The 58,140-nt window shown below is 33.8% G+C and overlaps 2 protein-coding genes across 4 annotated transcripts; both read left to right on the top strand.

Annotated features, from left to right (window-relative positions):
• Nucleotides 1–11,928: 11,928 nt before the first annotated feature.
• LOC129926173 (uncharacterized) lies at nucleotides 11,929–17,158 on the top strand. The gene is made up of 3 exons (XM_056028518.1): nucleotides 11,929–12,004; nucleotides 12,932–13,019; nucleotides 14,130–17,158. The coding sequence occupies exons 2-3, from the start codon at nucleotides 12,944–12,946 to the stop codon at nucleotides 15,395–15,397; spliced, it is 1,344 nt and encodes a 447-aa protein (XP_055884493.1). The 5' UTR covers nucleotides 11,929–12,004; nucleotides 12,932–12,943; the 3' UTR covers nucleotides 15,398–17,158.
• Nucleotides 17,159–23,909: 6,751 nt separating this feature from the next.
• LOC106071012 (uncharacterized) lies at nucleotides 23,910–49,938 on the top strand. 3 transcript variants are annotated; one of them, XM_056028242.1, is made up of 6 exons: nucleotides 23,910–24,037; nucleotides 25,047–25,134; nucleotides 40,917–41,002; nucleotides 42,688–42,766; nucleotides 46,516–46,725; nucleotides 48,812–49,938. In XM_056028242.1, the coding sequence occupies exons 2-6, from the start codon at nucleotides 25,059–25,061 to the stop codon at nucleotides 49,198–49,200; spliced, it is 840 nt and encodes a 279-aa protein (XP_055884217.1). In that variant the 5' UTR covers nucleotides 23,910–24,037; nucleotides 25,047–25,058; the 3' UTR covers nucleotides 49,201–49,938. The 3 variants fall into 3 exon arrangements, with proteins under 3 accessions (XP_055884217.1, XP_055884218.1, XP_055884216.1); XM_056028243.1 differs by lacking the exons at nucleotides 40,917–41,002; nucleotides 42,688–42,766; nucleotides 46,516–46,725; nucleotides 48,812–49,938 and adding exons at nucleotides 27,203–27,288; nucleotides 30,008–30,089; nucleotides 30,576–30,785; nucleotides 31,817–32,693; XM_056028241.1 differs by lacking the exons at nucleotides 23,910–24,037; nucleotides 25,047–25,134 and adding exons at nucleotides 37,880–38,060; nucleotides 39,108–39,203.
• The last annotated feature ends 8,202 nt before the right edge of the window (nucleotides 49,939–58,140 follow it).

Raw genomic sequence — 58,140 nt, 5'->3', positions numbered from 1 at the left:
TCTCCCTTAGACTCTGTAAGTGTTCGTTCCAATCCTCACTAAAGTTGCAGATATTATCTAAATAGCAAAAAGTATCTCTTCTGTGGCCAAATATCTTTGCCATCATCATAAGTAAATAACAGACTATTGGCAACATATCAACCACTAACAATGCTACACTGTACATCACCGTACTAAACTCTACTGTCTCTATCTCTTCCTGGACTCGTACATTCACTTGACGACCTCATCAGGACCGACTTCATGGCCGACTAAAAGACTCGGACTCTTTACAGTCCTGTCTTAAACTGCCCCTCTGTCTCTCGTCCGTGAAAGACTTCGATCACATGACCTTAACACAGGTCATATTTGTGTGTACTAGCAGTACCGTCCCTTGTGCATCGACAACTGTTGACCTGTGATTTGCCCTATCGCGCCACCAATAGGGTTATATCATTATTTGAAGATTATTTCGCCCCCCCCCCCGTTCAATCACATGACCTTAACACAGGTCATATTTGTGTGTACTAGCAGTACCGTCCCTTGTGCATCGACAACTGTTGACCTGTGATTTGCCCTATCGCGCCACCAATAGGGTTATATCATTATTTGAAGATTATTTCGCCCCCCCCCCCCCCCGTTCTAGTATATTGGCCCAATAGGTGGAGTGGGGAGGAGGCGAAAGGGTTAAAAAAGAAGAATATGTTAAAAATTATAACAAACTATAGGCCTATATTTTCCGTTTTCCATAAATAGTTTTCTTAAGTTACATAAAATCCATTCCTCCTCTATAAAGCTGTTAATACTTCATAACATCAATTACTTTGCTCTTAATAAATAATACATTGTACATACAAAAAAAGAAAGTTAGTCTGAGTTAAAAAGAAACTTATTATCATCGCTAAATTGGTCTTACAATTATCACTTTAGAGCAACCTGTAAACGATAATAGACTTTTAAACTTTATATTTATCTATATAAATAAATGTATATGTTCATACATAGATGAATAACATACATAAATAATGCATTCATACATATATGCATTAAAATTACATTTATTTATCAGCCTATGCTTTCGTCCTTCCTTATAAGTTGGTTGTTTTTAAAATATTGTGTCTCTTTTATTTGGCACATCATAATGGGATTACAGCTGTAGTATCAACAGTTACCATTTCTACAACTGAGGCACCAGCCACCACAACCCTATCTACAACTGAGGCACCAACGACAACTACCACTTCTACAACTGAGACACCAGCCACCACAACCCTATCTACAACTGAGGCACCAACGACAACTACCACTTCTACAACTGAGGCACCAACGACAACTACCACTTCTACAACTGAGACACCAACAACAACTACCACTTCTAGAACTGAGGCACCAGCCACAACTACCACTTCTACAACTGAGGTACCAGCTACAAATACCACTTCTACAACTGAGGCACCAGACACAACTACCACTTCTACAACTGAGGCACAAGCTACAACTACCACTTCTACAACTGAGGCACCAGCCACAACTACCACCACTTCTTCTGAAGAAACGACATCAACAAGTTCACAAATGTCGACCTACTCCTCAAGCCAGACACCAACAACTTCTCCAACTACTACTATGAGTACTATCACCAACCTAAATTCTCGAATTGGGAATACACTTGAAACCACTACACAAGGTAGAGGTATGATGTTAAAAGCTTTGCCAATTCTTTTATCATTAAATCTTGTTACTTTTGTAATTTAAATTTAAACTCTATTGTTTTAAGTTTACACCTTTTTATTAAATTCTAACTTTATTGTTTAAGCTTTTTGTATTGGTTCATTAAATTGTATGTTTTTGGTGCTAACGAGTGGAGCCAGTTTTTTTAACCTAGGTGCTTGGGTTTTAATCTCGTTGGAAATTCGAATTTTCAGTTTGGGTATTTGTATTGCGCCCATAAGTATAACAGTAATAGGTATTTGTATCTGACATCTGTATCTCACGTAAGCTAGGGTAGTAAAAGCGGTTTATGGTTACACTTGCGACATGACTCAGTTCTTCACCGTCGGCCATAGAATCAGATTTTTACATCATTTGCCCAATAGATCAATAATAATCAATAAGATACTTGACATTTATTTATCTCAAGTCTTCTAACTTCTTTTTAAACATTGTTCAAATAAATCCTAAATTGATTGTTATAGATATTGAATTTAAATTTATTAAATCCCTGGTTAAATAGCCTAGATACACCAAAGTGTAATTTTTATCATTACAAATTTGGTCAACTGCTTTAAATAACACTTAGTTTTATCTATTATAAGTTATGTTAATTATCGTTTCAGAAAATAAGAAGAAGCTATTCCTGACAATACAGAGTTTTTATTTCCTAAATATTACTTTTTACGACAATAGTAATTACAACATAATTAATTTTGCAGAAAAATTATAGTTAGCAATAATGTATTCTTGCAATATTTTATGTATAGCTGTTTATGGTCTTGTTTACAAATCATACTTTAATATTCAAGTCTTTGAGATCACAAAAATGTCTACAAATGAAGAAGTTATTTCAATATGAACTGATAGTTTTATATTTTATTCGTGTAAATCAAGTGTTCATTTTGACTTGCTGTTACGTATGTTTCATTTTCATATGCAATAACATTTTTAAAAATAAAATTGTAGTACGGATTATTGCATGCAAACTTTATTAGCTTCGCTCTACATCCTGTAATTAGGCCGATTCGCCGAAAACTGATCAACAGTTTGACGTGTAGAAGAAAAAAATATAAAGAATTTTTTTTTTTTTAAATTTTAAATTTAACTTTTTAACAGAATAAATTAAATATTCTATTTCTGTCCAACCTCCAAATATTTTTATTTTAATTTCACGAATGTATCAAAACTTTGCTAAATATGATAGGTCGGATTCCTACCTCTAGTGTAGTCAAGGTCCTTTAAATTGAAAGGATAATATTTTTTTTATCATTATTTTATAGAAATGTAAATGACTTAAACACATCATAGATTTATAGTTTAGTATATTATTATTATATCTTATGGTTTTAATGTGTGTTTATTTTCAAACTTTTGTATGTGAAAAATTGATATTTATATCCATGACATTTGAAAATAAAAATCATTTTTATTTCATTTAGCAGCATAATGTAGGTTTTTCTTCTTTATACAAAGCTTCTTTAATCTTATTAAACCGGCTTTTATTTATTTTGTTTGACGTGTATTTAGTTATTATATGATCTTCCATAATGTTTTTTTAAGACTGTTTTTAATAAAATTCCAGAGGCCATCGACTGATTTGGTTAATGTCTTTTTCTGATAAGAATGTTTGTTGAAAGATTAATGCAGCTTGGTGTAGTTGTGTTATGTTGCATTTGTTCAGAGTAAGGTTGTTTTTTTTTGTTTTCATAGTGGCTACTGCTTTTATCTGACTGTGTATTCTAATGATATCAGAAGAAGTGATCTAATATAATGTTTAATCTAGTTGTTTTTTAATGATTTAATCTAAACTTAGGTTGTGTAAAGTTTCTATAAAAAGTTCATTTATGTCCTTAAGGTTTTTCCTTTTTTTCTATGGTTAGTGTTTTCTAATTTTCATCAGGTAGGTTGAAATCACCTAAAATAAAAAAATAAAAAAAACTGCATTTTTTTTCTTTAAGTGTAGTTAACTCATTGCAAAGTTCTTACATGTACTCTAAACTAGAATTTGTTGGTCTGTAAATACTGCCTATAATAAGGGATGTTGATGTGGTGTTAATTTTACAAAATTTTGATTTTATATTTTAGAGAAACCTGAAGTAGATTCCTTCTATCTGACCGTGTCGAAAGCCTTGGTGAGGTCCACAAATGCAGCGTACAGGGTTAGGTTCTGCTCTTTGCATTTTTCTTGTAATTGTCGCAGAACAAATATCATGTCAGATGTACCTCTACCGGCTCCGAAGCCACATTGGCTTTAAGATGACATCTCGTTCACTAAGGAGTGGGCTATTCTGTCGAGCAAGACTCGTTCAAGGATCTTTCCTGCCACTGACTGAGGTGTGATGCCTCAATAGTTGGAGCAGTTAGACTTTTCACCCATTTTGTATAGGGTCCTAGTAGTTCCAGTAGAACAGCGGACAAGTCTCTTAACCTCTCTATGAAGCTATTTCTCTTATTTCGGTCTTTCACGTTTTATTCTTTCTCAATTTCCGTTCTCCAATGAAGTTGAAATTTTGAATAATTATTATAAAATATAAATCATTACTAAAATTTAAGAATTAGTTAATCATTTAGTACTAATTAATAATTATGTTTGATGTAGCAGAACGGGAGCTAAATCATTCTTTTAGATTAATGTTATTTAGTTGGTGGTTCTTTCCCTTAGTTGAGCTATTTATTTTAATAGTACTTTTTTTGGTATATATAGTGTATCCTATAGTGCAGGCATGTCAAAGTCGTTAAGGTGTATGGGCCGCATAAAAAACTTACTATGGCCTGAGGGGCCGCAACAAAAAATCAGTTGCAAAACAACTTACTAGTTTTATGTAAATTAGAAACAATACAATAGAATACAATAATTAATGGCATACCCTTAGTTAGCTAAATTTGTATTAAAATTTAACAATAAAAAATTACTATGATTGCGCATTCTTTTCTTTGTCCTGATGCTTGACATCTTTTCTGGGATACAAGTTTATTAATATCGGGTGGAAGTTTGTTTGCTACTGACACTATCATCACTGACGACAAATTTTGATCAGATAGTCTCGAACGGTGAGATGATTTGTAGCTTTCGTTATAGAAAAGGTCAAAAAGTAAAGTTCCCCTTTCAGACCTTGTGGTCTATAGGGCAGATGATGTAAAGGTCAGCTGTTTCTGACTTCACCAGGATTCGAACCCCGGTCCCCGCTTCGGAATCCAAGCGCTTTACTGCTAAGCCACCGCACCCTGGTTAGTACCTGCTTTATTTTCGTTACAGTTAATTCACTATTTTCTCCTAATAAAATTTGGTTCCTAGTGCTGCCTATATTTATGTTAAGCGTATTTATCATTCATTGTTTCTCCACTTAGTTTCACATTGAATTTTTCTGCTTAATTTATGTCACGTAAGGGGAAACTCTTGCATTAAGTTTATGTTTAAATTGTATTTCTGCAGCGGAAGGTTATAGTTGTACGTAGACCACGAGTAATGACAAGTTTATTTATGACGGTTTTTCCGTAAGATCTAAAAATAAATTGGAAGTTACTAGAAAAGGGGAAAATGGTAGTATTTAATAGGCGATTGCATTCAGTTAAAGAAAGAGAGAGAGACAGACAGACGTCTAGAATAAAAAAGATTTTAATTGAATTGTACATGTATACACATTATGTAGTGTGTATATAATTAAAGGGATTTCTTGTTCCAGTTCTAAAAACTTTTTTTCTAGATTATTACATTCGAAATTCATTGTCTGATCAACAGTCAGGTTGTAACATCATCATTGTTGTCATCTGGCTCTCAAATATATATCATCACATCTGGCTCTCAAACATATACGATCACATCTGGCTCTCAAACATATATCATCACATCTGGCTCTCAAACATATTATAACATCTGGTTTTCAAAGATATATATTCACATCTGGCGCTTAAACATATATCATCACATCTGGCTCTCAAACAAATATCATCACAAGTGGCTCTCAAACATATATCATCACATCTGGCTCTCAAACATATATCATCACATCTGGCTCTCAAACAAATTTCATCACATCTGGCTCTCAAACATATATCATCACATCTGGCTCTCAAACATATATCATCACATATGACTCTCAAACATATATCATCACATCTGGCTCTCAAACATATACGATCTTATCTGGCTCTCAAACATATATCATCACATCTGGCTCTCAAACATATCATAACATCTGGCTCTCAAACATATATCATCACATCTGGCTCTCAAACATATATCATCACAAGTGGCTCTCAAACATATATCATCACAAGTGGCTCTCAAACATATATCATCACATCTGGCTCTCAAACATATATCATCACATCTGGCTCTCAAACAAATATCATCACATCTTTCTCTCAAACATATATCATCACATCTGGCTCTCAAACAAATATCATCACATCTTTCTCTCAAACATATATCATCACATCTGGCTCTCAAACACTTATCATCACATCTGGCTCTCAAACATATATCATCACATCTGGCTCTCAAACATATATCATCACATATGACTCTCAAACATATATCATCACATCTGGCTCTCAAACATATATCATCCCATCTGGCTCTCAAACAAATATCATCACATCTGGCTCTCAAACATATATCATCACATCTGGCTCTCAAACATATATCATCACATATGACTCTCAAACATATATCATCACATCTGGCTCTCAAACATATATCAACACATCTGGCTCTCAAACATATATCATCACATCTGTCTCAATTGTGTCAATTTCAATAGTAGTTTGAAAAAAATATTTATTATAAAAAGTTCTGATTTTTAAATAATTTTAGCAATCCTAGTGTAAAAATAAAAAAAAAATACTCTTTGTTTTTTCCTACCATCTTTCTAATCTTTCTTTTTTTTTTTTGTTGAAGTTTAAGTTAACCATAGTTTGCTATGGAAGTTGGTGGCGAATACATTTGAGTATTTTATGACGTCAAGATCCAAGCCATTAAAGTCCAATGCATGCCGGGAAATCTTGTTCAGATATAGACATAATGTAATAACTATTTAGGAATTAGACAAATATGAATTCTCAGTCGGAAATGATACAAAAGAAACAAAATATATACAAACATTTTTAAACCTTATTCAATTATATATTTAAAATCTAGACTTATTATAAGCATAAACAGACTCACGTTGACTTTTATCTTCCATACTATCAGTTCAATCAACGCCTACAAAAATTGAAAGAAGAATAACATTAATAAATCTTATCCTATAGTGTCATGACGTCAGTCGGCCTAACAATACAATAGTGTCTGCAACAATTTAAGTGTGTTTCATGTCCCTTTTTTTTGTATCGGTGGAGGTAGTATGTGATTGTTGATAGTTGTTCTTATTTTCTGATAAACTTTCTAAAAATATTGAAACCGGCCTTTTTTGCTGCCTGAGCGGACCACTTTAGAGGCCGATTCAGAGTTTATGTTTGTAAACAAAAGTGTCTTTGTAACCTGGTTTGTATTATTCTAGTGGCTTCTTTTTTTTTTTTAGTATTTATTATACTACCATTATTTTATCTTTAATTTTCAAACACTCATTAAATATTTAACTCTATCCAGAAGAAATGAAAAAAAAAATAATTGTGAAAATAATAAATATATAATATATAATGAATAAGAAATTTAAAAGCTCTCATCCGAATCTTACGAAAGACGATGCGTATTAAGATAATATAAGATAGAATGAAATGGAAATTCAGTTTGACTACAATTGTAATTATCCATACAATTCTAAATTATCCATACAAGATCAACTTCCAATCCTTAACCTCAAAACCAAACACAACATAAAGAGACAACATATGTTCCGGAAGCTAACTATTGGAACAAACGAAATCTGCCCTTGTGCATTTTCACCATAAAATGCTGACCATGCTTTTCAAAACTGCATTCTTAAAAAGACAATGTCACCAGAATATCCCAATAGAAAGAAAACTGTTTAAAGTGCTCCATGAATATGAAACCACTGCGCAGTTCATCTGGTCTAATCTGAACGCCCAATCATAATAATGAGAACGAGGAAGAAAAAAAAAGAAATCTTTAATTTATTTCTTATTCAAGTAGATTAAAAAAATATAAGAAAAGGGAGACTGACTGGGTAAACAGACCCACATGTTTATTATTGAATACGCAAAGGAAAGTTTGTATTGCCTATGTTCAATAAAGAAAATGTTCTAGAAATTTAGTTTTAATTGTACTTTTGCGTACTTATTCTTTATGTACACTTCTCAAAGTGACAATGGAGAACTTTAAAAAAGACATGAAGCCAAGGCATTAGCTATGTTCCAATTATGCTGCACTCATAGCGATATTCAGTTACACCCAGCAGGTGATGAAATCCGGTTATTGCGTCGTGGTTAAATACCCTAGCTCAACAGAAAACGATGAAAGCAGGGGGCCGTATGCAGGGAGCCGTGTGCAGGAGGCCGTGTGCAGTAAAATGGTTTGCAGGGGACCGTGTGCAGGGGGCCGTATGCAGTAAAATGGTTTGCAGGGGGCCGTGTGCAGGGGGCTGCGTGCTGTAAATAGGTGTGCAGGGGGGCCGTGTGCAGGGGGGGCGTTTGCAGGGGGGGCGTGTGCAGGGGACCGTGTGCAAGGGGCCGTGTGCAGAAAAGCAACTACCTGAGTGAAACGGTCGATATTCAAAATACAGTAGAGTACTCTGAAGAAAGAGTTGAAGAAAAGTCGTCACAACCAGGACAAGTTGTGCTATATACGGATGCCTTATCTTGCCTTCAAGCCACGGAAATCTCCGCCCACAGAAGCCCAGAACCACTGACAAAAAACACTCGCGTACGATGTTAGTCTACAATCGCAACATCAAGTACTTTCCAGGAACGTCGCGACAGTCGGAAATAAAAAGACCTATTCAATTTAAAAAAAAAGGTCTTAATTAAAAAAAAAACAAGGTTACAAAGACAAATTTTGTGGAAGCATACATTTAAAAATCGGCCGCCGGAGTGGTCCACCCAGGCAGGTGAAAATCGGCCGCCGGAGTGGTCCACCAAGGCAGGTGAAAATCGGCCGCCTGAGTGGTCCACCCAGGCAGGTGAAAATCGGCCGCCGGAGTGGTCCACCCAGGCAGGTGAAAATCGGCCGCCGGAGTGGTCCAACCAGGCAGGTGAAAATCGGCCGCCTGAGTGGTCCACCCAGGCAGGTGAAAATCGGCCGCCGGAGTGGTCCACCCAGGCAGGTAAAAGGGCAGGTTTCAATATTTTCAGAAATAACATCAGAATGAAATTCTATCCAAGAAAAATGACAGAGAAGAATGGAGAAAAAAAGGTTGTGTGTTTCCTCAACGATCCAGCAGACTTATCTTACTTAACTTTGCAATACAATTGTATCGACAGCGACACTCTAATAATGACCCGCGAGCCGCTGGTAATATATTTCTAATCTACTATATATATATATATATCAGTTTTGTTGTACATAATTAAGATTCTCATTAGCTCGTAACAAGGCTAATAGAGCCTATAATAAGTTGGTGCTCAAATGTTTAATTAGGTTCATTGATTATTAAAAATCATTTCATGTTTGCAAAGAAATGTTTTTATCTAATTCTGTAAGCCAGTGACGTTAGTGGTGTCAATTATTTTTTGTTTGACTCCAATTAGAGAATTCTTATTCATAAAACATTTTAGCCAAAATAAATTTTTCGAGAATGAGACCTTTTTAAACCAATATAACTGTCGACCTCGAGTTTTCGTCTTGTGGATAGGAAGTTGAGTTTTTTTTTTTTCCTCATTTATTACATATACCTTGAAATCTCAAAGCTTATTGTTAGAGCCGTTTTCGAATTTAAAATATATATATTACCAATAGTTAATGAAGTGTTGAATTTTTCTTTAGTGTTTCTTGTAAAGTCAGGTAAAAGAAATGATTGTGCAAATTTTCAATGGGTGTCGTTGTAATAATGTGTACAATCCATTTGCCAGACTGACAGACAAATTAATGTAAGCTTTGTAGTAATGCGGTTAATTATAATATGTATATTTGTTTAGACCATTTTTAGTTACAGTTTAGAGGTATATATCAATATATGAAAACGTAATGCCGAGAGTGCAAGCACCCTTCGGAGTGATTAACATTTTGTAAACATAATCTCCCTAACATGTATTTATTGTTTTAGAAGTGGTGTATTTTATGAATAATTGCTTGCATAGTTCATTTAAAAAAAACGCTTTGTTTTTAGACAACAAAAAGTAGCCGTTTCGCCACAGTGCATGGTGAAATATGATCTTTCTTTTCTCTTATAGTTTTCGAGATCTGAGTGTGACGGACGGACAGACGGACAATTTGCTCAAACTTAATCGTTGCTTTTTCCCTCTCAGGGGAGGCTAGAAAGCAAATAATATCTTTTTTTTCAATTACATACCTTCTTACATGCAGAAGATAGTTAAGTTATAAGCTTTTTAATCCGCCGATCAGATATGTAATTTAATTAGGCACTTAAAATTTGCTACGTTATTTATTTTGTTGGCTGATTTAAGAAACTCGTTCCATGTTTTTTAAGAAAAAGACTCGATCAGATGTTTACCTCTAGCATATGGAAAAGAAAGTGTACATATATCTTTGTGTATTTCATAGTATTTCATTTAGTTGTGTTTTGTAATTATAAATCATGAGTTATTGGTACTTGTATTTTTTCTTGGAGTATTATTGCTACTTTAATTTTATGTCTCCAAGTCTAGTAAATTCGTGAATAGTGTTACACTAGTCAAATTATGATCTTTATTTGTTCTAAATCATAAGAAAATAATTTATATATTCTAAATCAATGATTCCTGGATGATATATTAAGGACAACCATTAGCTTGTTAAATAATGAAAGAATACTTTTTTTTTAGAGTTTTACTTGTTTGAACAATTTAAATTCATAAAAGAGAGAATTGATGCAAGCTGTATGTTTTAAGGGCACACCTGTTCTTAATCCGTGTTCTCTGATTTCAATGAATATTGATTTATAAACATTTTGTTTAACCTGAATCCCCTATAGAAGGCATACATAATAGGACATATTTTTAATAGAATGCGCAATATATGTATGTATTACAAAGGAACAAAAAAGAACTACGAAGTCAACATGCAAATGTGTGACATCATGTTTGACATTATGATTAAATTTTTTTTTGACATTATCTCATGGTGAGAATATTTATGTCTTTAATGTATTCGTAGTGTCATTTTCTCAATATACAACTTTAAAGCTGAGATTCTATTGTAATGATACTTTTACCGGTGACTTACCATTAGAATAACTTAACCTTAGTAGACAACAGGCCAACCCTGACGTTCTGTATAGGACTGGTTTCAGAGGTTCAAATAAAGATACGTAATGAGATGTAATACTGGGTGTCCATAATGAAGCCCGAGTTTGTTTAATACGTGTTAAAATGTAAAATTGTATCTGACAATAATGTTCTTGAATATGACGAAACTAGGACAATGGTAATCATTATCACTCCAGTCTGTGTTCTGTCTCTCTTTCTTCCTTTCTATCAGTTTTCTTCATTTTCTCTCTCTGTCTCTCTCTTTGTCTGTGTTTGTGTGTCTCTGTCTTTGTTTGTGTGTTTCTGTCTTTGTCTGTGTTTGTGTGTCTCTGTCTTTGTCTGTGTTTGTGTGTCTCTGTGCCTCTATCTTTGTCTGTGTTTGTGTGTCTCTGTGCCTCTATCTTTGTCTGTGTTTGTGTGTCTCTGTGCCTCTATCTTTGTCTGTGTTTGTGTGTCTCTACCTTTGTCTGTGTTTGTGTGTCTCTGTGTCTCTATCTTTGTCTGTCTCTATCTTTGTCTGTGTATGTGTGTCTCTATCTTTGTCTGTGTTTGTGTGTCTCTGTCTTTGTCTGTGTTTGTGTGTCTCTATCTGTGTCTGTGTTTGTGTGTCTCTATCTTTATATGTGTTTGTGTGTCTCTGTGTCATTGAATGTTACATATATATATATATATATTACATTGCAGTACAAAAAAATGTTATTAGTATGCACATTTAAATTGTACCTCTCTATACGTCCCACTGACACTATAGCTCGTGGTAGTGAGTTCTTGGTAAGTTTCCAAACAAAATTCTTTTCAGGTCTTACCGGTCTTACTTTCATTTCTGGCTTTATGCCCGATTGTTGTTGATCTGCTTGCTCGTCGTCATGGCAACCTCTTCGGACTTTGATGTTGAGTCACCTCTTTGTCAGTATATAATGTTGATCTCTCTTTTCTGCGACTTTATCTGAAATTAAAGCTGGCGTCGTCTTTGTCATGTTATAGGGAAGTAACTGTTGTTGACAAAAAGGTAAAAATAGATTAATCTCCAAAATCACTTAATGTACAATAACTTTAACGCCTTTATGTGTGTAAGCTAGCGCGTTGTCAGCTTTTAATGATGTTAAGCTTTCTCCATTCCAGGATTTACATTATTTTTGCTAAAGCAAATGTCTTTATATCTCAGTATTTGAACAACAGATGTTAGGACACAGGATAACTCAATTGTCAGCAGACCATATACACATTTATTATTATACAATTACATATTGGTAATGCAAAATGTTTGTAAAATGTTTTACATGTTTCGGATGTTCCTTCAGAGTTGAAGTTTACTTCCTAGTCCAAACCTCCCGCAGGATGACGGGGGATGGGAGCGGGCAGGGTTTGAACCCTCGACCGTCGATAAATCTGAACTACAGTCCAGCGCGCAAACCGCACGACCAGGCAGCCATCCTGCAGCCTTAAAGGCGGAATTGAATATAACTTCCAGAATAAATCATGTTTTGCAAATTATTAATTCAAATTAAACTTAATACCAGGGATACTCTTTCTGAAAATATTGAGACGTGCCTTTTTATCTGCCATGGTGGAACATTTCGGGGCCCGATTTTCAGTTTTTTGTTTATTTATATACATTATATATTTTAGCATTAATATGTGTATGTATTTTAATGACATTCTTATTAGCATTATATTATATTTTTAATCAAAGTTTATAACATAGTTTCCAAAACTTTTATTGAATGGAACACTTTGCACATTTTGAGTATTTATCGGAAAATTTTGCTTATTTTTAGAAAGGTTAATTCACTTGTTGGCATACTAGTTAATCATTCCAGTGGCTCGTAGAACACCAGTTCAAGCCTCTCGAAACACTAGGGTTCTATGGAAAATAGTTTGGGAAACATTGTTTTATACTCATTAGTTTTAAAAACGAATTTTATTATTGAAACAGGTTCAGCAGAAAATGACCTTGACACTTCATGGTGTGTTTTTTTCCTTCACGTTGATCTCACTTCTGCTTCAAGTATTGGGACAAACTAGTAAGGCAGAACTACTACAGTAGGGTACATATGTATCATTGCTGCATTTATGTTGATTGTTTTATTGTTTGCAATAGATATATAGGGAATAACTGTAAAGTCCGTATAAATTACTCCGCCCGCCTATAAAAATCAATCCCTACTAAGAAGTGGTTCTCCCAAAACTTCTACATGGATCTGAGACCTGGGTGTTAGACAGAAAGCTACGAAAACTAACTGAAGGGCTTTAAACAAAGATGCTTGCGATTAATCCGGATATACAGAAGCAAGACCGCACAAAAAACAACAATGTCCTTGCGATCGCCGGCATGGACAGTAGAGAGGGATTTTTTATGGCCCGAAAGATATTCTGGCCAGTGGACGTATCCTGTATGGGGGGGGGGGCTAACGAATGCGGATAGCAGGCTTTTTTTTTTTTTGGTAAGCTGAAAGGTCACCACGGAAACTCTTTTAAGACCAGGCTTAGGCACCTTGCTTTTACTGACATAGAAAAGAGCACCTGGCTGCAGGCGGCTTTAGAGCGAGTCAGTTGGAGGTCTTTTACAAAGGCCACGGGATACACATTTGAGACCCCCAAAAATATATGTGTAACGATCAGACGTAAATGGCGAAAAGAAAATCTAAATCGACCACCGGCGGACAATGGTTATGCTTGCACTAGATGTGTCAAAATATGCAGGACAAAGTGGGTCTGCACATCTCATTAATTTTCGGACTTTCATTTTCAATTTCTTTTGATTTCGCCGTCTGCGTCTGTCCTCGTCAGCGGATTTTCTTTTGGTCTCTTTTCTATGTTAGCAAAAGGCAAGTTGGCGCCTAAGCTGGTCTCTAAAGCAAGAGCTGTCCTGAGTTGCTTTACATCGGAAGTAACCGTCTATTTCTAGGGCTGTTTTGGCATGGGTCAATAGGACAATTTGACTGTTTGGGTTGCATGGATAGTTTATTAGTGTATGCATAATTACATATACACATTCGTAAATAATACATTCATACATATATGCATCCAAAATTAATTTATTTATCAGGCATTATTTTATTCTTGCTTTATAAGTTGATTTTTTTTTAAAATCTGTTGTCTCTTTTATTTGGCATATCATAATGGAATCACAGCTGTCACACCAAGAACTACAAAGTTAACAACAAAGGTACCATCCACAACTACCACTTCTACAACTGAGGCACCAGCCACAACTACCACGTCTAAACCTGAAGTACCAGCCACAACTACCACTTCTAAACCTGAAGTACCAGCCACAACCACCACTTCTAAACCTGAAGTACCAGCCACAACTACCACTTCTAAACCTGAAGTACCAGCCACAACTACCACTTCTAAACCTGAAGTACCAGCCACAACTACCACTTCTAAACCTGAAGTACCAGCCACAACTACCACTTCTAAACCTGAAGTACCAGCCACAACCACCACTTCTAAACCTGAAGTACCAGCCACAACTACCACTTCTAAACCTGAAGTACCAGCCACAACCACCACTTCTAAACCTGAAGTACCAGCCACAACTACCACTTCTAAACCTGAAGTACCAGCCACAACTACCACGTCTAAACCTGAAGTACCAGCCACAACTACCACGTCTAAACCTGAAGTACCAGCCACAACTACCACTTCTAAACCTGAAGTACCAGCCACAACTACCACGTCTAAACCTGAAGTACCAGCCACAACTACCACTTCTAAACCTGAAGTACCAGCCACAACTACCACTTCTAAACCTGAAGTACCAGCCACAACTACCACTTCTAAACCTGAAGTACCAGACACAACTACCACTTCTAAACCTGAAGTACCAGCCACAACTACCACTTCTAAACCTGAAGTACCAGCCACAACTACCACGTCTAAACCTGAAGTACCAGCCACAACTACCACTTCTAAACCTGAAGTACCAGCCACAACTACCACGTCTAAACCTGAAGTACCAGCCACAAATACCACGTCTAAACCTGAAGTACCAGCCACAAATACCACTTCTAAACCTGAAGTACCAGCCACAACTACCACTTCTAAACCTGAAGTACCAGCCACAACTACCACTTCTAAACCTGAAGTACCAGCCACAACTACCACTTCTACACCTGAAGTACCAGCCACAACTACCACTTCTAAACCTGAAGTACCAGCCACAACTACCATCACTTCTTCTAAAGAAACGACATCAATAATAAGTTTACAAAAGTCGACCTACTCCTCAAGCCAGACACCAACAACTACTGAAGCTACTACTATGATTACTATCACCAATACAAATTATCATATTGGGAATATACTTGAGACCACTACAAAATGTAGAGGTATGATGTTAAAAGCTCTGCCAATTCTTGTAACATTAAATCTTGTTATTTTAAATGTAATTTAAATGTAAACTTCATTGTTTCAAATTTAGAGCTTTTCATTAAATTCTTAAATTATTGTTTAAACTTTGGTTTATCAAATTTATTTTGAGGATGCTGAAAAAATGGAACCTAAGTTTTTTAACATAGGGGCTCGGGTTTGAATCTCGTTAAAAATTCCGATTTTCAGTTTGGGAATTTTTATTGCGCTCATGAGTCCAACAGTAATAGGTATCTGTATCTGACATAAACTGGGGTAGTAACAGCGGTTGATGGTTAGTTACACTTGCGACATGACTCATTTGTTAACCATTGGCCATAGAATCAGATTTTTACATCCGCTGTGCTATAGATTGATAAAACTCATTAAGATACAAAACATTTATTTTTAAACCTTAACGCGAGTCTTCCAAATTGCTTTTAAATATTTTTTAACTAAATCTTAAATGGATTGTATTAGATATTGGTATTTACATTTATTAAATCTTTGGTGAAATAGCATAGATACACCAAAGTGTCATTTTCGTCATTAGCAATTAGTCAACTTCTTTTATTCTTCTTCTACTTTTTCTATCCAGCTTTATTGCTGCTGAGCTGGTCAGCTCTTTTGCAGACTGTGCCACGGAAAAATAGTGTGCTGTTTTATTTAGTTCAGCACTGCCGTACAGGGTGTTGGTTATGTTAGGCTGTAATGGAAGTAAGGGTCTGCCTAAGGATGGTTAGGAAGATGCATTTAAAGAGGATATGGTTTACGGTTACATAAGGGTGGGCGCAGTGTCCTCAAAGGAGAGTTGTGTGGAATTTATTTTGTTTAGATGGTAAATTAACAGAGGTGTATGTCCTGTTCTTAGTTGGAATATTGTAGATTGCTGTTTGCTGCTTCATGTTGATGGGGCATGCCAGCTTAAATAACGCAACTCATCTGTCAGGGTTCATTTTATGTTGGTCTGGACTTGGTTCCAGTGGCTCGATAGGGGGTTTCTTAGCTTGATAACGGTTATATAATTAGGAACAATTACTACTTGATATAGTTAACTCCAACTCCAGAATTCCAAGAATATGACAATGATACTTTAATACTTAATAATCTAATAGAGCACAAATAATGACCTAAACCTCAATGTATATTTAATACACACAACACCAGTCCAGGAACATAATACAACTGACTACCAATTTCACTGTTTCAAACAAAGGAAACTCACATACAAAAGCATCACGCCTAGGAGAAATAATCAAAGGGATACAACTCTTTTAAATAGTACAAAGAAATAACACAATCACTCTCATCATACCTACCCCTGACACCATCTAGAATAAAGAAAACTGTGACTCCAAACCTCCACTTTGCGGCGATACTCCCCCGTGTGGGTATCGGGGCTTGGAAATGACCAAGAGTAATAAATAACCCTACTGCCTTTCCACTTGCTTCAACTAAGCGAATAATAGTGGACCTTTCGCCCCAGCCTACTGTAAATGCCAAGGAATTGAAATTCAACTGCTTTAAATAGCAAATAATTTTTGTAGTATAAAGTATGTAAATTCTCGTTTAAGAAAATAAAAAAAATGTATTCATGACAATACAGTGAAGTAGTTGTTTTTTTTTTCTAAATATTACTTATTATGACATTAGTATTTACGAAAACATTAATTATGCAGAAATAAGAATATTTATCCAAATTTTATTATTGCAATATTGTATGTCTAGCTATTTATTGGTCTGATTTACAAATCATAATTTGATATTAAGGCTTAAGAGATCACAACAATGTCTCTCTCTCTCTCTCTCTCTCTCTCTCTGTGTATATATATAAACATATATATATATATATATATATATATATATATATATATATATATATATATATATATATATATATTGTTTTCTTTACTTCAATATAAACTCATTTTTTAATATATTTTATTAGTGTAAATTGATTGTTGCTTTTGACTTTTGTATTTATTTTGTAAGTTTGAAAAATAAAATTGTAATTTAGCTGATGCGACGAGAACTGTTTGGAAGCTGGACGTGTAAAAAAAAAAGAATAAAAAATATTTTTTCAGAATTTTAACTTTTTGTAATAAAACTTTTTGCTATACCACACTATAGATTAAATATTAAATTTTCTGTTCATCCTTCCACACACACCTCTATTAAATTACCATTTGAACAAAAACTCCACACAACTCCCACTTTATAGACACTGCGCCCACCCTTTTGAAACCGTAAACCATATCCCCTTTGAATGTCCCTTCCTAATCCACCTTAGGCAGACCCTACTTAAACTACAGCCCAACATAACCAACACCCTGTACGACAGTACTGAACAGCTGAAGAAAACAGCACACTATTTTTCCATGGCACAGTCTGCAAAAGAGCTCACAGCTCAGCAGCAATAAAGCTGGCTAGAAGAAGAAGAAGAAGAAATCCATCCTCCAACTAAACATTTTTTGATAAATTCACGAATATATTTGAATACATAGCGCTAAATATGATAGATCAGATTTCTCCCTCTAGTATAGTCAAGGTCTGTTTAATTCACAACAAAATATTCATCAATTGTTATCTTTCATTGTTTTACATCAGTATTATTTACAAAACAAGTAGCATTATGCAATTAAGTGACATATCAGTAAGTAGATACTATTTTGTATTCAAAAATGTCATGGATACAAATATAAAGTTATCAGATAAAAAATAAATAAAAAATGTGAACATAACCATACATTAAAAACATTGATATGTAATAATATTATTTTTAAAGACAATAAAATATACATCCATAACGTGTCTAAGACATTTGGCGCCAAATGGTCCAGTGCGAAACTTACGTAGACTAAAATAAACTTTGTAAATACGGCTGCGCCAAAAAATGAAATAAAAGAAAATACAGAAAGAAAAGGTAAGAAATTGAAAAGTGAACAAAATTACAGAGCGAGTTTATGTTTTCCCTCAAACTCAGAGGCGGCTCTTATCAAATTCACAAATGGACGAGAAATATATTCAAACCATATTCTTGTTTAGATCTTTTAAAGAAATTTTTAAAAATATGGCGTTATTTTTCACTTAAAAAGAAAATAGTGCAACATGTCGTATTTGTGACGGGTGTTCGAGTGTGACGTGTGTTTGGCTTGTTTAATGTCTAGGAGATGATTATTTTTGAAGTTATCACACACCGACCTATTAGCATATAAATCGGGAGCAGGCACGCAACGAGACAAGCAATGAAAGAGAGATACAAAAGTTAAAAATTGAAGAATATTTATTTACATAAATATTTAAGTGACTGGGGATAAAATGACTGGGATGAAGTAAATGGGATGAAGTGACTTGGGATGAAATGACGTTGATGAAATTATACCGGGGATGAAGTGGCTGGTGATGAAGTAACTGAGGATGAAGTGACTGGGGATGAAGTAACTGGGGATGAACTGACGGGGATAAAAAAAAACGGTGATAAAGTGACTTGGAATGAAGTGAAATGAATAAAAAGGCCGGGAATTAAGTAACTAGGGATGAAATGACGGGGTTAAAATGACGAGATGAAATGACGAGGTTAAAATGACGGAGATTAAATGACGGGGTTAAAATGACGAGATGAAATGACGGGGTTAAAATGACGGAGATGAAATGACGGGGTTAAAATGACGGAGATGAAGCGACGGGGTTAAAATGACGGAGATGAAATGACGGGGTTAAAATGACGGAGATGAAGCGACGGGGTTAAAATGATGGAGATGAAATGACGGGGTTAAAATGACGGAGATGAAGCGACGGGGTTAAAATGACGGAGATGAAATGATGGGATGAAGTGACCGACGATGAAGTGACCGGGTATTAAATGACGTGGATGAAAAGACCTGGGATGTAATGACGGGGTTAAAATGACTGAGGTGAAAGGAATGAAATGGCAGTATATTAAGTGACGAGGTTTATATGACTGGAAAAGGATGTACGAACGTGTTGAAGTGAACAGGGATGAGATGACTTGGAATGAAGTTACGGAGATGAAATGGTGGGGTTAAAATGACGGGATGAAACCATGGGGATAAAATGACGGGGGATGAAGTTATCAAGGATGAAGTGACAAAGAATGAAGTGACCAAGAATGAAATGACCAAGGATGAAGTGACCAAGGATGAAGTGACCAAGGATGAAGTGATCAAGAATGAAATAACCAAAGTCGGGCCCCGAAATGTTCCACCATGGCAGATAAAAAGGCACGTCTCAATATTTTCAGAAAGAGTATCCCTGGTATTAAGTTTAATTTGAATTAATAATTTGCAAAACATGATTTATTCTGGAAGTTATATTCAATTCCGCCTTTAAGGCTGCAGGATGGCTGCCTGGTCGTGCGGTTTGTGCGCTGGACTGTCGTTCAGATTTATCGATGGTCCAGGGTTCAAACCCTGCCCGCTCCCATCCCCCGTCGTCCTGCGGGAGGTTTGGACTAGGAAGTAATTATCTTCAACTCTGAAGGAACATCCGAAACATGTAAAACATTTTACAAAACATTTTTACAAAAGAGTGATTTCTGCCCAATTCTAGAACCGATATAAAGATGCTTTCATGTCTCCATGTAAATAAACATGTATATCGTTGAGTTGCCTCCCTCCAGACATATATATATATATATATATATATATAATATATATATATAAATTCATCGTGGTTTCATGGTGACCACATTTGTCATCCAGGAAGCTAACTACATTGCACCAGGTAGCTGAGTTTATGATGAATACTTACAGAAAAGTTTAGAGTGTGTCCCTAAAGCGTTGTCTTTGTCCATCTCCTGAGCGCTTTCCTTCCCGTAATTACCATACCATACAGGAGTCGTTTAGGGATGCGGTGATCTTCCATTCTGCAGAAGTGTCCTGTCCATCGCAGCTGGGATTGCATCAGGGTTGTGTGGATGCTTTGCAGACCCGCTATTGGAAGGCCTTCAGCATCTAGTTGTTGTTTTTTTCTTGCAATTTGACATTCAGTATTTTTCTGAGACAGTATACAGAAAATATCCAAAAAATTGAACAACTTCCACAATAGATTCCAAGAATAATTAACAATTTAATAATAAATAACATGAATAAATCTTCGTATCTTGTGGTATAAAGTCGTTAAACGTCTTCGGTGACGTTTTCGACACGAGCTCGTCTCTTTTGTTTGTATCTTTTTGTAGTTGTTGATAGTTTGTAGTTCATAGTTTCTGATATTGTTTCTAAAAATATTGAAACCTGACTCTTGAACTATCTTAGTAGACCTTATCAGTAGCCGATTTTGAATTTGTGTTTCCACAAAATCTGTCTTTGTAACCTTGTTAATTGGTCTATATAGTCTATGTCTTTGTGCCGAAGAAGTATATAAATGTTAAATAGATTACGTAAAAGTTTACGCGAGCTGAATAAATCACTATACATTGAGTCTCAACTAAGTTGATTATGACATCCAATGTCTTTCTCCGGATGACCATGTGTCCGAAGTAATCTTTTCCGTGCTTGATTTTTAAGTAAGTATTCATAGCTACAGCATACAATATTAACAATGTAACAATTATAACATTAATAGATCTCCGTATCCTGTGGTATCAAGTCGTTAGTCGAACTAAGAATTTAAAAACATACAAAAGTTAACGCTGTTTACCTCTCTTCAATATTTATGCTTCAGAGTTATGGAACTTATATTCACGTCACATAAAAAAGTTCCATCTCCTTCCACCTAAGCGAAGAAAAATTTATCAGGTGACAGAGGTTAGCTGGTCATTGTGGGGTCCAGTGGTCGTATTAATCCTGTTTTTTTTTATCTCTCTTTGAAAGTTACACCTAGAATTAAACTATATCTATCAGGTTATCCAATACTTATGAATATTAACGATGTTACAATAATACCATTAATAGATCTCCGTATCTTGTGGTATCAAGTCGTTAGTCCTACTAAGAATTTAAAAAGCACGTCTCTTCTTTTTGTATCGACGGAGATAGGGTTGTAGTTGTTGATAGTTTGTAGTTCATAGTTTCTGATATTCTTTCTAAAAATATTGAAAACTGCATTTTTATCTGCCTGAACAAGCCACTGCGGGGGCAGATTTTCAGTTTCTGTTTTTACACAAACTGTGTTTGTAACCTTGTTTTTAGAGTTTTACTTATTTGAATAAATTAAATTCATAAAAACGAAACAGAATTGATAAGGATTATGCAGGCTTTATGTTGTGGGCTCAACTGCTCCAAATACGTGTTCTCTGATAAAAATGAACATAGACTTCTAAAGTGTTTTTTTTTTTTACCCTTAATCCCTATATTACAGTAATTCTAACGTTTTGCACATTTTTATGTTAGTTTTATTGAAGTTGATTATTCTAAAAATAGATTTTATAAAATAAAAAGTTTAAGAGCTTAGAAAAAATAAGATTACAAAGAGAGTTTCTGTTATCACACAAACACAGAGGCGGCTCCCATTGAATTCAATAATGGACCGTAGTATTGTTTAAAAAAACTTGAAAACCTTTGGGCAGTTAAAAAAAAATAAAAAATAAAAAAAACAAACTTGTTTTCCTATTTAAAGTATAGCGCTTTCAAAATTATTTTTTTAATCATAAGTAAATTCCCCTTTCAGACCAAGTGATCAATGGTTCATGAAGGTGTCATGACGTCAGTACAACGTCTAACCACCTTTGTTTTTCCCAGCTAATGTCAGGTACCCATTAGAGATAGTTGGACTCAGAGGTGCCCTGAAGATCCCGAAATAAAAAATCCCAGTCTTACCGTTACGAAGCCAATCAATTTACCACTCAGCCACTCTGAACAGTCAATCCGACTAAACTCGTGTAGGCGTATCAAACTGGTGTAAATCAGTTACCTAATCTATTTAACCAAACCACACGTCTATTAGTACTCTGTACTACTCTGTGGCTGCCTGGTCGTGCGGTTTGCGCGCTGGACTGTCGTTCAGATTTATCGATGGTCCAGGGTTCAAAACCCTGCCCGCTCCCATCCCCCGTCGTCCTGCGGGAGGTTTGGACTAGGAAGTAATTATCTTCAACTCTGAAGGAACATCCGAAACATGTAAAAACATTTTACAAACAAACAGAAGAACAACGTAAAATCCGTCATATTCCCTACAGCGACCCAACTGGTCACCAAACCGATTGCTATGTGCTTAGAAGTGCATTATAGTTTACATAGATAAATCTATATTTTTGTTATAACTCGGCTTAAATCCGCCTTACTGACAGACATTTATTTTGATTTGTTACTGATTGTCAGTATGACCAGGTCAATATAAAAGTTTGTGTCACGTCATTGAATCTCATACGCTGTTTGTATTTTTAGCGGCCCCCGAAAGGGGAAAAGACGCTATTAGTTTTGTGCGAAATGTCTGTCCGTCTGTCCGTCCGTCCCGTTTAGATCTCGTAAACTAGAAAAAATATTGAAAATCCGACATCACAATATTTTAGACCATTCAAAGTTCTGATGCGACGGCTACTTTTTTTTTTTTCTGAAAGCGAAAAATCTAATTTTTATAATCAGTTATGCAAGCAGTTTTTTAAGAGAAAAATCTAATTAGTATGCTTTACAAATGATACCTAATTTTAAAACGAATAGAAATCTTGTAAACTTCATTTTTGTGAATTTATTTTTATTGCGGGATTTTTTTATTTTTTTTTTTAGGATTCGAATAAGAGATTGAGCCTTTTGAAAACAATTAGATCAATTATAAGACATCAATTAGGTCAGGGGAGGCGCGGTGGCTGAACGGTAAAGCGCTTGACTTCCGAACCGGGGGTCCCGGGTTCGAATCCTGGCGAAGACTGGGATTTTCAACTTTTGGAATCTTTGGGCGCCTCTGAGTCCACTCAGCTCTAATGGGTACCTGACATTAGTTGGGGAAGAGTAACGGCGGTTGGTCGTTGTACTAGCTACATGACACCCTCGTTAACCGTAGGCCACAATAACATGAAATTTACATCATCTGCCCTAAAGACCACAAGGTCTGAAAGGGGAACTAGTTAGGCCAGGTTCACATCTAACTTTACATTCACTTTCACCTATCCTTTGATCTGCGGGACCGTTGGGGCACTACACAAGATCTGTTAACCTTCTCTTTCCATTCTTATCTCTCATTTGTCTTTGATATAATTTCATTCCGGTGTTCTTTTTGAAAATATTGAAGCCTGCCTGGGTGGACCACTTCGGGGGGCCGATTTTGAGTTTGTGTTTCCACACAAACCGTCTTTTGTAACCTTGTTATGTTCTTAGATTACCGTCTACAATGCTATTAGAATGTAAATTTACGTTATGTCTCTTTATACGTCCCACTGACACTATATCTCGTGGTAGTGAGTTCTTGGCAGGTGTTCACACAAAATTCTATTCAGGTCTTACCGGATTATTTTTTTTTTGCTTTATGCCAGATTGTTGTTGATCTGCTTGCTAGTCGTCATGGCAACCTCTTCGGACTTAGATGTTAAGTCACCTCTTTGCCAGTATAAAATGTTGAACTCTCTTTATTTTGGTGTCCTTTTAAATTAAAGGGGTGCCGTAGTTGTCATATCTCTATTGAAGTAACTATTAGTTTGTTTTACAAATGGATATGGAGATATAAATTTGTATTTGCAAGAAGAAAAGTCTTAATTTGTGTGAATCAAGTAATTTCTAGCTCACTACCTAAAGTAGGTCAAATATTTTTTTGTGTGTTGCCAATTTATCTAATTTTGAAAAAAGAAATACATCTTTTTTAGTTCCTTTTATTACATGCAACATTTTTTATTAATTTCTAAAGTTTTGATAAGATTAATATTTATTATTTCAAAAAGTATAAGTGTACGCTCAATAAAGTCGCAGTGGCTGAGTGGTAAAGCGCTTGGCTTTCGAACTGTGGGTCTTGGGTTCGAATACTGGTAAAGACTAGGATTTTTTACATTGGGGATCTTCATGGCGCCTTTAAGTTCACCCATCTCTAATGTGTACCTGACATTAGTTGGGGAAAATTAAAGGTGGTTGGTCGTTATGCTGGCCACCCACATGAAACCTTCGTTAATCGTGGCCCCTAGAAGCTGATGTCCTTTACATCTTCTGCCCCATAGATAAAAATTTACTTAATGATTAAATATTTTAAAAAATAACTTGTAATCGAAAAGTACTTGTTTAATAAAAAAAATTTAAAGATTTAAACTTTTAAGATAAAAATTAATTTCATTATTATTATTTTAGTGCCCAATTATTTTTAAATTGTATTACTTATAAAGATTTAAAAAAAAAGACCGTGGCTTGAATATTCCTGGTCCAATGGTTAATTTGATGAGGGCCGCCTCTGAGTTTGTGTGATAACACAAACTCTTTTTGTAATCTTGTTGTATTGTTTTCTTGTTTACTTAAAAACATTAGGTATTTTAGCTTTGGTATTTGTAGGTATTTTAATAGTAAATATTAACATTTTTATTTATTCATTTATAACAGTGTTTCACAAACATTTTTTGTGAATTTATGGAACACTTTGCTTATTTTTTAGACTGGTTAATTTACTTGGTGGCCTACTAGTTAATTTTTCCAGCGGTTCGTGGAAAACCTATTCAAGACTCGCGAAACACTACGGTTCTACAGATTACAGTTTGGGAAATTATGATGTATAAGTTAGATGTATGCTTATTAGTTTTAAAACGTATTTATGTATTTAAACAGATTCGTGAGAAAATGACCTTAAGACTTCATGGTGTGTTTTTTTCCTTTACGTTGTTCTCACTTCTGCTTCAAGTATTGGGACAAACTGGTAAGACAGAAGTACTACAATATGGTACATATCTATCATTGCTGCATTTATGTTGATTGTTTTACTATTTGCAATAAAGTAATAAAGAATAACTATAAAATCCGTATAAATCGGTTTTTCCTGTTTATAAAAATCAGTGCCCACCAAGCAGAGGTTTACTCAGACCTTCTTTATGGATCTGAGACATAGAAAACAATTAAGATTCGTTTAATAAAGATGCTTGCGCTCCATCATGGACAAATGATAGCAAGATGGAACTACAAATAACGATATCATTGCGAAGGCCAGTATGGGCAGTATATATATCATTGGGTTGAGTTTGAAGTACTGAGTTCTAAAAGAACTGTATTCTGCGTGTTTCTTCAGTATCAGTGGAACTTCGGAATATGCTGATGTTTTGTTGTTTACGTGAGACAAGAAACCAGTTTGAGTAACAAAAATCTCTGAATTAAAAAAATACATCTAAATGTTTCCCCCTTCAGCCTGGTAGAACTGGAAAAGAAAACTGAAGAAAAGGTTTTAAAAAAGGTTTCACTTATGACGCGTCTTATTGAACTCCTATTCTATGTACTTGTTCTGTGTACTTGTTCTGTGTACTTGTTCTATGTACTTGTTCTGTGTCATTGTTCTGTGTACTTGTTCTGTGTACTTGTTCTGTGTACTTGTTCTATGTACATGTTCTGTGTACTTGTTCTGTGTACTTGTTCTGTGTACTTGTTCTGTGTACTTGTTCTATGTACTTGTTCTATGTACTTGTTCTGTGTCATTGTTCTGTGTACTTGTTCTATGTACTTGTTCTGTGTACTTGTTCTATGTACTTGTTCTATGTACTTGTTTTGTGTACTTGTTCTATGTACTTGTTCTATGTACTTGTTCTATGAACTTGTTCTGTGTCATTGTTCTATGTACTTGTTCTGTTTACTTGTTCTGTGTACTTGTTCTATGTACTTGTTCTGTGTACTTGTTCTATGTACTTGTTCTGTTTACTTGTTCTGTGTCATTGTTTTATGTACTTGTTCTGTTTACTTGTTCTATGTACTTGTTCTGTTTACTTGTTCTATGTACTTGTTCTGTGTACTTGTTCTATGTACTTGTTCTGTTTACTTGTTCTATGTACTTGTTGTGTGTACTTGTTCTGTGTACTTGTTCTGTGTACTTTTTCTGTGTACTTGTTCTGTGTACTTGTTCTGTGTACTTGTTCTATGTACTTGTTCTGTGTACTTGTTCTATGTACTTGTTCTGTGTACTTGTTCTATGTACTTGTTCTGTTTACTTGTTCTGTGTACTTGTTATGTGTATTTGTTCTATGTACTTGTTCTATGTACTTGTTCTGTTTACTTGTTCTGTGTACTTGTTCTGTGTACTTGTTCTGTGTACTTGTGCAGTTCGTTTCTCATCTAGCTACCAAGTTTAGCTATTTCTCTTTGTGTCAGTGAGGAAAGATCACATCACCGCCTATGCAACTAAAACTATATTTGTGCAATTATATAGCACACAGCTGTTAGCATCCACAGGGATAGCTGCACTACTTAGCGTCGATATTTTGTTTACTGTCAATAGAGATTTTCAAAAAAATGTAAGTCTAAATATTTTGTCAAAATAATTTCTTTTCTGCTAGATAAAAAAATAAAATTAAAAAAAGTAATAAAGTTTGCATTTTAGACTTTGCGGCGGTCTATACAGCATATGTTGTTAAGGTCATTTGTTTCTTTGGCAAACGGTCGACGAGGAGGTAGCCACGTGGCCAGTACAACATCTAACTGCCCTAACTTTCCCCTTCTAAAGTCAGATACCCATTAGAGTTGGGTGGACTCAGGGGCACCTTTAAAATCCCGAAATTCAAAATTAAAGTCTTTAGCAAATATTTCAACCCGGGACCTCAAGCGCTTAAATACTCAGCCACCGCGCCCCCTCTGGCAGATATCAAAATGTAATATTTGGTCGAATGTAATAATAGTTATTTTAAAACATAAAATATGAAAACTTTATTATAATGTGTATCGATACTTTATTTTTTTCTTTACCAAATTTAATTTTATAGAAATTAAATACATTTTTTTTTGTACAGATAACTGTCCAACTGTGCCACATATTTTCTCAGGAGGAAAGTGCTTTTATGTTTATCAAACCTACAAATTGTGGGACGAAGCTAAAGTAAGAGTCTTATATATTTTTAGTTCCCCCCCCCCCCCAAAAAAAAAATAATTATGAAATAATTATGAAAAATAGAGGCATAGCCAGGAATTTGTCCTCATTTGGGAACCTAGGAGGTTTGACTCTTTTGGGACCCCACATTTTGCGTAATATTTACTATATAATGTAAAAAAAAACTCTCATTTGTGCACCCCTTCAGATTTTCAAATTCTACCACCCCCTCCCCCCACCCTAGCTAGGCCACTGATGAAAACAGTAAAAAGTTTTAAGCTAATAGTTTCCAGTATATATATATATATATATATATATATATATATATATATATATATATATATATATATATATATATATATATATATATATATATATACTATAAAGTATAAAGTAAGGCGTTTGTATGTATGTATGTATGTATGTATTTATGTATGTATGTATCTTTGTAACGAATAGAAATCAAAACCGCTTGACCAATCTTGATAAAACTTGGCAGGAATATTCCTTGGGTACTAACTTAGACTGTAGTGTATATATTGTAGCCCTAAAACAAACTTAAGACCCTAAAAAAATCAAGTTGTCCGATTCTATTTAAGCTATAGTATTTTATGGATCTAGGCCATGTCTACAATGTTGACATGAGAAAAGATCGAAAGGATTTAGATCTAGATCTAATTTTAAGAAATACACTTTGCGAAGATAGTTTTTTACTTTGACACATGAAAATACAAAAGAATGTCCATTGATATCATTATATAATAAAATTAACCTTCAAATTTGTGTTTGAAAACCATTTTTACATAAATGAGTTCCTTATATCTGTGACTACAGCTTTCCTGAAGAACATTCTTTCTTTAGACAATACCGTAATGTTACACATCTTTCCATCCCTAGATCTAAAACTCTAATTTAACTCTAAGATGATTAAACTTCTCTTCGCACAGATACTTTTATACTTTAACACATGACCATACTTATTATAGTCCATTCATTTCATATCTTGATCAAATTAATATTCAAATTTGGTTTTCTAAAGCATTTTTAGTACATTCGACTTATTCGTTTACGAAAACTGCGAAGCCGATTTGAGATAGGCCTAGATCTATATTTATTCATGAATCGCGTACTAAAAATGATTTCGTTTTTTTGTTTACTTTATAACCCGTTTTAATTGTACTATTAGTGTATCGGCTTCAGGTAAACCCATTTTGGCAAAACTAATTTTATTTTCGTAGCGAAAGAGAAAAAACTTCAAAGGATCATTGGCTACGTTTTACATACATCTAAATTTAACTAGATTAGTAAACACAAACTTAGACCCGCAGGCCGCTGGTAATGTCAGGCTAGTATATATATATATATATATATATATATATATATATATATATATATATATATATATATATATATATATATATATATATATATATATATATATATATATATATTTGCATACCATAAATCTTGAAATATATATATATATAGTCAAGATTTATGGTATGCAAATAAATCCCTAAAACAACTCACATTGTGACTTGACTTTAAAGGGGGCATCAGCATTGGAGGCCTAAAGCTGACTAGTGTCAGTAGATTCAAATACCTAGGAGCTATAGTCTCAGATGAGGAAACGAAACCCAAATTATTGGCCCGAATCGCACAGTCCACAGCAGCCCTTGCAAAACTTTTTTAAAATATGGAAGGACAAAGACATAGTCCTCGGCACCAAAATCAGACTGATGCGCTTCCTGGTCATGGTGACATTTATATGTGCTTGTAAGTCTTGGACGCTGACTGCACTGCTAGAGAGGAGGTTCCTAGAAATGAAACGGAGATGTTACAGAATGATCCTAGGCATCACATTTAAAGACCGCATCACAAAACAAGAGATTAGAGACAAGGTTACTGCAGCGATTGAATCCCATTATGTCCTGCTAATTATCGTAAAAAAAATGCAAGCTAAATATCTATGGCCTTATTACAAGCTCTTCGGGGCTCGCAAAGGGAACAAAACCAGGAATAAAAAAGAAGAGGCAGACAGAGAAAGCGATGGGAAGACAACATACAAGAATGGACGGGCCTGCCATTGAAAGAGGCTCAAACTAAGACAGAGAGGAGTGAAAAAGGACGGTCGACGGGTCTTGCTTGATGCCTTAACTCTTTCTCTGCGTAATTATTTACCACATTCTGGTGGAATCAACGCTCGTATCGTCAGTTAGGAGAGAAAGAGCTAACAGACCAATAGACTAATGGATAGGTAAGGGTTAAGGTAAAGTATAATATATATATATATATATACACTGTTTAATACACAAAACAAGACAGAAAAAAACCCTAACATCTCCTATACCAGCGAGAATAATCTATTTCTTTAAAAGAAGGGAGACAACGCTTAAGGATGGAAGACTTTCAGAAAAAAAAATGTGTTTCTGGTCTTCCGCTAAAAAAAAACTAGCAACAAAGATGTATTTAACCCCTAATGAGTCAAGGAAGAACCTCACAAGAGACTGGCCATTCAGCAACTCCTTAATCCGTAGATCAACAATTAAATAGAAAATCAAATAATTATTTCTGCTAGGCCAAAGTCGGACTGAATCATTTCTTTATAACAATCAGACTATTAAATGCATGTAACTACATTTTAATATTGCATATAACATTCAACCCTTCTCGGGACAAAAATTCTTTAAGTAATCTTAATCTTTAAGTTTTTTTTTTATGTTTTTAGGTAGAATGTGAAAGATTGAATAGCTCTCTGGCTGAGTTTGAATCACGTGAACAACCAATATCCATTTATTCAAAAGTTTATCGTAAGTGATTGTGTAACTTAAACGTTAAGAAAATAGTAAACAATTATATGCTACCATATTAGATTTTCCCAAGGTTTTTGACAAAAGTTCACTACCATATTTTTACTTTAAATAATAAAAACAGCATAATCCTAACGATCGGAACACTATATATTTTTATATTTTAGTTTTTAAAACAGTTATATGAAAAATCTGTATATATGCATGTTTAGTTAAATATATTGTTTTTTGATAAGTATTTTTTTTAAAGGGCTGATAATTTGAACGTGTGAACGATGTGTTGACAGTTTTGTTAATTGGTATTATATTCTTAACACCCAAGCCCAATTAATTGAATAGTGATCTAGCAATTTACACTATATTAAATCCAGCCGTCGTTGAGAAGAAATAACATTTGAAAAATGTAGATGTAATTGAAGAGATAATAGTTTGAAGACTTCTCATTGGGAGTACTTAGCATGTCTCTGTATATTTGAATCCACCTAGCATATAGTTATTGGATTGGCATGTATGACTTTAAAAGTGAGCGTTCATGGGTTTGGATCAGTGACAACAAAACAGTCAACATGACTTATTGGTCTGACACGCCAGAAAATCTCAGCAACGACCCTTGTGGATATGTCTACTCTTATGGCAGTCCGAGCATCTCTGTAAAAAATTGTACTACAAAAAAGTACTATATATGTATGAGTTTACGTAAGTATATTCATAGCTAAATTAAATTCATTTATGTTTGTTGTACTGCTGTCTTATTAAAGATTTATCATTTATACATATGTTATATTTATATATACGGCGAAAAGAAAATCTTAATCGACTATCTTCGTACAATGGTTATGCTTGCCCTGGGTGTGGCAAAATATGTATGTCACAGCTATGGCTGCGAAGCCACTGGAAATACTGCATGCCTCGCTAATCTTATATATACATATTAGGCGTGTAACGGTATAGTCGCTCCGGCACCGGCTTCTGACGAATATTCGGCCTACTTTCATTATTCGGCTATATTCGCCTCCGGTCGAATATCACTGCCGAATAGTAAAAAGTACATCTATTTAATATTCATAAATAGTGAACCTCGTTCTTTTAATGTCTGCTATAGAATTGTGTAATGTTTATATTAAAACAAAATAATGTGCTTAAAAATAGAGGCACTATGAATAAGCATCAAACCTTTTTTTAAAATAAAGACAATTCGTGTTTATATAAATAGCAACGACATCCACATCATAAATGCCCGTTACATACAGAGCAGCTATGATTGGTACACTGTCTCATTACCATGCCCTTTTGTAACAGTAGCAGAAACCACAATAAAATTAGTAATAATTAAGGTAGATGTTTTTTGCATAATACGTTCTTTGCACAATAAAATGAAACAAAGATGTGCATGTGTGCGTGCTTTGTTTGCCTTGTATTAAAACCTTAAGAAAGAATGCTAATTTAATTGTTTAATTCTATTGACTTAATATAATATAAAATTGATCTGTGTTTTATCACTTAAAAACAAACCAATCAACGTATTGAAGATTAAAACTTTTACTATTTTTGAAAAAAAAAATACATACGATCACACATGAATACATAAATGCAACATTACATATATACATACATAAATTATGCAATTATACATATATGTTTTATGTTCTGTTTTATTCTTGCTTTCTAAGTTGATTTTTTCAAATAAGTTTTCTTTGTTTACTTGGCACATCATAATGGGATTCTAGCTACAACTGAGGAATCAATCACAACTATCACTTCTACAACTGAGGCACCAGCCACAACTACCACCACGTCCTCTAACGAAACGTCATCAATAAGCTCACAACTGTCGACCTACTCCTCAAGCCAGATATTAACAACTTCTCTAGCTACTACTATGAGTACTGTCACCAACACTAATTCTCGAATTGGGAATATATTTGAGACCACTACACAATGTAGAGGTATGATGTTAAAAGCTCTGCCAATTCTTTTATCATTAAATCTTGTAATTTTTGTAATTTAAATGTAAACTTCATTGTTTTAATTGTACAGCTTGTATATGAGTTCTTTATATTATAACTTAATTGTTTAAGCTTTTCATTTTGTCTAATCAAATTTAATATTGAGGGTGCTGAAGAGTGGACATAACCGCTCGGGTTTTAATTCTCGTTAAAGATTTGGATTTTAAAAATTTGAAATTTGTGATGCGATTATGGGTCCAACAATAATAGGTACCAGTATCCGGCATAAATTGGGGAAGTAAAGGCAGTTGATGTTTACCCCTGCTACATTACTCAGTTGTTCAACGTCGGCCATAGAATCAGAAACTTCTTACACTATTTATCCTATAGATGGATTAAGGAGATATTTCACATTTATTTGTTTTGTTTGTTTTATATGTTTCGGATGTTCCTTCAGAGTTGAAGATAGTTTACTTCCTAGTCCAAACCTCCCGCAGGACGACGGGGGATGGGAGCGGGCAGGGTTTGAACCCTCGACCGTCGATTAATCCGAACGACAGTCCAGCGCGCAAACCGCACGACCAGGCAGCCATTTGTAAACCTTATCTTGATTTCGCTAACTTTTCATCTTTTTAAATACTTTCGAATAAAACCTTAATAAAACCTGAATTGATCCATTAAGATATTGGTATCTTACTGAATTAAATCCTTGCTTAAATAGCTTAGATACAGATACAAAAAAAATTAATTTGTATCATTTTTTTATAATGTATTTAAAAAAAAAAGAAATATCTATTTATGACAATACAGTATTGTTGTTGTTTTATTTTGTAAATAATACTTATTACGACAAGTGTATATACGATACGATTAATTTTGTGGAAATAATAGTATTTATCCACAATGTATTCTTGCAAAATTTTAAGTGTAGATGTTTATTAGTGTAGTTGTCAAATCAGTATTTGATTGTATAGCCTTTGAGACAAATATGTCTACAAATAAATAATGTTTTCTTTATACCCAAGCTCAATACTTATATATTTTATTCATGTCAATTGAGTGTTTCTATTGACTTTCTATAACATATACTCATTTTGTAATACAGTAATATTTTTAAAAATAAAATTGTATTATTAATTCTCACACACAAAATTTATTAGAGTAATTAGTTTCCACTACACGACTTGATGTTTCGCCTATGGGAAGAGAACTGTATAGAAGCTAAACCAGGGGTTCTCAACCTGTGGATCGCGACCCCCTTGGGTCGCCTAGGACAATCGAAAATATGGATTGTATTTGTTTACTCTTCTATTGCTGTATGTGAGTGTCGGGGGGAGGGGGTCACGGCAGAGTGGGAGGTTGTAAAAAGGGGTCGCCGAGAATAAAAGGTTGAGAACCGCTGAGCTAAACGATAAGAAAAAATGAAAACAATATTTTTTTTAATTAATTTTTTTTTCAATAAAGTATATTTCTATACTAGAGATAATAAAGTAAACTTTCTGCCAGCCCACCCTGAAAACATGTTTTTTTTTAATTTCACAAATTTATTTCAAAATAGCTAAATATGATTGGTTAGATTCTTACCTCTAGTAGAGAAAAGGTCTGCGAAATTCACAGGATAATATTAATCGATTTTTATCTATTTTTGTTTTAACTAAGTTTTATGAAATGTAAAAAAAAAACAACAACAACATAACATTATACTGTTATGTGACATAAAAATAAGTAGATTGTAATTTTTATTTCTAAAAGTCATGGATACAAATATCAATTTTTCACATAAAAATAAGTTTAAACATAAACACATATTAAAAACATAGTGATAATAAAATTTTTAAAGAAATAATAAAAACATACATCCATAATGTGTCTAAGACATCTGTCGCAAAGTGGTCCAGTGCGAAACCTGCGTCGCCCAAACTCAACTTTGTCGAAACGGCTGGGCAAAAATAAAATAAAAGAAACTACACTATGTAAAGTTAAGAAAATGTTTTTTTAAAAGTGAAAGAGTTATCAAACTTTCTTGGGGAAAGAAAACTGTTTCATGGACGTCTTGTAGAAATAGCGCAGCTACTAATCTAATATATAAAAGTAAAATGTTACGTATGTATTTATGTATGGTTGTATGTTTGTATGGTTGTACGTAACGCAAAGAAGGAAGAAAAAAATTACCTTACCTAACTAAACAAATAATAGAATCAACATTTTGTGCACTTAACCCCACCTCAACATCTCTAATTTTATGCAGTATCTACATACCACCAAATTCTAGTTTATTTATTCTAGAGTACAGGCAGGAACTAGGCAATCTGTTAACTATACCATAAGAAAAAAATAAAATGATGTTTTTTTTTGTATATGTTTGGTATGTTAATTTCAATGTAGACTACCATATGTAACCAAGTCAGGAACATAATCGTGACGACGAATATAAAGACAGAATAAAGCTTCAGAATGCCGATTTATAGACATTTAATTTGTTTATTGAAAATTAAAATAAATAAAACACAGGCACAGTTCTGGTAAATGAAATTTCGAATAGCAATTAATATATAATAATAATATCTCAATATCTAATATAATGAATAACTGAAACACAAAACTATATATCAACTCTATTACAAAACATTAACAGTCCAGGATTAAACACAAAACCACACTGTCTTACTATATTACAATCCAATAAAAAAAAACATCTCAGAAAGTAAAACAATCCAAAATCAAAAACAATCTTGAAGTCAACAACCTGCATTGCCACCCCTTCTCCTCTACAGTTAACAGGAGACCCAGGCTGACCAGAACTCAGTCCTGACATCCTTCTCCGGATGACCATGTGTCCGAAGTAATCTTTTTCAAGCCTGACATTGGATTAAGAATTCACATCTACAGAATATCTACCAAAAAATAAATGCTGTATTCTCTCTTCACTCTTTTAAGCTTTAGAAATGTGGACCTTATATTCCCGCAACGTATTAAAAGTTAAATGTCCTTCCACCTTGGCTTAGAAAAAATAGTAAGATGACAGTGGTTAGCAGAGCATCGTGGGGTCTAATTGTTGTATTTATCCTGTTTCTTTTTTTTTTATCTCTCTTTGAAAAGTATACCTAGAATTAAACTTTATCTTCAAAACTATCAGGTTATCGAATACATATGCGTATTAACAATGTAATAATAACATTAATAGATCTCCGCATCCTGTGGTATCAAGTCATTAATCGAACTGAGAATACAACAGCGTTTCTGGACCTTTGTATTGACAAAGATAGGGTTGTGGTTGTTGACATTTAGTAGTTTGTAGTTTATAGTTTCTGATATTCGTTCTAAAAATATATAAAGCTGCTTTTTTATCTGCCTTAACGGACCGCTACAAGGACTGATTTGGAGTTTCTGTTTCCCAATAAACTGTCTAGTATTAACCTTGTTTTTAGAGTTTTACTTATTTGAATAAATTAAATTCATAAAGACAAAACAGAATTGATACGGATTATGCAAGCTTTATATTTTGGGATCAACTGTTCTTAATACGTTTTCTCTAATTACAATGAATATAGACTTCCAAATTATTTTTTTTTAACCCTGAATCCACTATATTACAAAAAGATATTTTAATGGATGCACGTTTTTATACTTTTAAAAAATTGAAGTTGATTAATCTAAAAATAGATCTTATTAAACGGAAAGCTTAAGAGCTTAGAAAAAAAAAACACAAGATTACAAAGAAAGCTTGTGTTATTTTTATTATAGCTTTTATATAGCGCTACGTTCATGCTTATAGCATGCTCATAGCGCTTTTGGTCCAATCACTCTTGTGGACCAGTGGGGGGGGGGGGGGAAGGGGGTATCTAGGAGTTTATTTTCCTTGCTGCCTTTAGGCGCTCAGTAAACACAACTCTGCCCGAGTCGGGTGTCGAACCTCGAGCCCCCTTCTAGGTAGCCAAGCCAAGCCAAGTTCAAGCGCACTTGGCCTCTCGACCACGCTTCCTGTTATTACACAAGAACAGAGGCGGCCCCCATCGAATTCACAAATGGATCAGGAATGTTCTACCCATAGTATGTTTTGATTATTTAAAGTAATAAAATTTAACAATTATTGGGCTCTAAAATAATAATAATAATAATATAAGAAAAATAATTTTTCCTATTTTAAAGCTTAAAGTTATCAAAATGAATTTGTATCAAACAATTAATTTTTCAATTACAAGTATTTTTTTATATATATATTTATTAAGTAAAGTTCTACTTTAAGATCAAGTGATCTATGGGGCAGATGATATAAGGGTTCACGAAGGTGTGACGAGGCCAGTACAACGACCAACCGTCTTTACTTTTCCCCAATTAATGTCAGGTACCCAATAGAACTAGGTAGACACAAAGGCACCCAGAAGATCCCGAAAGTAAAAATCCCAGTCTTCCTGTTCCGAAACCAAGCGCTATACCTCTGAGCCACCGCGCCTAACTACATAGGTCACAATGGAAAAAAAGAATCTATGGATCATTATAAAATATATTTTTCATGGGATGAAATACTGATGAAATATTTTTATAAATTGATACTAACTTCGCTTTAGGTGGGCTTTTTTCCATGTTTAAGAAACACTAAAAAAAAAAAAAAACAATTTTAATAAACACTTGGTTTTATTTATTTTTTTACTGATTCTTGTGTTATTATGTGAAAGAAATAATTTTGCGAAATTTTAGATAAATCCAAGATTTGGTGTGGGAGAAATACTGTGTACAGACATTTTACAAGACAGACAGAGTTGATACAAGCTTTACAAAAGACGACACTTAAAAATGTAAATTTACACTACATTGCGGCAATCAAAAACATATGCAAAGCTGTTCTAAATGCTTAACTTTTTGTTTAAAAAAAAATTATCAGTTTCTTCCCCAATATCGGAATGGGTGCATTTAGCTTTGCTTACCTGTTGGTCTCGCGTACTCAGCCCCTTTTTATCCTCGGTCGTTGATTTTTTAGCTCTGAACAGTCAATCCGTCGAAATTTGTAAGAGCGTATCAAATTAGTATTGATTAGTTACGAATCTATTTAGCCCTTCAACGCAAAGAAACCGGCTCTTTGCGGGGCATGTTCTCCGACAGAATGAACTACGTATACCAAGAGTGGCGATGACATGGAGGCCAATTCGAGGAAAGCGCAAACAGGGACGTCCCAGTATTACCTGGCGCCACACCTTCACGGAAGACCTCAGAACAGTGGACACCAGGTGGGAGGAGGCTTCAGACATTGCCAGTGACAGATCTTTATGGAGACAGCTTGCTGCCCAATGCGCCGAACGGCGAGGGAGGACCTAAGTCTAAGTACGTCTATTTAGCCCACACAACGAAATCGCACGCCCTATTCGTACTCAGCTACTTAAGAAACACGCACATTCCCTCTATGGCCAAATTGTCACCTAACCTCTTGTTTTAAATGTGTTTAGAAGTGTATTATAGTTTACATAGATCAATCTACATTTTTGGAACCCGGCTCAAATCCGCCTTACTGACATATATTTATTTTATTTTTTTACTGATTGTCAATATGACCAGGTAGGCATAAAAGTTTGTGTCACGTCTTTGAAAGTCTTACGCTGTTTAAATGCTTGTTTTTTCTTAGATTACTGTCAACAATGCTATTGGAATGCAAATTTAAATGGAACCTCTCGATACGTCCCACTGGCACTATAGCTCGCGGTAGTGAGTTCCTGGCAGGTTTTCACACAAAATTGTATTCAGGTCTTACCGGATTATTATTTTTTTCTATTTCGCTGTATGCCCGATTGTTGTTGATCTGCTTGCTCGTCGTCATGGCATTCTCTTCGGGCTTTGATGTCGACTGTCGAGTCACCCTTCTATCCAGTATATAATGTTGAACCTTTTAATATTCATCTATATTTGCAATTAAAACTGGTGTCGTATTTGTCATGTTTCTATTGAAGTAACTATTAGTTTGTATGACAAATGGAAGGAGAGATATTAATTTTTATTTGCGATGGGAAAAGTCATTTCTAGCTCACTACCTAACGTAAGTCTAGAATTATTTTTTTTTTCGTGTTGCCAATTTATACAATTTTGTATTAAGAATATGTCATTTTTAGTTTATCTTTATTACATGTAAAATTGTATTAATTTTTTAATATTGTCATAAGACTAATTATTATAAAAAAAAATAAAAGTGTACGCTAAATAAATAGATAATGGCACGGTGACTGAGTGGTAAAGTGCTTGGCCTCAGAACTGGTGGTCCTGGTTTAAATCCTAGTAAAGACTGCGATTTTTTTACATTCGGGATCTTCAGGGCGCCTCTGGGTCCACCCATCTCTAATGAGTACATGACATTAGTTGTGGAAAAGTAAAAAGATGGTTGGGCCTAATGCTGGACACATAGCACCCTCGTTAACCGTGGTTCATAGAAAAAGATGACCTTAACATTATCTGCCCCATAGATCACTAAGTCTGTAAAGGGAACTTTGCTTAATGAATATATATTATTTAAAAAAAACTAGAAATTGAAAAGTACTTATGTTTAAAAAAAATTTGAAACATTTATATTTTTAAAAAAAATTACTTTAAATTTAGTATTATAATTTTTTGTGCCAAATGATTTTATAAATTCTATACCTTCAATGATCAAAAAAGACTAAGGCTTGAATATTCCTGGTCCATTGGTGAATTTGATGGGGGCCACCGCTATTTATCTTATTATATTTTATTTTAAGTTTTATTTTTTTATTCATACGCATCAGGTATTTTAGCATTAGTATTTGCATGTATTTTAATAGCATTGTTATATTTTAATACTTAAATTTTTATTTATTCATTTATTTAGTCATTAAAACAGTTTTTCCTTAATGGTCCACTTCGTACATTCTGAGTATTTAGAGAAACACTTTAATTTTTTTTTATAAGAGTGGTTCTTGTATTAGTTGGTTTACTAGTTAATTTTTACAGCGGTTCGTGGAAAACCTACTCAAGCCTCGCGTAACACTAAAGTTTCACGAAACACAGTTTGGGAAACATTGATTTATGAGTTATTCTTATCCTCATTAGTTTAAAAAACATGTTTTATTAGTTACACAGATTCAGCAGAAAATGACCTTGACATTTCATGGTGTGTTTTTTTCCTTCACGTTGATCTCACTTCTGCTTCAAGCATTGGGACAAACTGGTAAGGCAGAACTACTACTGTAGGGTACATTTGTATCATTGCTGCATATATGTTGTTTTGTTATTAGCAATAAAGACATTGGGAATAGCTATAAAGGCGTTTTAAATCGTTCCGCCTGCTTATAAAAATCAATGTCTATCAGGCAGTGGTTTTCTCAACCCTTCTACACAGTGGCGTAGCTAGGGTGGGGGGAGGAGTGGTGGGGGGATTTGAAAATTCCCTTATGGGCTCCCACTGGAGGCGGGCCCCAAAATAGTGTTTTTTTACATTTAAAATTAAATATTACACAAAATTCAGGGGCCCTCGAAGTGGTTAAGCCCCCGGGCCCCCAAACGATTGAAAATTCCTAGCTATGCCAGTGCTTCTACATGGATCTGAGATATAGAAAAATACTTAAACACTTTCACGAATTGAAAACGTGGAAAAATAACTTTCACCAAAGATGCTTGCGCCCCATTATGGATATACAGTAACAAGACCGCACCTCACACAGCGATGTTCTTGCGAACGCCGGTATGGACAGTATAGAGGGACTTGTTATAGTCCGACAGTTATGCTGGGCAGGGCACATATACCGTACGGGAGATGTTGGTATGCCAAAATCAGTCTTTTTCTTAATGAGCTACGTAAAAGAAGGGGCCACACATAAACACTTTAAAGACCAGTTTAGGCGCCAACTTGCTTAAACTAACATAAAGGAGAGAAGATGGTGTTGCAGGCGGCTTCAGAACAAGACAGCTGGAGGTTACTTACAAAGGCCACGTGATACACATGTGAGACCAATCCCGCTGACTAGGACAGATGTAAACGGCGAAAAAAAATAATTAATCCAGCCTCCGGTGGACAATGGTAATGCCCGCTCTATTGTTATGTAGCTTGCGAGAGACAAGAAATCAGTTTGAGTAACAAAAAGCTCTGAATTTAAATACATCTAAAGCCTCAATGTTTTCCCCTTAAGCCAAGTTGGACTGCGTAAAAGAACTAAAGAATGAGTTTTTAAAAAATGTTTATCTTTTGGTGCCCCTTATTGAACCTTGTTCTGTGTTCTTGCGCAGTGCGTTCTTCATCTAGCTACCAAAGTAAGCTGTTTTTCTGTGTGTCAGTGGGGAAATATCACATCATCACCTAGGCTACTTAAACTATATGTGTGCAAGTATATGCCACACAGATGTTGGGCATCCACGGGGATTGTTGTGCGTAGATATTTTGTTTACTGTCAATAGAGATTTTCAAAAAAAAAATGTAAGTCTAAATTATTGGCCAAAAGAATATTGTCATGGTAGATAAAAGTAAAATTAAAAACAAATGTAAAGTTTGTCATTTAGACTTTTCGGTCTATAGGGTAGATAATGTTGAGGTAATCTGTTTCTTATGGCCAACGGTTAACGAGCAGGTAGTCACGTGGCCAGTACAACGACCAACTGCCGTAGTCAGGTAGCCATTAGAGTTGGGTGGACTCAAGGGCGTCTTAAAATTCCCGAAATTTATTATAAAAGTCTTTAACTAAATTTAAACCCAGGACCTCAAACACTTGGCAACTTAACTACCGCGCCCCCACTGGTATATACTACGATGTAATTTTGTCTCAAATTTAACTATAGTTCTTTTAAACATAAAATCTGAAAACGTTAAAATATAATGTGCATCTATACTTCACTTTTTTCTTAACCAAATTAAATTTTACAGAAATGTAATACAATTTTTTTTATGCAGATAACTGTCCAACAGTTCAACATATTTACTCAGGAGGGAACTGCTTTTATGTTTATCTGAATGAGAAATCTTGGGACGAAGCTAAAGTAAGAATTTTATATATTTTTAGTTTTATTCCCCCTCTTAACACTATGTAAAAAGTTTAACTGTTTTCAGTGCGTATATATATACACTAGCCGTATAATACTGTGTCACTGATATAGTGTTTTAGAAGCAACAAATAATATTGTTATAAGTAAGTGAATGCGTGAATGAAAAAGAATGAATGATGCTAATAAAATAGCAAATCGATCAAAATCTATTTTTGTTACTTACACATTTGCTTATATATATATATTGAGATCTAAAGTCTTATGTGGTTTATGGCCTAATATTTTTATATTAAGTAAAATACATCAACTTACCTTAAAGATTCTTGATATATCAGTTTAAGATTGAATTTAAGTCTCAATAAGCTTATTTTTATTTTATGCTAGAATATTCAATATCCCCCATACAGAGCCTCATTGGCATGTTCAGTCCCAGTGTGTTTACACTGAGACACATTAATGAAACTATTAAAATGTATGTCAATATGGCTAAAGTCACACTTTGCATCTGTAGCTAACGATTATCTTATCTTAAATAATACAGACGTTACTTCAAAAAAGAAGATGATTACGTCCTACGCGTCATGCATTTAGTCATGCATTTAGTCATGCATATTAGCCAATGACTTAAATTCTGCCAAGTCACTGGTTTTCCTGGCTAGCTCAGGCAACCCATTCCATGCTCTAATAGCACTAGGTATAAACTGTTTGTAAAAATGCTTTAGAAAAACAAATGTGAAGCTTAATTTGAGTAAAATGTGAAATACATGGTCTATATTTAGTATGTTCAAGTGTTAAAATATAAAATTATATTTGCGAAGAGTAGGCCTAGTTGTATCACCTTAGAGTTAAATTAAGCTTAAAGGTTTAAGAGATTTTAAGATCTGCGCATGCGTAACCTTTCTGTCTTGTCTAATGAAAGAATGCACGTCAGGACATCTAAGTTAAATATATGGAACAAATTTATGTAAAAATTCTTTTGAAACCAAAATCTGAAGGTTGGTTTTTATTAAATAATTAAATTAATGGATTATTCTTGTATTGAAGTGTCAAAGTACAAAAAATCTATGCAAAGTATAGTTCTTAAAATTAGATTTAGATCTAGAGCTTTTCGGTATTCAATCATGTAAATAAGGCTATATGTCCTAGATCTCGTAAAAAAAGAAAATAGTAATACCTTTATAGAGCTGGGCTACTTTTTTTGTTATTTGAGGTTCATAAACTTGTTTAGGACTACTTTACATACAGCAAGTGTACAATTCGCAACAAGCAACACTGACTGTACAAATATTTTAACATTAACACACGTACCGCCGTATAACTCTAGCACTGGCCTCTCTGTCTCGTCTCTGACTTGCACTAGGTTTAACTAAAATATTGTTATAACTCCGCCATGCGCACCGACATCTAAGCTAGGAGGTGCGCACTGTGATAAACTAGACTAAAAAGGATGTCAACATTAGGAAGAGAAGAGGAGAACGATTTCTGCCCAAGTTGAGAGCCGAAGTGAAAAGACTGTGTCTAAGAAAGATGATGTTTTATGAACTTGTGATGTCGTGTAAATAAAGATATATGTGCCTCGTTGAGTTGCCTCCCTTAAGTTAGTACAATATTTGACCCGTCTGGGGACAAAAATTATCTAAGTAATCTTGTTATAATCAACTTTTTAAAAATGTTTTTAGGTAGAATGTGAAAGATTGAATAGCTCCCTGGCTGAGTTTGACTCACAAGAACAAGCAATAAACATATTTGTCAGTTACCGTAAGTGTTTCTTCATATGTTTTAGTCATAGTAAGCTTTTAATTGAGTTATTACAATATTTGTTTTATATTAGTATTTGTTAATAATATTATATTACGTAGAATTTTAAATATTTTAAAATTTATCTCTAACGATAATCATATTCCTTAATCCGAAAACTATATATGTGCATATTTTAGATTTATTTAAAAAGAACAAAAAAAAGTGCTATGAATAATCCAGAAAAGTAGAAGTGTAGTTTAATACACTATTTCATCTAAGTAAAAATTATTTTCAAAAAAATATAAACCACTTGTTCTCTAGTAACTAGAGGTGCTTTAGCTGAGAGGTAAATTGCTTGAGCAGTCTCAAGTCAAAACCTCACTAAAGACTGGTATTTTGAACTTCGGGATTTAAAAATTACCCTGTGCCCACCCCATTCCAATGGTTACATTGTACTACTTAGGGAAAGTAAAGGCAGTTGGTGGTTTGGCTAGCTACAATATATCTTCGAAAGCTTTCGGATATAGAAACATCATCAGCCCTATAGATCTCACAATCTGATAGGGGAACATCACTTTTACTCTGATAATAATAATAATAATAATTTTATTTATAAAGCGCTGTTAACAAACAAAATGTAGGCTCAAGGCGCTGTAATAACATTACAAACACAAACACGACAGCAACATTCAAAAACTAATCTAAAAAAGTTTTAAACAAGTAGGTCTTAATGTTCTTTTTAAAAGTGGTGTAGCATGTTGTCTGTCTGAGATCTATGGGGAGTGAGTTCCAAACCTTTGGTCCGTCCCCTGAAAAAGCCCTCAGACCGTAGCTTTTGAGGGAGTAACGTGGCACCACTAAAAGCATTGAGTCCATTGAGTTTGTAGTAACACAGAGTTTTTGTAAAACTGACACAAATATTTGTTTTTGTTATGTACATAAATTATAGTCAGTGAAACAAGATTTTATAAACAAGGAAGAGATGTGTTAGAGGCTTCTGAAAATTTGAAAGAGGCTTGTAAAATGTGAATGAGGCTTATGAAATGTAATAGAGGCTTGTAAAATGTAAAAGAGGCTTGTGAAATGTAAAAGAGACATGTGAAATAAAAAAAGGCTTGTGAAATGTAAAAGAGGCTTGTGAAATGTAAAAGAGGCTTGTGAAATGTGAAAGAGGCTTGTGAAATGTAAAATAGACTTGTAAAATGTACAAGAGGCTTGTGAAAATTTAGAGATGGGAAACGAACCGAACCCGAACCGAACACACCGAACTCGAACCTCACTTATGACCGAACCGAACCGAACCCGAACTTTGAAACTGCTCGGTACGAACCGAACCGAACGAACCCTCCTTATCTTAACCGAACTAATTTTGCAATTTCTACATCTTTTTTTTTTGTTTAGTTTAATAATAATAATAATAATAAAATACTTAAATATTTTATTTTAATTCTAATGATTCCATCATCCAAACATGGGATAGATAAAGGGGATAGGGGTATTTTGGAAACTAAAGAAAAATTAAAGCGCGCGCGAGGTATTCCCATGGGTTTTTCCAAACTCTCCCTGCCCCTGAATTTTCGCGGGCTGTTTGCAGTATTTCTTTTGATCCGATTAGCCCGCCCTCTCAGTAGATCTAATAAGTAGAAAGTCAATCTTAAAATATTGTCACTTTTATTGAAATGGCTGTTACTTGAGAGTAGAATATTTTTGGACGACTATAGAGTGTAGATATAAATCTTCAATAAGTTCATATGTATTCTAGTTTAAAATACATTTAATTATCTTCTTTTTATAGTAAAATCAGTTTAAAACGGAATCTCTTTTATAAATATTTAATATTAGAACTATCTAAAAAACTTAATATTTAATTTCTAAATAACGGTATTTACATTTCTTTTTAGTGTTGTATGTTTAAAAATTGTGAAGTATTCCGTATAGGAATATTATTACTATTTTTCTGGTTTGCATTAGTGATCATCAGTATTTTTAATGCAGGGGTGTGGGGATGGCGAGTACCTCGAATTTGGGGAGGGGTGGAAGCAACTTCCTGACAAATAGGGGGTGTTATAGAGTGTGTGTGTGTTTCCTGGCGGCGGTAAGATGAGGTTAAGCGATTGATTGGTGTATGCACGTATGATGAGGATGATGAAATTAGAGTAATGAAAATGTGAAACGGCAGACAATTTTGAAAAATGAACGTGTAAAGACCTTGTTTTGTGGTGAGCTAGATTTCGTTTAAATATCAGTATATTTCATTAATATTACATTTATATCTCAAGTTAAATATGTGAATATTGTAATAACAGTTAAGCTATATTGAGCTGCTCGCATACGAAATTTCTTTTAAAGTTTAAGTAAAAATATAAAACGTCTTTATTGGCTCAATAAACTTCAATTATACTAGCTGTTTTGTAAGCGACAAACCAACTAACGAGGAAAGGGGGCGTCGAAATAATTGTTTTCTTTTCAGTGTAACTTATCTGAATATTAGTAAAATTATATGTTTAAAAATTAAAATATATTAAGTAGGAATATCTTCTAATAAGACCTTGTTAAATGTAGACTGCTTTTGCGAGGCGCGTATGCAACAAAATGGGTCAAAACGTTTTGAAGAACACATTTAAAAACATCTCCGCTATTGTGATTCTTCTGGATTTTTTGTCTCATTATAGTCGAATTTTATTGCTATTCATTATAGTGACGACTTTTGTAGGAAAAAAAAGTTTGCGACAGAGACGTCTTAACACGAAGAATATTTTTGAAAAAGATCACGCCTATTACAGAAGTACGTGTGCAATATGTCGGCCTAACTAGAATGTCCCTCGAATAATACTATTGGTCAAGGCTGCTTCTTTATTACTAGATTTAATATGGCCCTCGACTTTTTTAAAAATAAGATGACTAGTGCGTTCTGTAAGAAAACATAAATATTAGCTTTTTAAAAATTATCTCTTCTTACTATGAGATAAAGTTTAGAATACGCTTAGCGCCGCGTCCCGCCCGGAATTAAACCCCTTGCCGACTTGAGCGAAAACATGCCGCATCTTCAATTCTATCTCCATGAAGAAACTTTTACAACGCTTACAATTTATGTATGCAACATTATTTCGGGAAAAAAAAACTGACCATAGGCCTACTTTATATAGGTGTGAGACACTGACTCATTAAGACATTTTTTAAAAACCCTTGAAATTTATGTAGGCAACATTATTTTGGAATGAGTATTGCCCATGGGCCAATTATATGTTGCAAAGTATTTGTTTTATGAAAAATTCAAATGAAAGTGTTTTATCTAATAGGCTACATTTCATTAAGCCTAATAACTTAATTTCGCTATTACATAATTTCAGAACATCGAACCGAGCCGAACCCGAACTTTGGACCTGACCGAACCGAACCGAACCCGAACTATACTCGTCATCGAACCGAACCGAACCCGAACTTAAATCTGACCGAACCGAACCGAACCCGAACTTTAAAAGTTGGGTTCGATTCCCATCTCTATGTGAAATGTGAAAGAGGCTTGTGAAATGTAAAATAGGTTTGTAAAATGTGAAAATATGAACGACAGGTGTGACAGCTTATTAAATTGTTATTATATTCTTCCTACCCAATTCACTGAATAGCTATCTAGAAATTTACATGATAATAAATCCTGTCGTCGTTGTAAAGAGATAACATTTGCAACGTTTAGGTTTCATCGTAGAGAAATTAGTTTCAAGACTTCTCATATACTCAGCATGTCTCTGTAATTTTAATTCACCTAGAATCAAATTTTTGGATTGGCGTGTACGACTACAAACCTGAGCAGTCCTGGGTTTGGATCAGTGACAACAAAACAGTCAACATGTCTTACTGGGATGAAAGTCCAGAAGATCTCAAGAACGAAACTTGTGGATACATGTACTTTTACGATGATCCAAAAATCTCTGTAAAAAATTGTGCTTCAACATTGTTCTATATATGTATGGGTTTACGTAAGTAAATTTATTGCTAAGTTAAATTCATTTATTTTTGTTTTACTGCTGTCATAATTAAGCTAATAATATATAAAAAATATATGCTTAAACAACTTGTAGCAAAAGTCAATAACAGCCTAGGCCCTCACCAATTTGTATATAAAGCAACTAGATTAACTGATGATGCAATTCTATTGCTTTTGGATCAGCTTTATAAGCATCTCGATACACCCAAAACATATGCACGAGTCCTATTCGTACATTTCTCCTTTATAAATGCTTTACATGATAGTATTTTCCAATAATAATTACAACAATGATAATCTTAGGTCTACTTATTATAATATCATTATTTTCCAATAATAATTACAACAATGATAATCTTAGGTCTACTTATTATAATATCATTATTTTCCAATAATAATTACAACAATGATAATCTTAGGTCTACTTATTATAATATCATTATTTTCCAATAATATTTACAACAATGATAATCTTAGGACCGAATTATTATATTATATTTCAAAAAAAGTAGTTAAGGCTGCAAAAATATTTTTACAAAAATTACCATTTTTTGTAAGAAAAAAATGTAATGAAACTTTGACAGCTAAAAATTTTCAAGCTATATAAAAGTCTATAAGGTTGATCATGCTGGATCAGGATTCGAACACGGGACCTCCATTTCCAAGTGTTTTACCCCTCAGCCACAGCATCTCCATATATTCATTTGGCGTACACTTATATTTTTTTAAAATAATGATTATTAACCTTATCCATAGATTCAAAATTAATAACATGTTACATTGTAATAAAGAGAAACAAAAAAAGATTTATTCTCTCTAACAAAATTAGATAAATTGGCAACACGAAAAAAAATGTTGACCTACTTTAAGCTACAATTGTGTACAAATGACAACAAGACTTTGCCCTCGAAAATAAAAACTAATATATCCAATGTCATTTGTCATACAAATTAATCATAGATCTAGCTAGATCTACACCTAGTTTTAGATCTGAATCTAGATTCTAGATTTAAGTCTATATCTAGAACTAGTCCCTAAGTCTAGATCTAGAGATAGATCTAAGCCTATATCTAGATCTTAGTCTATATCTACGTCTATGTCTATATCTAGATCTACGTCTATATCTAGATCTAAGTCTATATCTGAGTCTAGATCTAGTTCTAGAACTAGATATATAATTTTAATATAGAATCTACTATAACCAGACTAGAACTCGTATTATAATTATGTAGCTCTGGGCTCTATTTAGTTTTTATTAAACTGTCACTGTCAAATGTAGGCCCCTATAATGAGAATATGTCAAAACTGCGCGCTATAAAAAGTAATTTATTATTTTGAAATTTATAACTAAAACGAAGTTCGTATCAATATTCTTAATTAATAAATGAAAAATATATTTTATTATGGTCACTTAACACTTTTATCATTGTGACCTTTGATGCAAATGCTTTGTACCAATGCGCGAATCTATGAACGAAGCTCGATTTATTAATGAAGAAGTCCATGACCTTTTAAAAAAGCTACGTTCCCTGAAGTTTTTCATTTAAAAGTGGTGTAACTTTTTTAAAAATCTGCTTGCATATATAATTTTTAAAAATTAGATAATTCACTTTAGGAAAAGAACAAAAGTAGCCGTTGCATGATCTAAAATATCATGATGTCTGATTTTCATTTTCTCTTCTAGTTTCTAAGATCTAAACGGGACGGACGGACAGACAGACAGACATGCCACACAAAACTAATAGCGTCATTTCCCCTTTCAGGGGCCGCTAAAAACGAGTTTTTAATCAAGTGTATTTTTCTTAATACTTAAGCTATAGGCATATATTTGGTATCCTTGGTCTAGGAATCACAAGTTCTATCAAAATAAATAAAATAATATGCTAAGTGACCATTTTGAAAAATCGGTTTTGGGTCCCAACATTATTATACATATATACATACAAGTATAAATAATGCATTCAAACATAAATGCATTCAAAATTAATTTATTAATCAGGCTATGTTTTATTCTTGCTTCATAGTTTGATTTTCTTTTAATCTATTATTTTATTTGGCATGTCATAATCGGATTACAGCTGTTGCACCAACAACTACAACTTTAACAACTGAGGTACCAGAAACAACTACCACTTCTACAACTGAGGCACCAGCCACAACTACCTCTTCTACAACTGAGAGGTCTACAAATAATACTATCACTTTTACAACTGAGGCACCAGCTTCAACTACCACTTCTAGAACTGAGGCAACAGCCACTGAAGAAACGACATCATTAAGTTCACAAACGTCAACCTACTCCTCAAGCCAACAACCAACAACGTTTCTAGCTAATACTATGAGTACTATCACCAACACAAATTCTCAAATGGGGAATACACTTGAAACCACTAAAGAATGTAGAGGTATGAAGTTAAAAGCTTTGCCAATTCTTCTATCATTAACTCTTGTTATTTTTGTAATTTAAATTTCAACTTGATTGTTTTAAATTTTCAGCTTGTAATTGATCTCATCAAATTCTAACTTTTATGTTGAAGCTTTTTATAATATTTCATCAAATTCTATGTTGAGGGTGGTGACGAGTGGAACCTGGCTTTCTAGCATAAGGGCTTGGGTTTAATCTCGTGAAAGAATCATTTTGGGAATTTGTATTGCGCCCATGAGTCCAACAATAAAAAGTATCTGCATCTTTAATATTATTTTAATATTACTTTTTACGACGATAGTATTTACGACACGATTAGTTTTGCAGAAATAATACAATTTGTCCAAAATATTTTCTTGCAATATTTTATGTATAGCTGTTTATTGGTCTTGTATAAAAATCACTATTTGATATTATAACATATATACATATATTATAATATAAGTGTACGCTAAATGAATATATGTCTACAAATTTCTGTTTCTTTATTTCTACATGAGCCCATTGCTTTTATAATTTATTCGTTTCCATTGAGTGTTTATATTGAAATTCGAAAACACTCTGTTTGTAATTTACTAATATTTTAAAAAATAAAACTGTTTTTAAGGAATCTTGCACACAATTTTTATTACTGTAATTAGAATCGCTACACAAATATTTCTACACATAAACACGTTTATATTATTCTAATATGAGCCCATTTTTTTAATGTGTCAATTGAGTGTTGATTTTGACTTACTGTAGCATACATTTATTTTGTAATTCAATAAATAAAATTTAAATACAATTGTATTAAGGATTCTTGTACATACACTTTATTACAGTAATTAGTTTCGATAAAACAACCTGTATTTGAGCCCATGCGACGAGGACTGTTTGGAAGCTTCACGTGTAGAAGAGAAAAGAATAAAAAATATTTTTAAAAAATTATTTTTTTTTGTAATAAAACATATTGCTGAACTACACTATAGATTAAATATTAAACTTTCTGTCCACACTCCCAGCAAACATTTTTCTTTCATTTCACGAATATATCTAAATAATACTAAATATGATAGGTCAGATTCATACCTCATTGTCTATGAAATTCACAGGATTATATTCATCAATTTTTATCTTACGTTTATTTACTTTAGTTTTATGAAAATAAAAAAACAACACGTACCATTATGTTGTTAAGTGATGTAAAAATAAGTGAATAGCAATTTTTATTTCAAAATGTCATGAATACAAATATCATTTTTTTTTTTACATATAAATAAGTTTGAACATAAACGCATATCAAAAACATAGAAATGTGAAAACATTTTTTTAAGACATAATAAACTATACATCCATAATGCGTTTACGACTTGTGCCGCAAATGGTCCTATGCGAATCCTGAGTCACCATAACACAACTATCCGGAAACGGCTGCGCCAAAACACAACTATTCCAAAACGGCTGCGCCATAACACAACTATTCCAAAACGGCTGCGCCATAACACAACTATCCGAAAACGGCTGCGCCAAAATGAAATAAAAGAGAATACACAAAGTAAGGTAAGAAAATGAAAAGAGAAACAAATGGAAAAGATTTTTAGAGGCAAAAGAAAGCAATGTCATGGACGCCTTGTAGAAATAGCGCTGCTTTATCTATATATAAAGTAGAAAGTTAGGCGCATGTATGTATGTTTGCATGTTTGTTTATCCCGCATAGAAATCAAAATCGTTTGACCAGTTTTAATAAAACTTTAATAAATGTTCTTTATAATCAATGTCCCTCTCTCAAACCTGACAGCTCCAAAAAATAGAAATAGTTAAATTTTTTTGGTTAAAATCAGGCATAGCCGATATCACAATATATAGTATATATAAATATGTCTGCTTAACGGGTTAAGTATTTTTTTAGGATCTACTTTTATTTTCGTATTAAGACACACAAAAATGTTTAACATAGATCTAATCCAATCTACTAGATGAGTGTTTCCAAAACTTTTGACTTATTTTTACATTTTCTAAAATTTTGATAACTTTTATTACCATTGACCCACTTTTTTTTTCGATTTAATGTTTGAAAAGACCGAAAAATAATTTACCAACTGATCATAATAAATGGTTTTTAGATAAAAAAAATCAGCATTGTTAATGAAGTACAAAGTGTACCCCTTTAAACCTTTCCTGTACCACTGGGGTACGCGTATCCCATCTTGGGAAACACTGCACTAGATCAGTAATAAACTAATGCCAGCAGAATAATATCCGGCTAGTTTAATTTATTAGTCCTACAGGGTTAAAATGTTTGTTCTATATAGATTACTACAGATGTCTACTATCGCCATACAAATACTAATGGCAGCAATAATTCTCGCCTTCCCTATGCTGTTGTTTGCGCCCTATTAATTCACAATGATTATGATCTCTAGATCGCTGTCAACGAATTTGAATACTCTTCCGCCCCATTTGGTTTCTCTAAAAACCATGTTCTAAAAGTACCCAATTACAAGTGCAGTGTATCCAATGCAGGGTACGCGTAGCCTCAGGGGTAAAGGAAGAGTTTAAAGGGGTACGCTTTGAAGCTCATTAACTCTGCGGATTTTTAATATTAATACCCATTATATATGTTCTGTTCATAAATTATTTTTAGCATTTTTAAACATTATGTCGAAAAAAAAACAAACACTTTTCAAGTCCGGGGGGGGGGGGGGGAAGGGGTACTAAGCGATACGAAAATTCTAGACGGGGTACTTTCTACTTTATATATTAGATTAGTAGTTGCGCTATTTCTACACGGCATCCATGACATTGCTTTCTTCTTCTTTTGAAAATTTCCATTTTTCTATTTTAATTTTCGTACTTTAACTTTGTGTACTCTGTTTTTATTTGATTTGGCTCAGCTGTTTAGACATAGTTGTATTGAGACAACGCAGGTTTCGCACTGGATCACTTGTCTTAAACACATTATGAATGTATATTTTATTATGTCTTTAAAAGTAATATTATTACATATTATTATTATTACATATTGTTATACACCTCGTTGTGAGACAGACGGGGGTAATGCTGTGTTTGTTTTTGGACTATGCTAATCGCCCCAGGCCAGCGCTAGACGAGCGGTCCACCGTGACGAGTGACAGTATTATGCACGCAAGTTACGGCGGATGTGATCAATTAGTGGTCAATAGACGTTCCATCCGATTCTGAAAGGCCTGTAGGGACTCTATATAAGAGCGATGTGACCAGTACGAGGCGAAGTCAGAAACAGCACGGTGTGTGAAGTCAGTCAGGAGAGAGGCTTGGTTTTTGGACAGTCAGTGTAATGTTGTTATGTGAAAGGTTAAAGTGCCATTACAATACAGTCTCAGCTTCACATAGTCAAGTTATAGATTGAGTAAATAACACTATGAATAAATTAGGATCATTAGAAATATTCTCACCATGTAATAATGTCAAAATAATTTCAATCATAGTGTCAAACATAATATCACACATTTGCGTGTTGACTGCTTAGATCTATTTTTATTTTTATTTGTTATATATAAGTTCTTAAGCTTTCTGCTTAATGAGATCTATTTTTATATAAATCACATTCAATGAAAAAAAGAATAACATTAACACGCTCATTCTAATACAATATTTTTCGAATTTCTGTAACAGTGGATTCAGGGTTTTAAAAATCGTTTATCAATGTTCATTGTTATCAGAGAACAGGAAACAGCAGTCTGTGTTGCTGGGCTTGTGCTAGTGTAGCTCTCCATTGCTTGAAGGCACGATAAGGGATCCGTAAAGAGAACAACGTGTCCTGGTTGCGTCGACTTTTCTTCAATTCTCTTTTCAGAGTACTCTACTGCATTTTGAATATCGACCGACATGAAAAACTATGTTGAAAGTGTTGGGTTGGCTTGGAAAGTGTAACAACTGATGAAGCCCGTCTCGAGGTAGAAATTGTTTCGTTCATTGAAGAACATTGAAGAACATTGAAAAACATTGACTTTGTAAATAATATTTCTAACAACATTAACTCAATATTTAGTGCAGAACTTTTAGAAAAAAAAGTCTAAGAAAATATGACCTGAAAGAGAAGTTCATTTCATTTCTTCTGCGGACCTTTACAGGGGGTCAGAAGCTGTATATCCAAACTTATGTAAATTTGATGCTAATTTCTTTTACATTATTTTAATCCACATACATCCGTAAACAAGATTTATTTTTGTTTCAAAATAAACAAGCGTAATCCCATTTCAATGCTGACAGACTGTAATTTAAAAGCAATTATGAGGATATCCTCTAGTTTACTAAGCTAGTTCCACAGTTCCGGAGCGTTATGTACGAGTGTAAAAAGGTGAATACTTTACATTAAGTACAAATGTACTCTTTTGGCAAAATGTAATGTATATATGCAATGTATGTGTATGCGCCCCAAATTCCCACAATTTTTTTTTTCAATGTGGCCCTTGATAGAAAAAGATTGCCCACCCCTGGGTTATGTTTTTTACGTAAAATCGGCGTACATTGAACTTCAGTGACATGAGACTTGACGTCACAAATAACAAAATGTATTCACTGACAACTTTTATTGAACAGTATGGTCAACTTAAAGTTCAACAATCACACAGGGAATGAAAAAAAATCTGCAGGGTACAAAATAGAGTATATGAAGTTTATAAAAATATTTACACCAGGATAGCTAAAAGTATTTAAAAATCTGAACTTTTTATAATAGACTTTCAAAAAAAAATTATATAAAAATTAATTTGTTTCGTCTGAGCCATGCGTGATGATATATATTTGACTTCCCAATGACTGGTTTCAGACATTCAAATAAAGATACGTAACAAGATGTAGATGTTCTAATCAAGGCAAAAGACAGAGAGGAATTAAGAAAGACGGTCGATAAATCTGGCATGATGCCCCAACAGCCTAAGAGACAGGTAAAGAGAAAGTAAACAATATTTCATACTAGGTTTCATACGTGTTAGAATGTAAACATTTCTCTTTTCAATAATATACATTAATATTACAAACCTAGGAAAATGATAAACATAACAGCTCTCGGTCTCTATTTTTCTGTCTCTCTATCTCTCTCTGCCTTTCTATATCTTTTTCTCTTTCTCTCTCTCTCTCTCTCTCTTTCTGTGTCTCTCCTGGAGTGTCTCTTTGTCTTTCAGTATCTCTCCGTGTCTGTCTTTGTCTCTTTTTCTCACCGGGTCTACCTCTGTGTCGCTCTCTCTTTTTCTTTCTCTTTCTTTCTTTCTTTTTCTTTCTCTTTCTTTCTTTTTCTCTCTCTTTCTCTTGCATGTCCCTCTGACTTCCTCTGTGTATCTCTCTATGTCTTTAACTCTTGTCGCTTTCCCTCTGAATGTCTTTCTTTGACTATGTCTCTATGCCTCTATCTGTGTTAGTCGCTGTATCTATTTGTCCCCCTTTTCTTCCTTTCTCTCTCTCTTTCTGTGCGTGTGTTTCTCTCTTTCTCTCTCTGTATATCTCTTTCTCTCTCTCTCTCTCTGACTATAATGTTTAGATCTTAAGAACTAACAACAAAAACATAAAAAAATACTTTTTAAAAAATGCTTATATTTAGTGAAATTATATTAATTAGGTTGGATCAGTCATATAGTTATATGAATCATTAGCTTAGACATTATCTGTGCTACAAACACTATTTTCACCAATTGTCTCAATACGCTATAATCAGTTAGAAAAGAGAAAGGGGAAATGGGGTTATCAATGTGAATGTTCACATTAACATTTTTAATGCAATATGTTCACTCAGGGATTACATTATGTTCAGTCAGGGATTGAGTCCTCAAAAGAGCAAATTCAACGTAAACCCACTGTGACAATGAGCATGTCGGTATAATAGGTGTGTGTCACGTCTTTGAGTGTCGAACGCTTTTAATACATATATATTTACAATGCTGTCAAAAATATAATTTGTACAGTTAAAAGAATGGAGTTGAAATTTGAATTAACAAAATAACAAGATTTAGTGATAAAAGATTTTGGCAGAGTTTTAAATTTTTAACGTCATACCTCTACTTATTTTTTAAAAAAGTTAGAAAAATCGAGTTAAGATTTAAAGATAAATATAGAGTATTTCATTAGGTCCTATTGAAATTTAGGGCAAAGGAATAAAAAAAAAAGTTTTCTGATTCTATGTCAGACGGTTAGGTCATGTCCAAAAAGAAGCCATCAACGGCATTTACTACCCCAATTAATGTCAGATACTGCATGTATTAATGTTGGACTCGTGAGAGCCATAAAAATCCCCAAAATCATAAACTTTAACGCGATTTAAACCCAAAACCTCTATGTTGGAAAGCCAGGGTCCGCCAGTCAGGACCCTTAACATAGAATTCGATAAACCAAAATTAAATTTTAAAACAATATATGTAGAATTTAATAAACTCAAATATATGTTGTACAGTTAAAACAATGAATATTAAATTTAAATTACAAAAATTACTAGATTTAATGATAGAAGAATTGGCAGAGCTTTTAACATCAGACCTCTACATTGTGTACTGGTTTCAAGTATATTCCCAATTCGAGAATTTGTGTTAGTGATAGTACTCATAGTAGTAGCTTCAGTAGTGGTTGGTGTCTGGTTTGAGGAGTAAGTCGACATTTGTGAACTTGGTGATGTCGTTTCTTTAGAAGAAGTGGTGGTAGTTGTGGCTGGTGTCTCAGGTGTAGATGTGGTAGAAGTTGTTGATGCCTCAGTTGTAAAAGTTGTAGTTATTGGTGCGACAGCTGTAATCCCATTGTAATGTGCGAAATAAGAGAGATGTCAGATTTTTTTTTAAAATTAACTTTAAAGAAAAAAAATAAAATAGTCTGATTTATGAATTAATTTTGGATGCATATATGTATAAATGCATTATTTATTATGTATATATGTGTATGTGCATCTATGTATACATGTATGAACGTATGTATTTATCTATATAATTAAAAAAAAATTCTAGAAGTCTTTTATCGATATTAGTTTGTTTTGTTTTGTTTTTAAGTGATCAAAATAATGATAAAATTAAGACTATTAAAAGGTTTGTTATCACAAAACTCTGTTTGTATGTTGTATGTATAATTGTATGCATTTATTGGGAGCAAAGTAAGGGTTGTTTCATGAAAGTTATTAGCTTTATATAGTTGAAATTGAGTTAAAATACTTATATGTAACTTATTTAAGCCTTTTCTTGGAAAACGGTAAATACATTTCGTTTTTTGTTTCATGGGAAGCATGGTTGAGAGGCAAAGTACGCTTAAACTGGGCTTGGATCACTTACAAATAAGGGGGGCTCCAGGTTCAATAGTATTTTTTCCAAGATATGCCCTCCCACCGACCCCCATCCCCAACCGGCTCGAAAAATGAGGTTAGCTGATAGCGCTTTGAGCATGCAACAAGCATGAAAGAAGCGCTATATTATAAAGCTATAATTTATTTTATTTTAAATTTTAATGATTCATTGAACACATATTTTTTTTTTAATGTTTTAATAAAAAGAAAAAAAAAATACTGTCAAAATAAATAATAAAAATTAATGGAAACAGATTTATATTTCTTTTTTTCGAAGAACATGTTGTATCTGTATGTCGGAGTAAGGTTTAAATCTGTAGAGTTATATACCTTTTATAACAATTATAACAATTAGATCTAAATCTATATGTACTCAAAAGTATAAATTTTAAATCCAATGAATTAGTACAGTTTATATATGGGCCTATTAAAATCTTGTCTGCGTGTTGTTTTTTTCTTTTTTGGTTCTTAGTCGCTTATAAATAATATTTTTTTTAAAAAGAAAAAATTAATTTTGTATACAAAATTTGTGTAAAATGTAGATCTATAGGGTGCGTCAAAAATGTATACACACTTTGAACTTTCATAGGCAATTTTGTTCCCGTTTGTGTGTGTTGTGTATACGCAATAATTTTTTTTTTCACATTGAGACCTTTAATTTAATGTTTATTGTACCCTAGAGTGCGTTCTTCTTGGAGTTAGTGGAAAGACTGTAGACGCACGCCTTTGCCAGCCAGTGGGTCTGAGGATTCATTGTGAGCCCCAATCAGTATTTCCAGTATTTAAATAAACAAAAAAATAAACAAACAACAAAAACAAACGCATATTCTGAGGTATCTACAGTACTTTTTCCTGCTGTGAAACATAGTTAGTTCGAAAACCAAATCTGTTATTCCCTGCACTTTATTAATGAAGCCTAGAGACTGATAGAATGTAAAATGTTTGTTTGTAAAATGTTTTACATGTTTCGGATGTTCCTTCAGAGTTGAAGATAGTTTACTTCCTAGTCCAAACCTCCCGCAGGACGACGGGGGATGGGAGCGGGCAGGGTTTGAACCCTCGACCGTCGATAAATCCGAACGACAGTACAGCGCGCAAACCGCACGGCCAGGCAGCCATCCTAGAATAGAAATGTGTAACCCCTCTTGGCTACGTACATGAAATTTATTGACTGTAGTTTACATTTTACATCCAAAAGTTAAGTTATATCGTCAAAACTATATGTTGATCGGTTTTATTTTCTTTGATTCTAATACCCCTAATCAGAGACTATATAAGTGATACGCAAATTAATACCCACGGGCTTGGGTAATATCTATATGAATTTTGAAGCCTCATTAAGCCAGGTATACAACAAAATTAAATGAATTTAATGTAGCTATGAATAAACTTACGTAAACTCATACATATATAAAACAATGTTGAGGCACAATTTTTGACAGAGATTTTCGGTCCACCAGCATAGTAGAGGTATCCACAAGTGTCGTTGAGATCTTCTGGCCGTTCAGCCCAATACGACATGTTGACTGTTTTGTTGTCACTGATCCAAACCCAGGACTGCTGATGATTATAGTCGTACACGCCAATCCAATAACTGTAAGCTAGGTGGATTACAAAAATACTGAGACATGCTAAGTAATTCCAATGAGAAATCTTCAAATGTTATTTTTTTAAAAGGACGACTGGATTTAATATGGTGTAAATTG

The sequence above is a fragment of the Biomphalaria glabrata genome, chromosome 5 (genome assembly GCF_947242115.1).
Source record: "Biomphalaria glabrata chromosome 5, xgBioGlab47.1, whole genome shotgun sequence".
Lineage (NCBI taxonomy): Eukaryota > Metazoa > Mollusca > Gastropoda > Planorbidae > Biomphalaria > Biomphalaria glabrata.
Note: the sequence above shows the minus strand (reverse complement) of the source record. Positions and strands in the feature narration are given on the sequence as shown.

Bases quoted from the DNA above. Each gene is read 5' to 3' on its own strand.
- LOC106071012 (XM_056028242.1), top strand. From the start codon at position 25,059: ATGACCTTAAGACTTCATGGTGTGTTTTTTTCCTTTACGTTGTTCTCA. The intron at 41,003-42,687 runs GTAAGAATTTTA...AAATGTTTTTAG, and splicing joins AATCTTGGGACGAAGCTAAA to GTAGAATGTGAAAGATTGAA. The intron at 42,767-46,515 runs GTAAGTGTTTCT...TAATTCACCTAG, and splicing joins AAACATATTTGTCAGTTACC to AATCAAATTTTTGGATTGGC.
- LOC129926173 (XM_056028518.1), top strand. From the start codon at position 12,944: ATGACCTTGACACTTCATGGTGTGTTTTTTTCCTTCACGTTGATCTCA. The intron at 13,020-14,129 runs GTAAGGCAGAAC...ATGGAATCACAG, and splicing joins TCAAGTATTGGGACAAACTA to CTGTCACACCAAGAACTACA.